We start from the raw sequence: 72,089 nt of genomic DNA, 5'->3' as shown, positions 1-72,089 counted from the left end.
TTTTATTTTTGAAAGTAAATTTAATGTTGTATTTGTTTTTTTCATTTTTTTTTACTAAAATCGTTCGGTTTAAAACCGAACCGAATTAAATATTTGGTTCGGTTGTATTTTGGTTTCACATACTATTTGATTTGGTGTTGGTATGAATTATTTTAGTAATTTTGGTTTGGTTTGGTTCGGTTTTGAACCGATACACACCCCTACTTCTAATAATGGTACCAAAATAACAAATTTATTTATCTCTAACTTTAACTTTAGGCTGTATGTTGTATCTTAATTATAATTCGTTGAATCATTCTATTATACTTTAATTCAATGAGACTAATATCCCAAAAGAAAAAAAAAAGAGTGGTTATGCATGGGTACATTTAGGGATGACGGGACAGAGAATCCGATAAGGATCCCCATGGGACGGGGATGAGGATCATTTTATTCTCCATGAAGGAGATGGGACGGGGATGGAGATAGGTATCCCCGTCCCGTGTAGATCCTTGTCTCCACCCCCTTAATCTCCGATAAGGATTCTTGATTATTCCCCATGATAATTGATTGTTGGATGATATAAGTATATTTTAATTAGGTGATTGGTTGTTTTCAATTGTTTGTTAGTTTTTTGTGATTTGAAAATTTTGAGGATGATTGTTAATACTTGGTATTATTAGCCACTGTTTTTTAAATGCTTTTGTGTTTATTGATTCTTTTTAAATATAAACGTTGATTCCCCGCTGAAAATGAGGAATGTTGATAACGTTTTTGGAACATTCTCCATGGGGACAGGGATAAGGGATAAGTTTGTTCCCGGTTAGCTCGTGGTGACGGGGATGGGTGTTGAGCGATTTCCACAAGTGTACGGTATACGCTTGTAGTAATAAAAGATATCGATCCCACAGGGAATGTTTTTTAACAAAACTTATTTATAATCGGTTAAATTTACTTTTAAGGTTTATAATATGGAAAATCGTTTAATCGGTTTTGGTTTTGAAATTGCTAGAGTAAGAATTAGATTAGAATATGAAGATGTTAGAAAATATCTGATTTAAGAATGAATTTGCAAAACAGGAACATTTTAGTACTTTTAGAAAAGTAAACAAGTATATTTGTTTGCATTAAGCAAAGAAAACAACTTTAAACTTTGTACGAATTATAAAGATGAAATAAATGACGGAACCTCTAATTAATTAGCTTTGAACGCGACAAAACCCTTTCGGGATAGTTGCCCTTAATCAAATTAAAACTCTTTCGAGATAATAATTTGTCTAAGTGTTCAACAAAGTTTCCTTGTAAAGATTTTGGATTAAATACGTTTTAATGAAAACACCAGCAGTCACTTTAGTGGATTGTTTACCATAAGTGCTGCATAAAGATCTATCGAATAGAACGGACTTTATTAGATGAAATATAAATTGATACAAGTTTACAGAGAACATGGAGCATGGAAACATTCGACGACTTGCAAGTGAACGGGTTGTCAATCCTTTCCTTGGGTTTCGTTAGAGTTTGTCAGGCTCAGGGGCGAATCCTCTACTCAATCTTCTCGTTGAATCTTCGTAATAGAGACTGGGTCGGTCTACTACCAAAATGTAAACTAAACTTGAACAATGTCTAAACGTTACTGAATTTGTTATTATTTAGTAAACAATGTGTGTACATCATATTGCTTTTGAACATAATCGAAATCTAACTTCTGAATCACTTGATTCGGAATTTCTGCATAAATTCTACACTAATCTCTTTCTTCTACACATATATCATTATATCTCAACTCTCCATCAACTCTTTATTTATAGATGTTGAAGAGTCTTGATTGAAGTGTCGTGTCCGTTGTGAAGGATCGTGTCTGCTGCGAAATGACGTCTTTATCCACCCAAACGATCGCGTTTCGTCAAAAACGAAAGTGTGTAACTAGGCTTCTAAAATCTCCTGCTCGTACCGAGAATATTAAATTCTCTACTGAGAATGGGGGAGCAACAATTTGTACTTCGGACGAAGGGAAGGAGAGGCTGAGGGACGCGTGTCGAGACCGTGAATATTGGGGGTCGCGGTCGCGGCACGGAGCATTTTTCACTTCTTTGGCTCTCGTTCGTGTCCTCGACTTGGCGTTATTAATTTTCGTCGTCTTCGACTCCTTTTGTAGGGCTTTTCTTCTATTTTTGAGCTCTTTTTACTCCTTTTTGGATTTTACCAAATATTTATGTACCTTGCATGAAAGAAACATATTCGGGAGTAAGTATTCTAAATAGGTATAAATAGCATAAATTCGTAACAATATTGATGTAATTATTGATGATATTTTAGGTATATTTTGGTCTTAACAAATCTCCACACTTAATCTTTTGCTAGTCCTGAGCAAAATTTCACTGAATTCATTCTCTAACTAATCTCTTTATGAAAATAAAACATATATCTCTGTATTACCTTTTAAATTAGTTAAGCCGAAAAGACTAACTTCGCATGGCAAATTTATACGCAAAATATAAAACTAACTCAGTATAAATACGATATATCATTCGTCTTGTATTTCAAATTTTTGTATTGAAGCATTCGGGACGAAATAAGCACGCATGTTATTGAATCTTTCATCTCAAAGCATTTCAAAGCACTAAAATTTTCTTTCCCAAACCTAGACTAATATATGAGATATATTAAAATGAATTACTTGATTTTAATTTTTATTATTTTTTTGTCTTGGTTACGCCCGAAATAAGGGTGGTTTCAACCGTAACCTTATACGTATTTTTACTTTGCTTAGTGTTTACTTAAGAGGTACCGACCATGCCATGGGTGGACACAATCGTTACTTTAAACTTAAACACATTTATTATTTTTTTCTTTAAACGTTCCTTCTATATCTCGATTGTGATAAGGGTGGTCGCAACCGTGGCCAAAAGTAAACGGTACTTAATTATTCTTCCCTTTCATACCTCGATTGTGATAAGGTTGGTCTCAATCGTGACCAAAAGTTAAGAATTCAACTAATTGATTAATTAATATGAATTATAAAATTGTAATTTGGGAAAAAAAATAGCACATTTGTAGACACCGAGTCGGAGGACCTGTGACGAAAACCTGTAAACAAGACGGTCGAATCGGTTGATTCCGGAAGTTTTAAAACAAAAATATATAATAAGAAAAGAAAAGTTAATGTGAGTCGCGGTCGTCAAGTGGACGGCTCGCGAGTGCTCAGCGACGTGGTGCGAGCGCCTAGCGGCAGCCGACGCGTGTCCGACGACAGTTGGACGCACGCCCGGCAGCGCGGGGCGCACGCTCGATGTCCGTTGGGCGCGCATGCCCGGCAGTGCGGAGCGCGCGCTCGACGACCGTGGGGCGCGCGAGCCCGACAGCGCGAGGCGCACGCCCGATGGCCGCTGGGCGTGCGCGCCCGGAAGCCGCTGGGCGAGCGCCCAGTGACGTTGGGCGGACGCCCAACGTCAGTTGGGCGGACGCCCAACGATCGTTGGGCGAACGCCCAACGTCAGTTGGGCGCGCGCCCAACCATGTTGGGCGTTCGCCCAACCGGCTTTGGGCGACGCCCAATTTTATTTGGGTGTCGCCCAAAGCTTCCGGGATCCGTTGCCTATTTAAGGCACGAATCCCAATGCATTTAGGAGGAGGATTTTTGGATAGCTCTTCTCACTGTAGACATTTTTAGAGAGAGAAAGTGAATTTTTTTTTAGAAAAATAGTTTTTTTCTCAAAAAGTCCGAATTTCCCAAAAGTTAAAATTTTTACTAAAAAGACGAAAAAAAACACAAAAAATCAGAAAATCACAACTCGTGGAATCGACCGACTTCGACTGTCAGATACCGAACTTGAGGTATTATCCGAGGACTAGACTCGTTTTATTTTATTTAATTTATTTCCTTTATTTATTTACTTTTATGTTATAATTTTATTTATTTAGTTATTTATTTATTTATCACATTTTATTTAATTTTTCGTATTTATTTAATTTTCGTCTCGTATTAGACAAACGTTCGGTTTTTTTTTAAAATAAAAACCTCGTTTTAATATCCCAATACGAACCGTGATCCGATTCAAAGGTAGTTCGGGTATTAAAAACGTTGTAATTATAAGTTTTCAAATTTTTTCTAAATAACGTTTTAAATGAAAAACATCGTTTAAGAACCCCCGTTATAGACTATGATCCATTTTTGGTAGTTCGGAGTTCCAAAACGATAGAATAGATCTAATTTAAGGTGTTTGAATAAATCTGGAAAGTTTAGGACTGCTGCTGTAATTCTCCATTTTCTGTCACTACCAGCAGATTGGCGACGGATTTTCCGTCGGTAATCTGCTGGAAACCGAAAATTCATCTTTTAACCCATTTTCTCAACTTTTTGATATTTGATTCTTACATATATAAGTATATAATTATGTAATATGATTATAAAAATTATTTTTGGGGTCATATAACCATTAATTATTTATTATGTAGTTATTTATTCCATATGTAAAGTTTAATTTGTTTTGACTCACTATTTGTATATATATATATATATATATATATATATATATATATATATATATATATATATATATATATATATATATATATATTCTTTTGGGTTATCAAAATGTGGGTTTAGCTCTTATTTAAGGGAGGGTGTTTCCTATATACTTATTATATCAAACCTTTTTTATGGTTTTCCATTATTTTTACATAGTTTTAATTAGGATGAAAATGTATTATATTCGATATTTCTTACTTTTATTATCATACATGTACGTAATAAAGTACTATATTACCTTTTATTTACTTGCCTTAAATCTATAGATATACCATTATTTTTAGCTAAAAATGTATATGTATATATGTATATATCCTTTTCTTACTCCTTTGACATTTTGAATTGGTTTAATTGGGTGAGTTTTGGTTCAATTGGTCTATTATGTTTGAATAAAGAGTTAATTGAGTGGAAAAGGGGAAAATAAATCACAAAAAGAGAGTTTAATTTGTTGGTTTAAATTAAAGCTTTTCTAGATGTTCTTAAGGTGTAAATAAAAAGATTTTCTTATCACTTTAAATCACTTCCTAAAACATCACGTTTTAAAACCTTAATTCGTTCCAACGACGGATTAAGCGAACCTTGTAATTAAAATTGCTTTTAATTGTAAATAATAGAGTTTTTGAATCGTTTTCTTAGCTAAATGTTTTTTTTGAAAAAAATAAATTGACTTGTATGCTTAATCACGTTTTCTTGTTAAAACTTTTTTCTCAATATTTTCAAACGCTCGAGTCGTTCCAACGGCGATTCGTGTGAACGTCATTAAACGGGGTTTTGAAACGTACCTAAATCGTTCCAACGGCGATTAAGGTACGAACCATGTAAATAAACTCATTTTTGGGAAGTGAGTTTAGTTTAGGGTGAGTGTGTAATACGAAGCATAAATCACATTGTAAACAAATCAATTCTTTCTTCTCCCCCCTCTCTCTCCTATGTATTTTGAACTGATGTAAATGGGTGATTCTTTACCAAAATGGCTTTCAATAATATATGCTCAAAACGGTTTTCAAAACGAGAAAGAAAAGGTTTCAAATGAATTTTAAACTTAAAGAAATATGCGATTAGTCCGTTATCGCATAACACGCTGAGTAGGAGGCCGGTGGTTCATAATCGGGCGATGTCGGGGTGCCTAGTAGCCTTTCTCCGGAAAGGAGCTAGCCTTCTCGGCTCATACCTAAGTTTCCCGAACCCTCACCGGTCTCCCGCAAGGGATCGGTGTTAATTTTCCCATTCGTGGGTGGCGACTCTTCCATACTCCGAGCTCCGGTCCCGCCGAGCAGCTTGATTCCACAATTGGTTGCTTTCGGCGCTAATGACCGCTTACGTCGCCATGAGGTGTCCACCCCCCGATCCGCCCGGGAGATTAGGCCGCGGCACCTCGTCTAACAAGTGGCGACTCTGCTGGGGAAGCGAGAAATTTGATTCCGGAAGGCGTGTATTAAGCCCTTAACGGGGACGGATCGTATTATTTCTTTTCGTATGCATTCACAAGCATTATTGCAAACCTTTTGGGTAATTTCCGCGAAACCTCTAACGAGAGTCCATTCGTCGCTCGAAAGAGGCTAGTGTAAGTTCCCCCTTACAGTAAGGCGCGAAAGGGTCCCCATCCATTCGTTATGGGCGAATTTGTGCGGTCCTGTGAGGTCCCGCGATCAGCCGTGTCAGCATATAGTAGCCTTAGAAGTTGCCATATGATTACCCGTTACCATTTTTGATGTGATAAATGAATCAGTTCGTGTTTTCAAATTTCCATGATACGTGTCCAATCCTAAAATATGTAAAGAAAATGAAACGACACGTTAATATATACTCTTAAACCGATATGTAAACTACCCCAAAACATCGAAACGATTCGAACTAAAGACGACTTAGTCATCTCGTATGAATGAACTTGTGTGACCCGTCTGGTCCCTTTCCGTATCCCGAAGAAGGCACATGTTCAGGAAATGCGTTGTGACGTAAGCACGTATTAGTTCAAATCGGTTTGATATTAAGGATAGTTATATCTCGATTCAAAAGACTATATTAACGGTAGCCGCTATTCACATTCTTTAAATAGATTATGACAGAACGAAAACGAAGAACATTTCTGTTTTTGAACAACCCCGTTGTAACGTAAAGAGTTTCGCAAACGTGGCCCGTGCCTTCCGAATAAAAGACGAGCTCTTACGTTATGCCTTGTGTTGTTCTTGAGAGAAATGGATGTGTCCGCAAAAGTGACTAAGAAAATAAAAGAAAAGCAAAGATAAACAAACGACCAAAGTCATTCTGTATCCATGATATATATCCATCCCGAGGATAGTTAAAGAAAATGAACCAATATCGTTAATACGTGCCTCGAACTGGTATATACGCCGCTTAAAAATCACGAAGCCGAATTAAACCAAACCGCATAATTGTGCCATATGGACGAGACTGTGGATTTGACTAATGGCTCGATCATTTCGATCGTTACCAAAACTACAAGAAATATGGCCCGATCTGCGTGTTTGTTCAGTTCGTACCAAAGTGAGAAGGACGGTAATATCCCTGCTTCGAATAAGCATGCGATTAAACGAAACGTTGACTTTTTATAACCACGCTAGGATGATATATCCCGTAAATGGGAAAGAATAAAGAATTGTTGCTAGCCGAAAGATTACCGTGCGCTCAAATAAGACTCGCCGTCTTTTTACGTGGCCAAAACGAGCAAACGGATTCTTAACGCTAAAAACAAACACGTTATGCGATGAGTCCGTTCCCTAAAATGAAAAGTGCTTTCATCACTGAATGAACACGTGGTTACATCTCTCGATAGATCCAAAAGATCCCGTCGTAATCCAAAAATCGAGACACGAACCCACGCGAATAAAAGGGAACGAGTCATTGTCAATAACGAACGATTGGACTGAAAGAATAACTCGTACCACGTCTAAAAACCGAGATGCGCTAAAAGGGAGTCAAAACCCGAACTAATGCGTCTCGCAAAATGACAAAAGACGAGTTATCCCGAAAGGATAATCCAAATTGGTCGATATCTTAGTCACTGAACGTTGATACGTCAAAACGAACTGTATTGTCTGATGAGTGATTTACTTTTCCGCAATAAATCGTCGGCATCACGCGTCCCCTGGACCGCAATGTGAGACTTAGACCATCGAGTGTGTGGAGGAATAAGGGTGGAAGAGAGATGTTGTGATACGTGTAATTCGACTAACGTTTGTTCTTCTTATCTTATATATCCGTAAATAATAAACGCACACACCACGAATCATGCATATAAAATCATGCATACATACTAATGGATACCGTTCGCGCAGACTTCATCATTAAGCGGTTGTGGTTTCGCGAGAGTAACCGGCTAGTCAGGCAATTTGATCAGCTACAAATTGACAATTCTGAGTCGGCAGTTGTGGCTTCTGAATCATCTTCGTCCGAGTATACTCAGTCTTCTGCCAGTATGTCTGCGACCGACGAAAAGGTGGCCGAATTGGAAAACTCTGTGAACAACATTAATGATCAGTTGGCCGCAATTCTGGCCCAGCTCGCTGAGCTAGCATTGAAGGATAACAAGAGTGGTAGCAAACGCGCTGATAATGAAGTGAACACCGGTCCCCGCTTCGGGAACGAGGATGACTATCAGGATTATATCCAGAAATAGCTTGAGAAAGAGAAGGCTAAGGAAGAGGAGTGGAAGCAGCACATCACTCAGGAAGTGCAGGATTTGCGTGGGAGAAGTTCCGGGAGTCAAGACTTTTATAATTTGAAGAACTGCTTGTCGGCAACGGCTTTGCCCTTGAAATTCCGGCTCCCGGACATGAAGAAGTTCGATGGAACTGGGGATCCCACGGCCCATATGAATCAGTATGTTGCGGTGATGAAGCACATGATCCTGACTGAGGATCAAGTCCTGGGGCTGTTTAACACTTATCTAGAGGGGGCTGCCCTCACATGGTTTCATGCGCTGCCAATGGTGACGAAGAGGGATTGGAAAGAGTTAGCGAAGTCATTCATCGCTCAGTATAGCTTCAACACCATGCTTGAGGTCACTTTGAAGGAACTTGAGAGCACTAAGCAGTAGACTGGGGAATCTTTTTCCGATTTTGTAAGAAGATGGAGGGCCAAGGCCGCGGTTATGAAGCAGAAGCCGCTTGAGCAGGATCAGATCCGAATGGTAGTCGGTAACACATTGCCGTATATTAAGAATGAGCTGCGGTACATGCCTTTTACCGATTTCAACCAAATGTATAGTTGCGCCTTGAAAGTTGAGGGGGACGGAAAACCAAAGAAAGCTTATACCAAGTGGACGAAGTCTGGATATAGTGCTGGAGGGCCAAGTGCGAGTGCAGAATCTGCAGCAGTGAAAGTGCTTGATCTTAATGCTATCGAAAAGAGGCAGTTCGCCAAATTCGATCAGACCTACGCAAAAGTTTTCGAACGATTATAGAAAAAGGGGTTGTTGAAAGCTCTTGCTCCTTATAACAAAGCTCCGCCCACTCAACAGATACAAGCTAGGGGATACTGTGAATTCCACAGTAGTTATGGGCATACTATTGAGAACTGTGAGAGGTTGAAGCACGAGATCCAAGATTTGATTGAGGAAAAGAAGATAGCTGATCCTTCATCAGCGAACCCTTCCACTAGGCGTAATCCATTGCCTAATCATAGGGTGAGCATAATCGGAGTCGGTCTGAAAGAAAGTGTAGTGATGGAATCCTTCGAGGAAAATGAAGAGGAGTTGTTGGACTCCGACGAAAGGAGAAATGTAGGAAATGGTCTATATGTGTCCTTCCTTGGCGAGGAACATGAAGGTGAACCGATGGATGAAGGTTTGGACAGTGGAGCATCGTATGATGAAGATAGTGCCGAAGAGACTGGGGAAGGGCCATCTCGGACTATTGTGCCAGAATTGGGTCTGTTTAGTGGTGGAGAGGATCCCGATGTGCACTTGCGTGAATATATGCACGATATGTTTGTTGAATCCTTCGGGGTGGACGAGATTGCTCAGTTGTTCTATCATTCGTTAATAGGTGAGCCTTTGGGATGGTTCCACTCGTTGCCCGACTCCTGCAAGCATGATTGGGAGCGGCTGTCAGATTTATTCCTAGAAAAGTACCAGAGAGCTAAGGACAGGACCGCAGAGCGCTTTGCGATGCAGATTGGACCTATCAAGCGTCCGTTACCGAGGGTCAGTAAGTATAATGGCAACAAGGATCCGATGGAACATCTTCACTTCTACTTATCGGCCATGGGACCTTTGGGTTTTAAGGAAGAAGAGATCACTGACCTGTTTTGCAATTCACTAATGGGGGAGCCGCTGATGTGGTATATGTCTCTCCCAATGCATATTAAGCGCGATTGGGCCGCGATGACGAAAAGGTTTATCAAAGAGTACACAGTATGGATGCTTGTGGATCAAACCCCGGACTCGCCCTCTTATGAAACACCCGAGGCAGTATTGGCAATGCCTAGGAATGGTGGATACCGAGATCCTATTGAGCATGCGAGGATATTCCGCAACCATATGTATGACGCCGGGTTCCCTCAATGTGAATTGCATGAACATTTCCCGGAAACCCTCATGGGAGAAGCCTTGTTGTGGCACCAAGGCCTATCAGAGGAGGAAATGGGTCATTGGATACCGCTTAGGGATGCTTTTGTGGCGAGATACGAGATGTATGTTCCATGGACGGGATCCCTGGAAGATCTAGATAGGATCAGGCAATTCCCCGAGGAACCATTCGTGGATTATATTAGGAGGTGGAGGCACCGCTATGAGTAGTGTCATGAAACGATGAGTGATAAGGTGCAGCTCATGTGCATACAGAGAGGCGCAATTCCGTTGGCAGCAAGGAGGATGAGTAGAGTATCCCTCAGGGATTATGATGATTTGATAGGTTGGGCTGTGTATGGATCAGCGGATCCCTTTTATTTGAATTCAAACGTTCCTCACGTAATGGATCTGATGATTGTGGACATTTGGGAAAGTTCCTCGGACGAGGAGGATACTGATCGGAGAATTCCTATCAATATTTGGGATGAATCTGATGATGAGCCGAAAATCGCCGTCATGACAAGATCAGGTCGAGTGGCCGAGGCAAAAGGCACCTATGGTTGAGACTGAGATAGGGGAAGGATCGGCTCCCAAGCCAGATGACCAAGTCCTCGAGCAGTTGAAGAAAACACAAGCTAAATCTATGGTGTGGGAAGTCCTATGCCATTCCAAGTACCACCGTGAAAATCTGATGAAAGAGCTGCAGAATTTGGTTATTTCTACCGATACTGAGCCGGCAGCTTTAGTAGGGGCAATTATGGCCCGGAAGAAGACCGAAATCACGTTCACTGACGAAGATCTCCCAGAAGAGGGGAAGGCTCACAACAAGCCTTTGTACATCCGAGCTGAAATTAACGGGAAGAAGACTAGCTGTGTGATGGTCGATGATGGATCGGCCATTAATGTTTGTCCACTAAAACTTTTGTCCAAGTTGGGGGTAGAAAGAGGAGATTTGACTGCCTCGGAAACCGTGATCAGGGCCTATGATGATAGCCGTAGGCACATCGAAGGAGTTTTTAAGGCCAAGCTGAAAGTGGGGCCGCACGAGGAGGAAACAGAATTCACGGTGCTGGATATCCCGGTGACCTTTGCCGTGTCGTTGGGACACCCATGGTTCCACAAGTTGGGAGGTGTGCCCTCCACGCTCCATCAAATGATCAAATTCCCCTTCGGGGAGGAGATAGTGACAATTGGAGCTGAGAAATTGAGTTCGGTGGCGGCATTGGGAATCGAGCCTCAACTTTTCTCCGGATTCCAAGTTTCTGGGATCTACGAGTCTAGCATGACCTCCGATGTGGTGAAAATGATGAAGGGGGTTTCATCCCCGGTATGGGCTTGGGAGCACACCATCAAGGGTTGCCAGAATTTCTGGATTTCAAGAGTCAGAAAACCCGGAGGGGTTTGGGATATGAGCTGGGAGGTCCGTCCAACGCAAGTAATGAAGGAAAAGTGGACCTAAGGAAGTATTTTGTGAATGAGGGGCACGGAAAGGTTTATTCGGGGACTCCCGAGTCATGGACTAGCGCCGAAGGAAAGATTCTGTCGGGCTTTGAGATCTTCAATGATGTAACCAGCTGGGGCAAAGGAGAGGCGAGCTGCTTTGTTGAGGAGATCATGATGTTAGACCTGAATGCCGAGGAGCAGGTGATCACTATTGAAGCAACTGTGGGAGCGATAGATGAACCCGGTACCTCCAAAGCCTATGAGAAACCCGAGAACCCTGACGATGAAAATTGTATTACTGCTTTGTTTGAGTCTGATGATGTACTCACCAACACTATCAATGAAATGAATTCTGATTTTGCTTACTTGCTTGATCTTGATCGTGATCATTCCATGCATTCTCATTCATATAACATGCCTACATTTGAAATCAATACAATAGGAATGTCAACTTTCAATCTTGGCACGGATGAAAATCCTAAACTTATACAAATTGCTCAAGAATTAACTATTGAAGAGAGGAAAAAATTTGAGAGAATAATTAAAAAATACGAAATAGTGTTTGCTTGGACGTACGAAGACATGCCAGGAATCGATCAATCAATCGTAACTCACCGTATTCCAACATACCCCGACGCGAAGCCCGTGAAGCAGAAACTCCGACGCATGAGATCGGAATGGGCAGATAAGATCAAAGAAGAAGTGAAGAAGCAGTTAGAAGCAGGGTTCATCGAAGTAATCGACTATCCCCCTTGGGTCGCAAATGTAGTGCCCATCGCAAAGAAGGACGACAAAGTAAGAATGTGCGTCGATTATAGAGATCTTAACAAGGCGTGCCCCAAAGATGAATTCGCGCTGCCTCATATTGACGTGTTGATCGACAATGCAACATCGAGCGTCTTACACAAGAATGTGGACGGTTTCATGGGCTACATGCAAGTTCAGATAGCCGAGAAACACAAAGCAAAAACCTCGTTCACAACTGAGTGGGGAACATACTGCTATAGGGTGATGCCGTTTGGTTTGAAAAATGCCGGGGCAACTTACCAGCGAATGGCTACGACACTGTTCCATGATATGATACACAAAGAGGTAGAAGTTTATGTGGATGACATGATGGTCAAATCGGAGAAAAGAGAGGGGCATTTCGCTGCACTTGAGAAGTTTTTGGCCTGAATTGCAGAATTCAAACTAAGGTTAAACCCGAAGAAGTGCTTCTTCGGCGTTTCGTCGGGGAAAATCTTAGGCTATATAATCGGAAACAAGGGAATTGAGGTAGATCCCGACAAAGTGAAGGCCATACGAGAAATGCCGGCACCAAAGAATGAGAAGGAAGTGAGGGGGTTTCTGGGGAAGGTCCAGTATATCAGTCGGTTCATAGCAAGACTCACTGCAATCTACGAGCCGATCTTTAAGTTGCTACGGAAGGATCAACCCACGATTTGGAATGATAAGTGTCAACAAGCCTTAGAGAACGTCCGGAACTACTTGTCTAATCCACCAGTTCTGAGACCGCCTAAACTTGGAAAACCGCTTCTCCTCTATGTAGCGATCGAGGAGCGATCTATTGGGGCAATGCTGGCCCAGGAAGGTGACACCGGTGTGGAGCATGCGGTGTATTATCTGAGTAAGAAGTTCCTGGAATACGAGCTTAAGTATAACATGATCGAAAAGACGTGCATGGCAGTAGTATGGCTAACAAAGAAACTACGGCACTATTTTCAATCTTACAAAGTGATCATTATTTCCCGGATGGATCCCGTGAAGTATCTGTACCGAACTCCGTCTCTAAAAGGGAAGCTAGCCCGATGGTTGTTGCTTTTGTCCGAATTTGATATCGAATATGTAACGAAGAAGGTTGTCAAGGGGAGAGCCGTAGCAGAATTTCTGGCCAACCAACCTCTGAACGCAGAAGAGGAAGAGATAAACTATGATTTCCCCGATGAGCACTTGAACGCAATAGAAGTTATACCATGGAAAATGTTCTTCGATGGAGCAGTTAATTCGAATGGAGCCGGAGTAGGGGTGCTACTTATCTCACCAGAAGGAGAAAGGATCCCAATGGCAAAGAAGCTATCCTTCCCTCTCACCAATAATATGGCCGAATATGAAGCGTGCATCTACGGGTTGGAGTCATTAGCAGCACTGGGAGCATCATATGTTGAAATCTAGGGCGACTCAAAACTGATTATCGAACAAGCGCAGGGAAAATAGGAAGTGAGGGAAGAAAGGTTGCGTCCATACCTAGACCAGTTGGAGGGATTGGCGCAAAGATTCAATGAATGTCGTTTTTATCATATTCCTCGAGCACGGAACCAGGCAGCGGATGCTTTGGCCACTTTGGTGTCAGTATGGGATAATCCTCGGAACCTTGCCTCGAAGCCTTTGGTGTTGAGAAGGTCTCACAAACCATGCTACGAAGATGTAATGCTGTTGGGGGCAGATGAAAAACCTTGGTATTTCGATATCGTAAACTTCATGAAGAGTGGAACATACCCGGCAGAATCAGAACTTAGGGATCAGGCTGTGATTAGAAGGTTAGCACAACAGTTCGTCATCCACAACGACTTGCTTTACAAAAGGCACACCGATGGTTTACAACTGAGGTGCTTGGATGCGGGAGAAGCCCGTGAGGCAATGGAGTCAGTACACTCAGGAATTTGTGGAGCCCATATGGGAGGGGCTGTATTGGCAAAGAAAATCATAAGGCAAGGCTTCTATTGGCTCACCATGGAAAGAGATTGTAACGAATATGCGAAGAAATGTCATGATTGTCAAATCCACAGAGATTATAATCATTTACCAGCTATGGAACTGCACGTGTTAGCACCCATTTGGCCGTTTGCGGCTTGGGGCATTGATATTATCGGAGAGGTGAGGCCTAATGCTTCGAACGGGCACAAATTCATTGCAGTCGCTATTGATTATTTCACCAAGTGGGTGGAGGCAGAATCATTTAGCAAGTTGGGGTCTAAACAAATGAGGAAGTTCATTGAAAAGCACTTGATCACCAGGTTCGAAGTGCCTCATCATATGATCACGGACAATGGGGTCCAGTTTCAAGGAGAAGTGAAAAGTCTATTCCAAGAGTACGGTATTGAACATCATAGGTCTTCTCCGTATCGTCCGCAAGCTAATGGCGTAGTAGAGGCAGCTAATAAGAACCTTAAAAGGATACTCGTAAAGACAGTAGAATCGCATCGGAACTGGCACGAACAGCTTCCGCTCGCTTTATGGGCTTATCGCACGACAGTTAGAACGTCAACTGGGGCAACGCCGTTCTCCTTGGTATACAGTGCAGAAGCCGTTCTCCCGATTGAGGTTGAAAAGAGATCGTTGAGAATCGCAGTAGAAGTAGAGATTCCCGAGACGGAATGGGTGAAGAAGCGGTATGAACAGTTAGCATTGGTGGACGAGAAAAGGATGGAGGCCCTTTACCATGTGCAGTTATATCAGCGAAGGATGGCCCGAGCCTTCAACAAAAAGGTCAAGGCCAGCCCTATCAAAGAAGGGGATATGGTGCTAAAACAGATCCGTGTGACGCACACCGATCCGAGGGGCAAGTTTAGGCCAAACTGGGAAGGGCCGTTCTTCGTGAAGAAGATACTAAGCAAAGGAGCGGTGAAGTTAACTACTATGGACGGTATGGAGTTCTCCGAACCTACCAATCTGGATAGGCTTAAGAAGTACTTTTCGTAAAAAAAAAAAAAAAAAAAAAATATTCCCGATAGGTCGAAAACCCGCAAAGGGCGGCCTATGCAACAATAAGGGACATCCCAATGGGTGAAAACCCGAAAGGGCACTCATTTGAAAATTCCGGGATAGTAAAAGGAGAGACAAAAAAATCGCTGGGATCTGAAAACCGAAAAAAGGCAGGTCTTGGTAACGGTAGTTATATCTTGAGCAATTATAAAAATAATGTATAAGAGGCTAAATATTTCTGTTGTTTGTAAATAAATAAAAGCATGAGTATATTTGAAGAGAATGATTGGGATCGTTATAATTTACTGAATGCAAGATAATATGAATCATGAGTTATACATTTCTTACCTTTCTTTTCACAATAAAAACCCTACGTACTATCTACCCCACTCCCTATACACAAGCTATACATCGGGGTAATTCTAATAAAAGCTACGAAGCTATACATGATAAGCCTAATAAGGAGGGAAATCCTAGTGGGCCTCAAAGTCCCTCAGATGTGACGCCCGCTCCGCAGATAGGGTCTCCTCGGTGACTCGAAGTCTCTCCTCGACAGCAAGGCGACCCGCGATCTCCTCCTGCACCCTCTCCTCAACAGCAAGGCATCCCGCGGTCTCCGCCCGCATCACCCCGGACCAGTGGTCGTTCCTCTCCCGATACACCTAGCCAACCCTGTCATCAGCCTCCCGCAGCGCTTCGCTCTGTCTCAGCTCATGTGCACGGAGATCGCTCTGTAAAAAAAAAAAAAAAAAAAAAAAGAAGAAAAAACAGATATAAAAATGAAATACAGACTAGAATAGAAGTCATACATACACATGTGCATACATTCCACTACACTAAAATAAAATAAAGATACATACCAGGTGGCTGGCGCAACGCAAGCTGAGTCGATCTTTAAAGAAACCAGATAGCCCCACATAATCGGTGCCGGTCTCCCTCGAAGTCTGGAGAGCGTCTGAGGGATCAAACGGTATCCTCAACGTAAAGGCAGGAGGGGCCATCTCGACACCGGCATAGGCCACTCCGGACTGGTCATAGCAAACTGTCACGAAATCCCTCCCAAAGTCAGGGAGGGGTACGCCCAAAAGGGACCTCTTCGGTCGGGCGACGCCGGAGGACTCGCCAACATAATAGGGCGGCTCGCTCGCAGACGTCTGAGCTCGGGCACCATCGAAGAAGTCTGATGTGTGGGCACTCCTCCAGGAACCCTTTGTAAGTAGAGACACAATAAACACCACTGACCATCTCGTAAATAAAAATAAATAGGCCGAACCACTCACCGGAACCGCCTCCCGACCAAACACTGCAGCGACAGCCTCCCCCGAAAACACGTCCGCCATAGGGTCCACCTCCATCGCCACCGGTGAGGCATCCCTCGCGCTCAATAATGTCGATAAATAGAGAACACGGCCCCCGGCATGAACCCATACATCTCTACCAGCAAAGCGGCGAGTCAAATCCCGATGAATGATCGATAAGGGCATAGTCTGCACCGCAAACATGGAGACAGGGATCTCGCCTGGTGTCCAATGCGAGGCACTAACCCCGGTGATGCCCCGGTCGCCCAAGTACCATGCTCGCACGCAAGGGCCGGTAAGCACGCTCTGCTGCTCCTGGATCAGGGTGACGTAAGCGTAATCGGGACCAAAGTCAAGGTCGTCCCACCTGAATCTAATCTGAAAGCACAAAGAAAAAGTCAGGTCTGATCAATCAAAAATCTAGCGCGATTAGAAGATATTTACCTGCCCCAAGGTCCGTGAATAAATCCAATCTAGGAGATGTGCCACCGTCTGCCTCTCCCCGGTACCTAGACCGAACTCCCTCCACCGAGCCATAAGTGGGGGCTTCACTACCCGTGGCCTGCGTCGACGCTCGCTGGGAAGAATCCGCCTCTCGTAGGCCCAAACCTGCTTGTAAAAACAAAGGTTATGAACAGAAGGCGCGAAGAAGATAAAAGGGGCAAGTTAAGGATGAACCACGTACCAGAAGAGCAAAAGTGTAACCGCCGAAGTCCTTGCACTTCCGACAAGTCAGATCCAAAAACTTGTACAGGTAAGCTAGACCCGCTCCTGCCCAATCGTAAGATGCCACCGCGTCCAAATCACTGAAGGCCTGAATAAGACCCGCATGTATCGTCCCGCTCTTGGTGCGGAAGATCGTCTCGCCTAAAGCATATATCAAGAAGCTGCGGATAGCCAGATCAGTGTCGTCGGTCCCACAAAAGTCCCTACGACTCAAAAGCCCCGAGGTAGTGATGAACTTCGCCGGGGTGGATTTGACACCCGTGTAAACTCCCGGCCCGATCAAAGCAGCCAACCTGGCATGGTCAACCCGTGGACGCATCGTATCAAAGGAGAAGGGAACCGGAGTACCACTCCCCCACAGCCCGATCAGTAAAGAGAAGTCGCGGGGCGAGATCGTCATCTCCCCGAACGAGAGGTGGAAGGTGTGGGTCGAGTCAACCCATCTCTCGCATAAGGCCCGTAGGCCGAAACGGTCGCACACCCCGTTGGCGCGGGACAGCGCTAAAATAAAGGGCTCAAAGCCCAACTCTCGCACACGGGCTCTCGCCGCGGCGCCTAGCATGGAATACCACACATGAATATCTGCCGTAGTCCCGGAAATGTCGATGAACTGGAAAGAACGAAACAGGTAAGTTTAAATGTTGTTCCTAGGCTTGCATCTGATGAAAGCACGTTAATCTAGCTATTCTTTCGGTCAAATCTAACCTAGAGACATCTTGTCAATTTGGACCGTCATTTTGTGAAATCTCTCCCTTAGGGTTGTTTGCATAGGATTTGATTAATTCATTATTCTTTGATATACTCTCGTCCGCATTGGCAAAGAGAATTATTCAAGTTTTTACTATTCACGTGCATTAGTCAAGTTTTTACTATTCACGTGCATTATTCGAGTTTTACTATTCACGTGCATTATTCATGTTTTTACTATTCACGTGCACTATTCATGTTTTTACTATTCACATGCATTATTCACGTGCATTAGTCAAGTTTTTACTATTCACGTGCATTATTCACATTTTTACTATTCACGTATACTATTCACGTGCACTATTCACGTTTTTTGTTTACTATTGGCAAGCATTGTTCGTAGTTTTACTATTCACATGCATATAATTCGCATCCTTCCAAAAAGACAAATAAAGTGTTACTTGCAAGCAAAGAAATTCATGTTTTCTAACTAAGGTCTTCTAAGGCAACCTAGGGGTTAGCATGCAAATCATGTTCAAAGTAGGGATACTAAAGCCTAGAAATTTAGTCAAAAGACGAGTAAGTAAGAAAGTACTTACCTGGTTACAGCGGGTCCGACTCAGATGAGATGTGGGGTCCTGAAAAGGGTCCACTGTAGTAAGGTTCACGAAACCCTCCTCCATGCCCTTCGTGCCATCATGTTGATCCAAATCCATCCCGAGAATAATCCAAATCAGAAGTTAGAGAGAGAGAGAAGAGAGAGAAGGTGTGGGGTTAAAATGAAACCCCACCACCTTATATAGAAAAGGGGAATGACATTCCCGTAAATATTGAAAAAGGTACGATGTGACGTAAAGGTAAAAAGTAAATAATTAATTACCAGGTGCACAGACCTCCGATTTGCAGTCCGTTTCAGCTTGCGCTTCTTCCAGACAGTGACCAATAATGTCAAGATAGAACTCCAGACGACAACCAATTTTTACAGAACAGCGGCACCAGTCAAAATACAGACGACAGTCAACAGAAAAATAATTGTTAGTTTGAATCACTCCGGACGAAAAAGACGTTCCTATCGAACCATTCAAACCTCCAAGACACTAGCTCTAGTGAGAAAATACAGACAACGGTGTTTTAAAAGAATTCAGAATTGTTAGAAAGAACCTTTGCTTTTGAGCCGTTTTACCCGCGGTCGTGGACCAGGGTTGCTTTTGAGCCATTTTACCCACAGTCGTAGACTAGGAATCTCTTTTGAGCCATTTTACCCACGGTCGTAGACCGGGGTCGCTTTTGAGCCCTTTTACCCACAGTCGTAGACTAGGGTCGCTTTTGAGCCATTTTACCCACGGTCGTAGACCGGGGTCGCTTTTGAGCCATTTTACCCACAGTCGTAGACTATGGTCGCTTTTGAGCCATTTTACCCACGGTCGTAGACCGGGGTCGCTTTTGAGCCATTTTACCCACAGTCGTAGACTAGGGTCGCTTTTGAGCCATTTTACCCACGGTCGTAGACCGGGGTCGCTTTTGAGCCATTTTACCCACAGTCGTAGACTAGGGTCGCTTTTGAGCCATTTTACCCGTGGTCGTGGACCAGGGTTGCTTTTGAGCCATTTTACCACGGTCGTGAACCGGGGTCGCTTTTGAGCCATTTTACCCGCGGTCGTGGACCAGGGTTGCTTTTGAGCCATTTTTACCCGCGGTCGTGGACCAGGGTTGCTTTTGAGCCATTTTACCCCCGGTCGTAGACCGGGGTTGCTTTTGAGCCATTTTACCCACGGTCGTAGACCAGGGTTGCTTTTGAGCCATTTCCCCCCCCCCTGGTCGTAGGCCGGGATCGCTTTTGAGCCATTTTACTCGCGGTCGTGCACCAAGGTTGCTTTTGAGCCATTTTTACCCGCAGTCAACTTAGGCTAGGGTCCGTAAGAAGAACATCCGCCGGCAGCCGATTCAAAGGCAAGGACGGAAAGAATCGAGAACGACGCCGGAACGCGTAGCGCAAAGGTCAGGTATTCTTCCTCCTACTCTTTACGTGTCTCTTACTTTTATATGTTTTACATTGCATGTGTTGCGTTAGCAAAAAACATTTTCAAAACACACACATCACTGTCAAAATAGGAAAGTAGGGGCAACTGTAGACACCGAGTCGGAGGACCAGTGACGAAAACCTGTAAACAAGACGGTCGAAGCGGTTGATTCCGGAAGTTTTAAAACAAAAATATATAATAAGAAAAGAAAAGTTAATGTGAGTCGCGGTCGTCAAGTGGATGGCTCGCGAGTGCTCAGCGACGTGGTGCGAGCGCCTAGCGGCAGCCGACGCGTGTCCGACGACAGTTGGACGCACGCCCGGCAGCGCGGGGCGCACGCTCGATGTCCGTTGGGCGCGCATGCCCGGCAGTGCGGAGCGCGCGCTCGACGACCGTGTGGCGCGCGCGCCCGATAGCACGAGGCGCATGCCCGATGGCCGCTGGGCGTGCGCGCCCGACAGCCGCTGGGCGAGCGCCCATCGACGTTGGGCGGACGCCCAACGATCGTTGGGCGAACGCCCAACGTCAGTTGGGCACGCGCGCCCAACGCTGGTTGGGCGCGCGCCCAACTGAAGTTGGGCGTATGCCTAACCATGTTGGGCGCTCACCCAACTAATGTTGGGCGTCCGCCCAACGAAAGTTGGGTGAGCGCCCAACATAAGTTGGGCGTTCGCCCAACCGGCTTTGGACGACGCCCAATTTTATTTGGGCGTCGCCCAAAGCTTCCGGGATCTGTTGCCTATTTAAGGCATGGATCCCAATGCATTTAGGAGGAGGATTTTTGGATAGCTCTTCTCACTCAACACATTTTTAGAGAGAGAGAGTGAATTTTTTTGAGAAAAATATTTTTTTTCTCAAAAAGTCCGAATTTCCCAAAAGTTAAAATTTTTACTAAAAAGACGAAACAAAACACAAAAAACCGGAAAATCACAACTCGTGGAATCGACCGACTTCGACTGTCAGATACCGAACTTGAGGTATTATCCGAGGACTAGACTCGTTTTATTTTATTTAATTTATTTCCTTTATTTATTTACTTTTATGTTATAATTTTATTTATTTAGTTATTTATTTATTTATCACATTTTATTTAATTTTTCGTATTTATTTAATTTTCGTCTCGTATTAGACAAACGTTCGGTTTTTTTTTAAAATAAAAACCTCGTTTTAATATCCCAATACGAACCGTGATCCGATTCAAAGGTAGTTCGGGTATTAAAAACGTTGTAATTATAAGTTTTCAAAATTTTTCTAAATAACGTTTTAAATGAAAAACATCGTTTAAGAACCCCTGTTATAGACTATGATCCATTTTTGGTAGTTCGGAGTTTCAAAACGATAGAATAGATCTAATTTAAGGTGTTTGAATAAATCTGAAAAGTTTAGGACTGCTGCTGTAATTCTCCATTTTCTGTCACTACCAGCAGATTGGCGACGGATTTTCCGTCGGTAATCTGCTGGAAACCGAAAATTCATCTTTTAACCCATTTTCGCAACTTTTTGATATTTGATTCTTACATATATAAGTATATAATTATATAATATGATTATAAAAATTATTTTTGGGGTCATATAACCATTAATTATTTATTATGTAGTTATTTATTCCATATGTAAAGTTTAATTTGTTTTGACTCACTATTTGTATATATATATATATATTCTTTTGGGTTATCAAAATGTGGGTTTAGCTCTTATTTAAGGGAGGGTGTTTCCTATATACTTATCACTGGTCTTGACGAGAACGGCTTTAGTTTGAAAGTTTCCGGTCGAGAGAGGCCTTTATATCAAACTTTTTTTTATGGTTTTCCATTATTTTTACATAGTTTTAATTAGGATGAAAATGTATTATATTCGATATTTCTTACTTTTATTATCATACATGTACGTAATAAAGTACTATATTACCTTTTATTTACTTTCCTTAAATCTATAGATATACCATTATTTTTAGCTAAAAATGTATATGTATATATATATATATATATCCTTTTCTTACTCCTTTGACATTTTGAATTGGTTTAATTGGGTGAGTTTTGGTTCAATTGGTCTATTATGTTTGAATAAAGAGTTAATTGAGTGGAAAAGGGGAAAATAAATCACAAAAAGAGAGTTTAATTTGTTGGTTTAAATTAAAGCTTTTCTAGATGTTCTTAAGGTGTAAATAAAAAGATTTTCTTATCACTTTAAATCACTTCCTAAAACATCACGTTTTAAAACCTTAATTCGTTCCAACGACGGATTAAGCTAACCTTGTAATTAAAATTGCTTTTAATTGTAAATAATAGAGTTTTTGAATCGTTTTCTTAACTAAATGTTTTTTTGAACAAAATAAATTGACTTGTATGCTTAATCACGTTTTCTTGTTAAAACTTTTATCTCAATATTTTCAAACGCTAGAGTCGTTCCAACGGCGATTCGTGTGAACGTCATTAAACGGGGTTTGAAACGTACCTAAATTGTTCCAACGGCGATTAAGGTACGAACCATGTAAATAAACTCATTTTTGGGAAGTGAGTTTAGTTTAGAGTGAGTGTGTAATACGAAGCATAAATCACATTGTAAACAAATCAATTCTTTCTTCTCCCCCCTCTCTCTCCTATGTATTTTGAACTGATGTAAATGGGTGATTCTTTACCAAAATGGCTTTCAATAATATATGCTCAAAACGGTTTTCAAAACAAGAAAGAAAAGGTTTCAAATGAATTTTAAACTTAAAGAAATATGCGATTAGTCCGTTATCGCCTAACACGCTGAGTAGGAGGCCGGTGGTTCATAACCGGGCGATGTCGGGGTGCCTAGTAGCCTTTCTCCGGAAAGGAGCTAGCCTTCTCGGCTCGTACCTAAGTTTCCCGAACCCTCACCGGTCTCCCGCAAGGAATCGGTGTTCATTTTCCCATTCGTGGGTGGCGACTCTTCCATACTCCGAGCTCCGGTCCTGCCGAGCAGCTTGATTCCATGATTGGTTTGTTTCGGCGCCAATCACCGCTTACGTCGCCATGAGGTGTCCACCCCCCGGTCCGTCCGGGAGATTAGGCTGCGGCACCTCGTCTAACAACATTCATCCTATATTGATTTAAAATTCAACATGTATTATGGCTAAAGTTTCCTTAAAAAACTTCAATTAGTGTTAATGTAAGACGAAATCAAACTGAGCTAAAATTTGTTAGTTCAATTTAATGCCTATAAACCTAATTGAAAATTTAAAATAAGATTTATTGTATCATGATTTCATGATATAAAACAGAGATTGAAAATAAAGAATTTATTTAATTAAAATATATTCACTCGAGACAATTTTTACTTAAAATCGTATCGGAGATTTGTGAAAAATTTGAAAAATATTACCCGTATAGAAATATCATTTCTAACGATAATGATAACCTAAAAATAATCATATTAACTTATGATTAATTTTAAAAAACATATGAAAATGTAAAGTTAATAAAAATAGCGTTTTAAACAAGTTTATGTTGCAAAATACGTTGCATTTGTTATAAATGATTCGTTGCGTTTGTTATTTGTGCTAGAAAAACGAAAATGATGTACATCTCCTCCCACACTTAAATTGGACCATGTCCTCATTGGTGCAAAAGCGAGATATCAAGAATAATAAGCACAAAAATTAAGCATACGAAATAAAGATAAGAATGGTGCAAATGAAACATTCAACATAAATTTAAAAATTGAAAATTGTACCAAACACATGAAAATGAAAATTGTACCAAATTATAACAAGATAATAAAATTAAAGAAAACAACCTAAGCTTGAGGTGGGGAATCGGGAGGTGTAGGTGACGTCTCCACATTGCGGCGTCGGAAAAAGGAAAGCATCCGATGCCGAGTCGATCGATGTTCACGCCTCAAAAGGTTGAGGTTGTCATTCATCACCATGTTGTTTTCAACCAAATCATCAATTCTTAAATTCATTTGACGATTGTTGGAATTGATTTGGTTCAAAATCCTCCGTAAATCTACCGGATCATCCTCCGCTTGAGGTGCTTGGGGTTGTGCTTGAGCCGGTGGTTCATCCTCCTCGCCTTCCGCCTCTCCGCCGCCATCGGTACCTACAAATTGAGAACTTGAAGTGCCACCACCCATAGTGCCATGAAGATGGGCAATTCGGGTAGCATATGAAATAAAGACGGGAGGTCCTTGTGGAAGCAATAAATGAGCTCGCTCAAGGGCCGAGATGTCCAAAAGCGGAACATACCCACGGTAGGTGGACATGTCATAATCGGCCAACTCACCCCGTGCTCCCAACACAATAGCGGTGATAAAATTACAGAGAGGGATCTGAATGGTACTAGCCCTCGAAGCACGGAACAAATTATCAAACAAAATACCAATGCTATCAATCCGCAAGCCTTTAAGCAAACTATCCAAAACATACAAATCCCGAACCTGAATCTTGGAACTCTCAACACGACCAAACAAGGAAAAACTCAAATACTTATGAAAGAAGAACACACAATTGTCCTTAATCAACTTGCTTGAAGTGTTTTTCGAATTAAAATAATCTTGGTCCGAAAGAGTTTGCCAAACCGCATCATTATCAAAATCTTTAGGCTTATCATAAAAATTAGAAGTAGGGAAACCAAACATATTTACCATTGCATCATAATCAATGGTGTATGTGATACCATTATTCCTAAAAGAGATTGAGGTTTTCTTCTTGTTCATGGTCAAAGTGACCAAAAATTCCACTACATATTCATTAATACGTGGGAAACGCATATTAACGAATTCTTGCCAACCAATGCTTCAATAAAGGCATCAATTCGAGTAGAGAAATTTAATGCTCTTACCGAATGGAAGTCTAAGAAGTGCATATCGACAAATTGGCGGTCGGCTTGAGAAAAATGTTCGAAACGAGCGGCTTCCTCCTCTGAATAGATATCGAAATAAGCTCCGCATTGAACCCGAAGGCGATTAGCTTCCGTAACAGCGGGCTTGTTACCAACACGCTTAGTCCTAACCATGGTGATGGTGTTTAGTGTTTTTAGGGTTTGAGAAGAAGAAGAAAAAGAAAAAGGAATTGTGAGAAAAAGTAAAGCTTGAAGATGAGTTTGGGGGTGTTGAATTGGAAGTGATTGAAAATAGAAAAGAGGATAGAAATTGGAGTGAATAAATTGGGAAGAGTAAAAGTAGATTTTTGGGGAAGAGTTTGGAGTAAGGGATTGGGTAAAAATAGAGGTGATGTGAGGTTTGTAAGAGGTAGGTTTATATAGGGTTGTATAGGTAGGTGAATAGGTAGAATAGGAATAGGAATAGGCAAAATTTAGTGTCAAAATCGGAATAAAATGGGCAAATTATACACGTGTCGCGACCGCGAATGGCAAAGCCACGGCCGCGACACGCGATGTTCAGGGAATTTTCGTCCTAAAATCGGTCCAAACTTGCTGCTCATACCGAGAATTATTAATTCTCGGTAGAGAATTGGTAAAAATGGCCTATTTGGGTGCCTATTGACTTGGTTTGTGCAATTTTGTTGATGGAATGGTTCCTGAACTTAATATTAAGTGTTCCTGCACTTAAAAACTAAAATAAATGACATTAATTGCAAGGAAAACCAAAGGTTTAAACTTAATAAATTGAATTAAAGTGTAATAAATTGGTTTATGAATAATTAATGAAACTTAAATGTTCATTTATGTATATAAGTTAAGAGAACCATATTAAATGCATAATAAGTGCATGTTATTACATTTTTAATACATGAATTGAATTGATTAAATGAAAACTTAATGCATTGAAAATAAATTGAGTTACAAATAGAATTAAATGTGGATATATGTGTGGAAAAATAGAAAACCATATTAGTTCATGTGAATCCTTTTTATCTTAATTTTGAGTAAGAATAATTAGAATCGTCCCATATGAAATATGCTAAGTATATATAATGGATCAAATGGATAAGTCTAATAAAATTAAGAATTGAACTAAATAAGATCTTTATTATATAAACATATGTACAAATAATGAAAACAAACCAATAATTAATACAAAACAAAATATATACAAAAATAAAATGAAAAACATAAACTATTCTACATATTCATCCCTATCTAACGGGATATTTCTAGCCTTAATACGATCAATTTGAAACTGCACGAAAGTTTCACGTTCCGGTGCAGACAAAAATTGAGGCCCTGCTCGAAAGACACGTTTCACAAGTCCTTCGTGCTCGAGAAATTCATAGTCAATTGTCGGGAAAAATTCATCATCACTCCAGGGAACATCAATGGTACCCTTTGAACCGAGAATTATTCCACATATTATATTGCCGAACCCAATCTTCTTATCTTTGGATCGAGAAGCGGCGACAAGACCCTCCATCAGAATCTTTGAAGAATCCACTGCATTTCCCTGGAATATATCTCCAAGGACATAAAGATCTGTGTCACGGACTACACTACTGAATGTGCGCCCGAATAAACTGTGACACAGGAATTTGTGCAGATACAACATGGAGTTGGAGCGAAAAGAGTGATTATAGGCGAGTTTTGAATTGAATCGCCAGAATCCAGTGAGCATTCTCCAAACATCCGTGGATGTCATGTCTCTTCCAGGATGACGTTTGATTGTATCCCTTGGGGTAAAACCAAACCTAGCATGCAACTCGGGATAGACGAAAGTGAAGATTTCGCCTTCTCGATGAAAACTGAGACGTACCCTTCGTTTGTTAGTGAAACGAACAGTACAGAAGAATTCGAGTATCCAATCGCCTATTATTGGAAATCGCATTTTGGCGAATTTTGTCCACCCTTAGCGCTCCATATAGCGGCTCATGTCATCACTAATTCCAAGTTGGTTGTTAAGGAATTCATCCATATACAACATTCCGGTGAAGAATTTGTAACGGAGATTCCAATAACGCCTACCTTCATCGTGGTTGAAGATAGGAAAAGGCGCCCCATATCGTTTGGATAAGTCTGGGCGTTTGTTGATTGAGGCAGCATTGTGCCTAGATGGTTTGTATTTGGTAGGCATGGTGCAAAGTTTGTGTTACTTTAGCAAAGAACGGTGTTTGCGAAGAAAATCAGAGTTCTGACAAAGATGAAAAGAATTGTAACAGAACTCGAATCCTCTAGGATTAATTTATAAGAGTTGAAGATGAAAAGAGGTGTTGTTTTAAGTATGAAAAGGTATAAAATTACACCTTTCGGGAATGAAGAAACTTAATGTTTCGTTTGGCAAGAGGTTCGTTGAAAGGGTTAGGATGTTTCAGACCTGATAGCGCAGAAATTACGCGTGTCGCGACCGAGAATGGCTAAGTCGCAGTCGCGACACGCGATTTCCTTGCAGAAATCAGGCATCGAAGCTACCTCCCTATTCACAGTAGAGAATTTAAAATTCTCGGTATGAACAGAGAAATTCGAACCTGTTTGGACTATTCTTTAAAAGGGGATTCTCGGCAGGGAATTCTAAATTCTCGACAGAGAATTGCCTAAAACTTCAAATTCATCTTAATTTCCTAAAAATTAAATCTAAAATCATAAAATAGAAATATTTTATGCATTTAAATCATAACATAAAGTCATCTAATCATAAAAATGGCATTTTGAAAAAATAAAATAAAATAAATGAACAAAATTATAAAAACAATAAAACAAAAGAAACTGTGTAAGATAAACTGAGTAATTTATTGGTCAGATAATCTTGTTACGAACGGGATTTCAATTTGTGAAATATTTTCGTAATAGATTTTACATCGATTACCATTAACTTTGAATTGAACTCCGGTAGGACCTTCCAGTTCTAAAGAACCATAATCGAATGTTTTGACGACTAAATATGGTCCTAACCATCTGGACTTAAGTTTTCCTGGAAATAAACGAAGTCGTGAATTAAATAACAGCACTTTATCCCCAACATTAAAGTGTTTGACTTTAATTTTGGCATCGTGCCATTTTTTCACTTTTTCTTTATAAATCTTTGCATTTTCGTAAGATAGATGACGTAACTCATCTAACTCATTCAAATTGAGCAAACGTTTCTTACCTGCTTGGTGTAAATCAAAGTTTAGTTCTTTAATAGCCCAATAGGCTTTATGTTCTAATTCGACTGGCAAATGACATGCCTTCCCATACACTAAGCGGTACGGAGTCATTCCTATTGGTGTTTTAAATGCAGTACGGTATGCCCATAGCGCATTATTGAGTTTAGAAGACCAATCTTTTCTAGAAGATGAAACTGTTTTCTCGAGAATCCATTTGAGTTCTCTATTTGATATCTCCGCCTGACCATTTGACTGAGGATGGTACGGCGTTGATACGTGGTGGCGTACTCCATACTTTTTCATAAGCGTTTCAAAACTCTTGTTTATAAAATGAGTACCGCCATCACTAACGATAACTCTTGGACAACCAAATCTACAAAATATATCGTCAAGAAAATTAACGACAACTTTAGAATCGTTCGTCGGGGTTGCAATTGCTTCAACCCACTTTGAAACATAATCAACGGCAACTAATATGTAAGTTTTACCATTGGAAGGGGGAAAAGGTCCCATGAAATCTATTCCCCACATATCGAAGACTTCAACTTCTAATATGGTTGTGAGGGGCATCTCATCTTTCCTTCCTAGATTTCCTGTTCTTTGGCACTTATCACAACGAGTAATAAATGAACGGACGTCCTTAAACATCGTAGGCCAAAAGAAACCGCTTTCAAATATTCTAGCTGCTGTCTTGTTAACTCCATTATGTCCTCCATAAGAGCTAGAATGGCATTCCGATATTATGGATTCGTATTCATTTTCACCAACGCATCTCCTAATTATCCCGTCACCACAAGTTTTGAACAAAAAAGGATCTTTCCAAAAATATTGTTTAATATCGAAGAAAAATTTCTTCTTTTGTTGGAAATCTAATCCTTCCGGAACAATATTGGCTGCAAGATAATTAGCAATATCTGCATACCAAGGTGACATGGCACTTTTTATTTGATAGAGATGTTCATCAGGGAAATCATCTCGTATACCGATAGTTTCACCTATAGGACCGTTTTCATCTTCAAGTCTCGATAGATGATCGGCGACAAGGTTTTCTACTCCCTTTTTGTTTTTTATTTCTATATCAAATTCTTGTAACAATAAAACCCATCTAATTAGACGCGGTTTTGCATCCTTCTTAGCAAATAAATATCTTAATGCTGCATGATCAGTATAAATAATAACTTTTGAACCTAATAAATATGACCTAAACTTGTCACATGCAAAAACTATAGCTAACATTTCTTTTTCTGTTGTGGTGTAGTTTAATTGTGCACCAGACAGTGTATGACTTGCATAATAAATGACATGAAGTTTCTTATCCTTCCTTTGACCTAAAACACATCTGATAGCTAAATCACTTGCATCACACATAATTTCAAATGGTAAATCCCAATCGGGTTTAGCAATAATAGGTGCACTGACTAAAGCAGTTTTCAATGTTTTGAAAGCTTTAACGCATTCTTCATTAAATCAAAGGTAGAATCTTTCATGAGTAAATTAGTAAGTGGTTTGGAAATTACAGAAAAATTCTTAATAAATCTGCTGTAAAAACCAGCATGTCCTAAGAATGATCTTACTCCCTTAACAGTAGTTGGAGGGGGTAATTTCTCTATTACTGAGGTTTTTGCTCTATCTACTTCTAATCCTTTTTCAGATATTTTGTGACCTAAAACAATTCCTTCGTCAACCATGAAATGGCATTTTTCCCAGTTTAATACCAAATTTGTTTCTTCACACCTAGACAAAACTTTATCCAAGTTTTCTAGGCACGAATCAAAAGAATCTCCATAAACTGAAAATCGTCCATAAAAACTTCCATTATATCTTCAATGGAATCATTAAAAATCGCAGTCATACAACCTTGAAATGTTGCAGGTGCGTTACATAGACCAAAGGGCATTCTTCTATATGCAAATGTTCCGTAAGGACATGTGAAGGTTGTTTTATCTTGGTCATCCGGGTAAATGCATATTTGAAAGAATTCGGAGTAACCATCAAGAAAACAGTAGAAAGCATGACCAGCTATCCTTTCGATCATTTGATCAATGAAAGGAAGAGGAAAATGATCTTTCCTAGTTGCTTTATTTAGATTTCTATAATCTATACAAACCCTCTAACCAGTGGTGGTTCGTGTAGGTATTAATTCACCTTCTTCATTCCTTACAACTGTTATGCCTCCCTTTTTAGGTACACAATGGATTGGACTAACCCATTCACTATCCGAAATAGGGTAGATAATTCCATTGTCCAGAAGTTTAGTAATCTCATTTTTTACTACTTCTTTCATGTTCGGATTTAGGCGTCTTTGCCTATCCGCTTTAGGTGGCTTATCTTCTTCTAGGTGAATTCTATGCATTACAATATTTGGATTAATACCTTTTAATTCTGAAATTTACCAACCCATACTTCCTATCCTATTTCTAACAACTTCTTTCAATTTCTCTTCTTGGACTTGTGTTAATTTGTTAGAGATAATAATAGGTAGAGAATCGCCTTCGCTTAAGAAAGCGTACCTCAAATGACTTGCTAATTCTTTAAGTTCTAATTTAGGTGGAATTATAATTGAAGGCGGAACTGGTCCATCTTCTCGAATCAAAGGTTCTGGGTCCTTATCTTCTAGTTCTTCACTCATTATAGGCTCTATTATTTCTTCTTTTTGAACAATGTCATTTACACATTCTTCAATTAAATCAAGTTTCATACAAGCGAAATCTTCCATAGGATATTTCATCGCTTGATTCATATCAAACTCAATCTTATCATCGCCTATTCTTAAAACTACTTTCCCTTCCGACACATCAACTAGAGCACGTCCCGTGTTCATGAACGGTCTACCAAAGATTAGCGGACAATTTACGTCATAAGCAAAATCTAAAATAACGAAATCGGTAGGAAAAATAAATTTGTCAACTTTAACTAAAACATCCTCAATTATACCATATGGTCTTTTAGTGGTTTGATCCGCTAATTGTAAAACCATATTGGTACGTTTGATGTCTTCTTCTAAGCCTAACTTATTAAAAATAGATAATGGCATCAAGTTAATACTTGCTCCTAAATCACAAAGACAACTTGGGAATTCTATATCGCCCAATTTACATGGAATGGTAAAACATCCGGGATCTTTGAGTTTCGTGGGCAAATTGCTTGACACAATCGAACTACAATCTTCAGTTAGTGAAATGGATGAGATTCCTTCCCAACTGATTTTATTTGCAATTAAATCTTTGAGGAATTTTCCATAATTGGGAATTTGCGTAATTGCATCTATAAACGTTAAATTAATATACAAATTCTTAAGTTTGTCTAAAAATGTTAAAAGTTGTTTGTCATAGTCCTTATTGCAGACTTTGTGTGGAAAAGGTGGTTTGGGTACAAAAGTTTTTGTACTAGAGTCAATCGGTGCATCTTTTTGTTTTAATGTATCTTCTTTGGGCTTCGGTAAATCAGTTCCAGGTAAAGTCGAATTTCCGGGCATTTTCGGGCATTTCCGGGCCCTAAGTAGTTTTTCCCTGAACGAAGAGTGATAGCCTGAACATGCTCTTTCGGATTTTCATCCGTATGGCTTGGAAGACTTCCCTCTTTGCGGGATGGAATTGATTTAGCGAGTTGTCCAATTTGAATCTCCAGATTATGGATGCTAGATGATTGGTTTTTAATAAGCTGATCGAATTTATTCTCGATCCGTTTAAAACCATCGTCGTGATTACTTATTTTTCCGCTCATCGCATCAATGAATTTGTCGATTTTAGAAGATAAAGTGCTAATCGAATCTCTTGATTGATTTTGATAATTAGTAGTACGATTTTGATTAGCATTAACATTATTATTGTCTCTCCAGTTAAAGTTAGGATGATTTCTCCATCCAGGATTATATGTGTTGGAATAAGGGTTATTATTTTGGTTTTGCCCTTGGACAAAATTTACCTGTTCAATTTCACTCATACCTTCGTAATCCACTTCCGTTTGGATTAGTTGACCATTAGGATCACACGGTGCCATAAACCTATCAATTTTGTGCGACAAGGCAGAAAATTGGGCTTGCAACATCACTACTGGATCAAGATTCACTATACCTTTTACTGATGAAGTAGTTGAGGATGATGGTTTCGCTACTAGTATGTGTCCACGTTCCGCGGGCCACATACTGCTGTTGATTGCCATTTCCTCTAAAAGTTCTCTTGCTTGGGCAGATGTTTTCTTCATGAATAACCCTCCAGACATAACGTCCAATGAACCTCTAGTTGTAGGATTTAGTCCATTATAAAATGTTTGCATTAAAAGTTCAGCGGGCAATTGGTGGTGTGGGCATAAACGTTGAAGTTCTTTAAAACGTTCCCAAGCCTCATAAAGAGTTTCACTATCATTTTGAGAAAAAGATGTTAACTCTTTAATGACTCTTACAGTTTTTGCTAAAGGGAAAAATTTTGATAAAAATGCTTGGGCTAATTGCTCCCAAGTCTCAATTGATGTGGCTGGCATAGAAGTTAACCATTCTTTGGCTCGATCCTTCAAAGTAAAAGGAAAAAAGGCGAAGTTTGATTGCTTCTGCAGTTACATCAGTAATTTTAAAAGTGTCACAAATTTCTAAGAAATTTGTCAAATGGGTATTAGGATTTTCGTTAGGTAACCCGTAAAACGTTACATTATTTTGCAACATATTAAGCAACGCAGGCTTAATTTCAAAATGATGTGCATTAATTTGGGGTCTAACTATACTGTTTGTTACACCGGCCACTCCTGGCCTAGCGTAATCCATAAGTGTGGCCATAACTTCTGGCTCGGTAATTTTAGTTTTTATTGGGGTTTGGTTTTTCTTTTTCTTTTCTTTCTTGTTCTTTTTAAGAGTTCTTTCAATTTCTGGGTCAATAAGATCTGGTGACGTGCCCGAACTTCGAGAACTGCGCATGAACTTGAAATTTCGCACGAACAGAAACTACCTACAAAACAGAATTTGAAAAAAATAAATAAATATGTTAGTAATTGAAAATAATTAAAAATATAAAAGTTTGAATAAGTATGAATAAACCTAGATTCGTAATAAAACACGAAAAATTTAAAATTTTGTCAAAAATTTTGGCGTTCCCCTGCAACGGCGCCAAAAACTTGTTGAGCGATTTCAGCAAGTGCACGGTATACGCTTGTAGTAATAAAAGATATCGATCCCACAGGGAACGTTTTTTAACAAAACTTATTTATAATCGGTTAAATTTACTTTTAAGGTTTATAATATGGAAAATCGTTTAATCGGTTTTGGTTTTGAAATTGCTAGAGTAAGAATTAGATTAGAATATGAAGATGTTAGAAAATATCTGATTTAAGAATGAATTTGCAAAACATGAACGTTTTAGTACTTTTAGAAAAGTAAACAAGTATATTTGTTTGCATTAAGCAAAGAAAACAACTTTAAACTTTGTACGAATTATAAAGATGAAATAAATGACGGAACCTCTAATTAATTGGCTTTGAACGCGACAAAACCCTTTCGGGATAGTTGCCCTTAATCAAATTAAAACTCTTTCGAGATAATAATTTGCCTAAGTGTTCAACAAAGTTTTCTTGTAAAGATTTTGGATTAAATACGTTTTAATGAAAACACCAGCAGTCACTTTAGTGGATTGGTTACCATAAGTGCTGCATAAAGATCTATGGAATAGAACGGACTTTATTAGATGAAATATAAATTGATACAAGTTTACAGAGAACATGGAGCATGGAAACATTCGACGACTTGCAAGTGAACGGGTTGTCAATCCTTTCCTTGGGTTTTGTTAGAGTTTGTCAAGCTCAGGGGCGAATCCTCTACTCAATCTTCTCGTTGAATCTTCGTAATAGAGACTGGGTCGGTCTACTACCAAAATGTAAACTAAACTTGAACAATGTCTAAACGTTACTGAATTTGTTATTATTTAGTAAACAATGTGTGTACATCATATTGCTTTTGAACAGAATTGAAATCTAACTTCTGAATCACTTGATTCGGAATTTCTGCATAAATTCTACACTAATCTCTTTCTTCTACACATATATCATTATATCTCAACTCTCCATCAACTCTTTATTTATAGATATTGAAGAGTCTTGATTGAAGTGTCGTGTCCGTTGTGAAGGATCGTGTCTGCTGCGAAAGGACGTCTTTATCCACCCGAACGATCGCGTTTCATCAAAAACGAAAGTGTGTAACTAGGCTTCTAAAATCTCCTGCTCGTACCGAGAATATTAAATTCTCTACCGAGAATGGAGGAGCAACAATTTGTACTTCGGACAAAGGGAAGGAGAGGCTGAGGGACGCGTGTCTCGACCGTGAATATTGGGGGCCGCGGCCGCGGCACGGAGCATTTTTCACTTCTTTGGCTCTTGTTCGTGTCCTCGACTTGACGTTATTAATTTTCGTCGTCTTCGACTCCTTTTGTAGGGCTTTTCTTCTATTTTTGAGCACTTTTTACTCCTTTTTGGATTTTACCAAATATTTATGTACCTTGCATGAAAGAAACATATTCGGGAGTAAAAGTATTCTAAATAGGTATAAATAGCATAAATTCGTAACAATATTGATGTAATTATTGATGATATTTTAGGTATATTTTGGGCTTAACAATGGGGATTTCCGGACTATTGAGGAACGGGGATGGAGAATGCATTCTTCACCCTGCCCCGTTTACATCTCTAGTAACAATGAAAATAACATTTTAAACAAGTTTAAAAGACTATTAGATACAGTTTAAGCAAGTTTAAGGGACTATTTAGAACATTAAAAAAGTTTGTGGAACTAATTATGCTTTTTGAATAAATTTAGAAGCAATTGATATACATATCAAGCTTTAAAAATATATTTTCATTAAGACATTAAAAAGGAAGAGATAATAAAATTATTTCCTATTTTAATTTAGCAACTTTTTATTTTATAGTCTTAATATAATACAGAACTCTGGTAAAGATTAAAATAATTTACTTGAAGATTTATAATTAGAGGTGGTGATTAATGCTAAAAAAAGTTATTTAATCAGTTTTATTTTTCTTCTAAGTAATATCAGTAAAAATGATCGAATGGTTTAAAAAAAAAATAAAATAAAATTGATCTAAATTTCTACCATAGGAAATTTAAGTCTTTTTTTACCGTTATAGTGTGGACATAAAACTAATTTTGTGTAGTGATTAAAAAGATTATGTTAATATTTTTTAGTTTAAGAAAATAAAATATTTGTTTCAGTTCATAGTTTAACTGTTTATTGTTTACGAATACAAACTAGTTAATTTTCTTTCTAGCCGATGTTTTACAGAAGTTTTTGGATCAAGTATTTTTTTTTGAAATGTTAGGATTAAATTTGGACCATTATATACGTTACGGTTAAATCTGCTCTTCACCAAAAACGTTAGAACTAAATTTGGTATTTATCCCATTTTTTATTCTCTTGTATATTCATGTGGAGTATGAGTGAATTGGAGGAAGTGACACTTATTGGATTAACAGCCAATCCATGCCCCCACTTGACTTTTCCAATGCTCCGCGTGACTTAAGTCATGTTCCGCTTGGCTTTTCCCGCGCTCCGCTTGGGATCACTTAAAAACCATTTTGGACCAGTCTTGCTCCTTACTCCAGCTTCCTTCTATTTACAACTCTGTCACTCCCTAATTACAACCATACCACCTATTTACCCTTATCCCAATTTACCCCTATCTTTACCTTTTCTTTTAGTTATATAATTTATCCTTTCATGTAATTTGTTTTTAGGGTTTTGAGATGATATAAATACATCTCTTTTTTTTTTGTAAACAATTTAATTTTTATCAAATACATAATTATCTTCTTCTTGAAGTTTTCTTAAGGTTTGAAACTTTCAATAATGGGGATCTTTGATTTCCTTTATCTAATTATCATAATTAAAACACAAAATAAAAAATAAAAATCAAATACACTATCTTTTCCGTCTCTTTTTAATTTCTTATTTTTCATCTTCTTTGTCTCTCTTATCTCTCTCCTCTTTATTAATTTCTCTATTTAAAATCAATTGAATTTTATCCAGGCGAATACTAAAACTTACTGCTCTGGGAGAAAAAAAACACCTGAAAAATTAAATAAATAAAGAAATTTTCTCACCAACCAAACAAAAGTAAAAGGGCTGCAGCTAAATATACATGACAAGCAATTAAATAGAGCAAAAAATCAGTTCAACAAACACATAAATAGACATTAAAAAATCAACAATTGTTCTGTTAATGGAAATTTTGGAAAAGACAAAAGTAATAGCTTTCTTCAGAAAACGAGATAATTGTTTCCGAATATAAAAACTCAAACGATCATCAAAGAAAGAGAGTGGGCAGAGAGAGATAGCATTTAGAATCAGAAATCAAAAGGATGAAAAAGGAAGAATTGAAATTGATTACCTGAGGGAGGAAAATGGTTTGGAAGGAGAGAATGAACAAGAGAAGAAAAAGAAAAATAGGAAAGTGATGAGAATAAAGGGAGATACGTACATGAGCTTTGTGGCGGTGACTATTTGCCACTAATGCTGTTTACTTGGCATTTCCTTATTGTTGTTTTGGCGTTTATTGGTGTTTTGACGTTGTTGTAAAGGAGTAGAAACTAGAAGAAGAAAAAGATGGCTTAAAAATCAAAATACATAACAAGAAATAGAAAATGAAAATGGAAGAGAGATATAGATATTGGGGGGTTAGAGTAACAGTAAGTAGGAGAGGAGCTCCAAAGCAAAAGAAAAAACAGTGATCTTATTCCATGTGGAGCCGAGAGAGTATGAAAAGAGAAACAAGTTTGATTTTGTTGGAGGTATTGCGACTAATTTAGCGGAAGCAATTAATTTAATCATAAAATATAAATAAATATTAGTATAGAAATTGAAAGAAAGGAAAGAGAATTGAAGCTACAATTTTATTGATTGAATTTGCTTCGCTCAACATCCTATATGTTGGGCTTATGGAGACTAATATATATAGACCCAACTGAAGCGATGTGCCTAACTGCAGCGATCCAACTATAGTGAAATATCCTGGCTTGGTAGTGCCCCCAGACGGTTAGGGTTTCAGGAGTATATATGTAACCTCTTTCTCTGTAATCCGCATCTCATTCATTATAGTGAAATATCCTGGCTTGGTAGTGCCCCCAGACGTAGTCATTCTAATCGAGTGGCGAACTGGGTTAACAATTCTTGTGTGTTTGCTTATTTTTCGTTTATCGTAATTTCAATTATTCCTAACAACTGGTATCAGAGCGAGGGTAATTACGATGGGAGACGGAAAAACCCATGTGGAGAAATTCGATGGTTCGGATTTCGATTTTTGAAAGATGCAGATTGAGGATTACCTGTACGGTAAAGATCTGTACCAGCCCCTAGGTGAGCAGCCGGAGGATATGTATGATGAAGAGTGGAAGCTATTGGACAGAAAAGCGATGAGCGTGATTCGCCTGTCGCTGTCCAGAAACGTGGCGCATCACACGGTGAAGGCAAAGACCACGAATGAGATGTTGGAGATCTTGAGTTCGTTGTACGAGAAGCCTTCCACGGCAAACAAAGTTCATCTGATGCGGCGACTGTTTAATCTGCAGATGACGGAGAATATAGCAGTGGCGACGCACCTGAATGATTTTAATATGACAATCACTCAATTAAGTTCTGTAGATATTGATTTTGACGAAGAGGTATTAGCCCTAATTCTGTTATCTTCTTTACCAGAGAGTTGGAGCGGCACGGTTACTGCCCTAAGTGCTTCAGTAGGGTTAAAATAAACTTAGGTTTGATGATGTCAGAGACTTGATTATAAGCGAGGAGATTCGCAGGAAAGAGTCAGGTTCCACATCTGGATCAGCCTTGAATGCAGAGAATCGGGGCAGGTCAGATCGTAGGTCAAAGCAGAATCGTGGAAGGTCTAAGTCCAAAGGGAGAGGGAAACCTGTGAAGGACAAGAGCCACATCAAGTGCTGGAATTGTAATGAGAATGGTCATTACAAGAGTGAATGTAAGGCATCGCAGAAGGAGAAGTCAGTGAATTCAACCAGCGAGGATTTTGGTGATGCGTTGATTCTGAGTAATTCAACTGCAGAAACAGCAGCAGAAGCCCTGGTATTGAGTGCAAGAAGTCCTCTGGAGTCTTGGGTATTAGACTCAGGAGCTTCGTTTCATTCATGTAGTAGTGCAGATTTGATGGAAAACTATACCCTGGGAAATTCGGAAAGGTTTATCTTGCTGATGATGAGCCTTTGGAGATTGTAGGGAAGGGAGATGTTTCGATCAAATCTCCGAACGGATCTGTGATAAAGCTGTCTGGAGTAAAGCATGTTCCTGGCCTAAAGAGAAATCTGTTGTCAATTGGGCAAATGGATGATGAAGGTTATTGTGTAATCTTTGCAGGTTGTGCTTGGAAAATGACCAAAGGAGCCATGGTGGTTGCCCGTGGTGAGAAGGTTGGATCATTGTACTTAACAGACAACGTTTTCAATAGCATTGATGTCGTGAGGGAGAATGTCATTGCAGATTTGTGGCAATGTCGTCTTGGTCACATGAGTGAAAAGGGGATGAAAGTGCTGTGTTCAAAGGGTCTGTTGCCGGGTCTGAAATCTGCTGATCTTGGGCTGTGTGAGGATTGCATCTTTGGGAAGCAGAAAAGAGTCAGTTTCTCTAAGGGTGGCAGAACTTTGAAGAAAGAGAAGTTGGAGTTAGTTCACAGCGATCTATGGGGTCCTGCACCTGTGAAATCTCTTGGTGGAGCTTTGTATTACATGACCCTCATTGACGACTCCACTAGGAAAGTGTGGATCTATTTTCTGAGAAAGAAATCTGATGCTTTTGATTCCTTTCGAAAATGGAAGGCCCTGGTTGAGAATGAGACAGGTTTGAAGGTAAAGTGCTTGAGGTCTGACAATGGTGGAGAGTATGAGCTTAGGGAATTCAAGGAATTCTGTGCTGAGAATGGAATTCGCATGGAGAAGACTCTGAAAGGAACTCCTCAGGAGAACGGAGTTGCAGAACGAATGAACAGAACTCTGTGTGAGCGTGCTAGAAGCATGAGGCTGAAGTGCGGACTTCCGAAGACGTTCTGGGCAGAAGCAGTTAACACTGCAGCATTCTTGATCAACAGAGGGCCATTGAGTCCCTTGGAGAGTGGCATTCCTGAAGAGGCTTGGAGTGGCAAACAGGTAAATCTATCCTTTCTACGAGTATTTGGATGTGATTCATATGTTCACATTGCTCCCCTTGAAAGAAGTAAGTTAGATGTGAAGTCTATTAAGTGCACGTTTATTGGATACGGTGGTGATGATTTCAGATATCGGTTCTAGGACAGTCAGAACAGGAAGATTATTCGCAGTCGGGATGTTGTTTTCAACGAGCAGATAATGTACAAGGATAGTCTGGGCGCATCTGATACTGGTGATGCAGGACCAGAGGTCGTGGACCTAGACATCACGAATTCTGGTGGGAGCAAGGAGGTAGTTGTGGAGGAGACAGTTGTGGAGGAGGCAGTGGTGGAGGAGGCAGAAGAACCCCAAACTCCACCGGTTACACTGCGCAGATCCACTAGAGAGCGTAGAGCACCTGACAGGTACACGCCTACAAGAAACTACATGCTGTTGACAGATAGTGGTGAAGCAGAAAGCTACTTGGAAGCATCTTGTGGAGAGGATGCGAGCAAGTGGAGGCTTGCAATAGATGATGAGATGGATTCCTTAATGACCAATGGCACCTGGGAACTTGTTGAACTTCCAAAGGGTAAGAAAGCTCTACAAAACAGGTGGATTTTCAGGATCAAAGAAGAGGCTGATGGTAGCAAACGCTACAAGGCAAGGCTGGTCGTGAAAGGCTTTCAGCAGAGGTACGGCATAGATTATACTGACATTTTTACTCCAGTGGTGAAGCTGACTACTATTCGTTTAGTGTTGACTATGGTAGCTGCAGAAGATTTGGAGCTGCAGCAAATGGATGTAAAAACGACATTTCTTCATGGGGACTTAGATGAAGACATCTATATGAAGCAACCTCAGGGCTATGAGTCTGATAACACTGAGCTTGTGTGCTAGTTGAACAAGAGCTTGTATGGTCTGAAACAAGCTCCAAGACAGTGGTACAAGAAATTTGACGGTTTCATGCACGAAATTGAGTTCGTGAGGAGTGAAGCTGATCATTGTTGTTACTTCAGGAAATTGAATGAAGGCTACATAATTTTACTATTATATGTTGATGATATGCTGATTGCAGGGTCGAGTGCTCGAGAAGTGAGAAAACTGAAGAAGCAGTTATCTGAGCGGTTTGCTATGAAAGATCTCAGAGAAGCTAAGCAGATTCTGGGCATGAGGATTGAAAGAGATAGGAAGGCTGGAAAGTTGTATCTCTCACAATCTGAGTATATCAAGAAGGTCTTGATTAGATTCGGCATGCAAGATGCCAAGCCAGCTACGGTTCCTTTGGGTAGCCATTTCAAGCTATCTAAACATGACTCACCCAAGAGCAGAGAAGAGCGAGTCCAGATGGAGAGAACTCCATATGCCTCAGCAATTGGCAGCTTGATGTATGCAATGGTGTGCACAAGGCCGGATATTGCACATGCTGTGGGAGTTGTTAGTCGTTTCATGGGAGACCCTGGTAAGAAGCATTGGGAAGCAGTAAAGTGGATTTTGAGATACCTGAAGGGAACCACTGAACAGGCCCTATGTTTTGAGGGCAAGAAAGTTATGTTGACGGGATATGTGGATGCAGATTTGGCATCTAGTGACCTTGACAAGAGAAGAAGTACAACCGGATATGTCTTCACATTGGGTGGTACTGCTGTCTCTTGGGCTTCAAAGCTGCAGAAGGTGGTGGCTTTGTCTACTGCAGAAGCTGAGTACGTTGTAGTGACTGAGGCTAGTAAGGAGATGGTATGGTTGCAGAATTTCTTGCGTGAGTTGGGAAAGGAGCAGAAGGATCATGTTCTGTACAGCGATAGTCAGAGTGCCATTCATTTGGCAAAGAATCCCGCCTTTTGATAGGGGTCAAAAACCCCTATCTTTGGGTACGGTTTTAGGACGGGTTTTAACGTTATTTTGTTAATAAGCGAGCAATTCTCGCATTTAAATGCTTTTGTGTGAGTTAGTTAGAAATTGGAAACGTTTTATTTACTTTTCGTTGTTTAGGCTCGTTTTATGATCAATTTAGGCAAATACGGCCAAAATGGCATGCATATTATAATTCCGTTATCTTTTGAAGCTAATTGATCCGTCAAAAGTCGCACCAAACGAAGCGTTTGCTCAAATAAGCGATTGGCGGGTCAATTTAGCCATTGGACTAATGTCGTTTGGAGTTTATGTGCATGTGCAGGTTAAAACATGATCAATTTCAGGCAAAAATCGTGTCTCGGGGACCCCCGGCAGTCGCTCGGCGAATTGAGCATCGGCGCGCAGTCCGGGCGCTGCTCGGCGAGCAGCCCAGGCACTACCCAGGCACCGCCCAGGCACCGCCCAGGCACTGCCCAGGCACCGCCCAGACACTGTGCCTGCTCGCCGAGCAGGCCACCAGAGGCCTGCTCGCCGAGCAGGCCGCCAGGCGCCTGCTCGGCGAGCAGGGGGCTGCTCGTCGCGAGTAGCCCTGCTCGCCGAGCAGCTCGTCCTGCTTGACGAGCAGACCTGCGGGAATTGGTCAAAAAGACCAATTTCGCCCCCACGATGCCACGATGGACCCCACGACTTCCTACATGAATAAGGACACGAATTAGGTCAAGAAAAGGGCCCGAGCCACGTCTATAAATAGAGTTTTTCCAATGTAAATTAGATATCTTTCGTTTTTGTAAATTATTTTAGCTCTCCCCTTGTAATTCCTCTCCATCTTCTCCATATCTTCTTCAACCTCCATTGAAGCTCCTTCAAAGCTCTTCCTTGAGGAATTATCAAGGTCCGTCCTTAAGATTAAGTCGCCGGCCGCAGAGTAAACAGGTTCCCTGAAAGGGATTTTTGTATCTCCTTTTATCTTTCCTTGTTTGTACTCTTTGATACAGTTGCCGAACTTGACTTATTGTATCTTGTGACAATTATCTTCGCCTTTAATAATAATTTAGCTCTTGTTTTGTTCTATGATTATTTGTTTAATCTCTGTCTTACGCTTTATTCAATTGGTTTAACTCATTCAAAAGCCCCAAAATCTAGTAGGCACATATTGCGAGCTGAATCTGACCTAGTCAGAGCCTAGGAGATTGACGACCTCTTAGTTGATTAAGCGCCAATTTACTGAGCCTTAGACCTAGTTTCGGCCTTAGGGAAAAATGCGCTAGGAACCTCAGGAGGGTAAGTAGGGTTAATCGCCTTGAATACAAGTGACTCAGATTAGGTTTTTATTCAATAGACTTGATAACCTATCTTCATTATTATCGTTCATACCATATTCCTTCGGATAATTTCATTAATGAAAGATCAATTAGGGGTAGAGTAATTTAGTTAGGCGTAGAATAACTTAGTTAGAATTAGATAACTTAGCTAAGATTAGTACAAATCAACCTAGGAGTAGATTAATTAAAACAAACCAACTCAAAACCCCCTAAGCCTAGATAACATCCGAGATCGAGTAGCTCGGTACTTGCAGAAATAAATCCTGTGGACGATAACCTGGACTTAAACTAGAAATTTATTACTTGATAACGACGGGGTACACTTATCCCTTAGTGAGTTCTCATCTTAACCTTAGGTGAGGGCGCATCACCTTTCACTCAAGAACAAAGCACATAGAGTTGAAGTATCACTACATACGGCATCTCTTGGACATGAAGATATTGCAGTCGATGAAGATTCCAGGCACAGAGAATCCTGCAGACATGTTGACTAAGGTTGTAACCTTAGAGAAGCTGAAGCTATGTATGGCTTCAGCTGGCCTTGGTAATTAAGTTAAAGGCATGACACTACTATCAGATGAAGGATTTAGTCTCCAGGTGGGAGATTGTTGGGCTTATGGAGACTAATATATATAGGCCCAACTGAAGCGATGGGCCCAACTGCAGCGATCCAACTATAGTGAAATATCCTGGCTTGGTAGTGCCCCCAGACGGTTAGGGTTTCAGGAGTATATATGTAATCTCTTTCTTTGTAATCCGCATCTCATTCATTATAGTGAAGTATCCTGGCTTGGTAGTGCCCCCAGACGTAGTCATTCTAATCGAGTGGCGAACTGGGTTAACAATTCTTGTGTGTTTGCTTATTTTTTGTTTATCGTAATTTCAATTATTCCTAACACTATAACCATAAATCTAAAGCCAATTTATACGCTTTACAAAGAGAAGATTTAATTTGAAAATAAGTGTGAAAATACAATGTAAAAATACAGTGCGAAAAATAGTGTGAAAACCAAAAATTTCAAATTAATTGCTCTGCCATGTATGGACCAACAATTTATTATATTCTCTCTTTTTTTATTGTATTTTTATGACTCGAATCATGGGTTCACATGATTTGTTTTATTTTATTAAAATTGTTCCTAGATTTCTATGTTTCATACAATGCAATTTTTTTTTTTAATAATAAATGATATTATTTGTTATAGACAACCATCATTTTGAACATCCCTCGTTGATGTGTTGTCTATAAATACCAAGTTTAGTTCGTAGGAACTCAAACTTATTTTTTGATAATGCCTTCCTAAAAATATCTGCAATCTGGCTTTCACTACTGCAGTGAATTAAATTAACTTCGCCTTCATTTTCAGTTTCATGAACAAAATGAAACTTGATCTTGATGTGTTTCGTTTTTCGGTGCTGAATCGGATTTTTACCAATGGCAATTGCAGACTTGCTATCACAAAAAATCTTAGTCGGTTGGTGTTATATTTCGCCCATATCCGCTAAAATTCTTCTTAGCCATATCGCTTGATTGACGGCTGAACATGCTGCAATATATTCAGCTTCTGCAGTTGATTGCGCGACTGTTTCCTGCCCAATCACTGTCTGAAAAACCAATTAATTGATAAAATTTCATTGGTTTGTACCAGATTCCAAAATCCACAGTGCCTTTGATGTATCTCAGCACTCGTTTTGCTGCTGTCAAATGAATTTGAGTTGGACTCTGCATAAAACGTGATAATAGGCTTGTAGCGAACATGATATCTGGTCTAGTAGATGTAAGATACAAAAAGTTACCGATCAGACTTCTGTATTGCCTTTGATCTGCTGGAGGTGAACCATCTTCCTTAGTCAATTTTTCATTACTGACTAGAGGTGTAGTTACTGCCTTGGAATTCTCCATCTTGAATTTTTTGAGAAGATTGCTTGCATACTTATTTTGACAGAGAAAAATTCCTTCAACACTTTGAATAATTTCCATGCCAAGGAAATAATTCATTAAGCCCAAATCCGTCATCTCGAAATTTTTCTTCATCTCATTTTTGAATTCAGAGATTAAAGATGGATTGTTACCCGTCACAATTAAATTATCGATGTAAAGTGAAACAATGATGATATTTGAATTTTTATCAGCCTTTATGTAAAGAGTATACTCATTTGGACTTTTCTTGAAGCCTTGTTCACTGAAGTAAGCGTCGATTCTGCTGTACCATGCTCTTGGTGCTTGTTTGAGACCGTACGAAGCCTTTTTTAGCCTTAGTACCTTGTTTTCTTCTTTCTCAACAAGAAAACCCGGTGGTTGCTCGACATATATTTCTTCTTTGAGAAACCCATTCAGAAAGGCTGACTTCACATCTAGCTGATAAACTTTCCACGTCTTTTGTGCTCCCAGTGCAAGAATTGTACGAACTATATCTTGCCTTGAGACAGGAGCAAATGTTTTGTTGTAGTCGGCTCCAAATTGTTGTGAGTATCCTTTTGCAACCAATCTCGCCTCGTGCTTTTGGATTGAGCCATCGAGGTTGAATTTGGTTTTGAAAATCCACTTAACGCCAATAACATCTTTGTGCGGTGGGTTTTCAACTAGCTCCCATCCTTGATTTTTCTCGATCATCCGGATCTCCTCCTTCATTGAAAGCCTCCATTCATCATGTTGAGCTGCTTCTTCAAAACATTTTGGTTCAAGTGAAACATAATTGTAAGATTCTACAACCTCGGTGTTGTCGTAGAGATCAGTTAAGAGTCTTGTCCTTCTTGGTGGAGATTCTGAATCATTTGAATAACCATCATCATCACTTGAGTCTGAACTTGAGTCCTGCTGGTGCTCCTCCTGCGATTGACCTTGTTCTGACTGAGTATTTTGCTGAAATGATGGAGTGTCCACTAGTCTCCTTTCTTCTTTGTTTTGCTCCCAATTCCAAAAAGCTTCTTCATCAAAATTGACATCTCCGCTAATGACAATTTTTGATGTCTCCAAGTTATATATTCTGTAGCCTTTGGATTGAGAACTGTAACCAACAAAGATTCCTTTTTCAGCTTTTGCTTCTAGATTGTGTCTTTTCTCAACTGGAACATCCATGTAGCAGATACAACCAAACACCTTCAAATGTGCGACAGAAGGTTTGTGACCGGTCCATGCTTCAAGTGGAGTCATGTTTTGAACCACTTTTGTGGTGTTGCGATTCTGAATATAAACTGATGTATAGACTCCTTCTGCCAAAAACTTGTTATTGATCTGGCCATCTCCATCACTGTTCTATTCTTCCGTTCTGAAACGCCATTTTGTTGAGGAGTATATTGAGTGGTGAGTTGATGATGAACACCTTCTTCGTCACAAAACTTATTGAACTGTGTGGATGTGTACTCTGTTCCACGATCAATTCTGATTGTCTTCAGTTTGCAGCCACTTTGATTTTCTGCTAGATTTTTTAATTTCTGGAAGATATTCAGAACCTCAGATCTGTCTTTCATGAAATAGACCCAAGTCATTCTTGAATAATCATCTATGAATAAAATGAAATATCTACTGTTGTCAAGTGAGAGAGTCCTCATTGGCCCGCAGATGTCTGTTAAGCCCAAAATATACCTAAAATATCATTAACATTTACATCATTATTATTACAAATTTATGTTGTTTATATCTGTTTAGATTACTTTTACTCTCAAATATCTTTCTTTCTTGCAAGGTACCTAAATATTTGGTAAAATCCAAATAGGAACGAAAAAGGATAAAAAACAGAAGAAAAACCCTACAAAAGGAGTCAAAGACGACGTAAATCAAAAGCGCCAAATCAAGGACACGAACGAGAGCAAAGAAGTGAAAAACGCTCCGTGCCGCGATCGTGAATCCACCACCCACGATCGCGACATGCGTCCTTCAGCTACTTCTCCTCTTCGTCCAAAGCTCAACTTGATGCCCCCCGATTCACGGCCGAGGATTCCCATTCTCGGAAAGTGCAGAAATTCTGCCAAGTTCAATGAACACATGTTAAAATCCAAGAAACGCGTTCGTTCAAGTGGATAAAGACGTCCTTTCACAACGGACACGACTCTTCACAAAGGACACATCACTTCAGTCACAACCCTTCAACATCTATAAATAAAGAGTTGATATGGAGAAAAAAGAGATTATGAAATGTTATGTTATGTAACATGTTATGTTATGTTATGTAATGTAATATTGATAGAGAGAGATTAGTGCAGAGTTTATGTAGAAACTCTGACTCAAAAAAGAGTCAGAGTTTAGATTTTATTTCTGTTCAAAGCAATATGCTGTACACACATTGTTTACTCAATAATAACAAGTTTAGTAGCGTTTAGACATTGTTCCAGTTTAGTCTTGCATTTTGGTAGTGGCCGACCGAATCCCTATTACGAAGTTACAGCGAGAAGAATTAGTAAAAGGATCCGCCCCTGAGCCTGACAACCTCTAAGGAAACCCAAGGAAGGGACTGATCATCCGTTCACTTGCACGCCCTCGAAGGGTCCATGCGATTTCACTCTGTAAACTTGTATCAATTTATATTTCATCTAATAAAGTCCGTTCTATTCGATAAATCGTTATGCAGCACTTATGGTAACCAATCCACTAAAGTGATTGCTGGTGTTTTCATTAAAACGTAGTTAAATTCAAAATCATTACAAGGAAACTTTGTTGAACACTTAGGCAAATTATCATCTCGAAAGAGTTTTAATTTGATTAAGGGCAACTATCCCGAAAGGGTTTTGTCGCGTTCGAAGCCAATTAATTAGAGGTTCCGTCATTTATTTCATCATTATAATTAATACAAAGTTTAAAGTTGTTTTCTTTGCTCAATGCAAACGAATACATTTATTTGTTTTTCTAAAAGTTCTAAACATTCCTGTCTTGCAAATTAACTTTTAAATCATAAATAATTTCTAACATCTAAATACTCTAATCTAATTCTATTTCTAAACCAAATCCAATTTCAAATAACGTTTATCTATTTAATAAACCTTAAGTCGTATTTAAACTAAATTAATATAAGTTTTCGTTAAAAAACGTTCTCTGTGGGATCGATATTTTTATTACTACAAGCGAAACCGTGCACTTGCGGAAATCGTTCAACAAGTTTTTGGCGCCGTTGCCGGGGAACGCCAAATTTTTAACAAAAATTTATGTTTTTTCGTGTTTTATTTCGAACTTTGGTTTATATATCTATTTATTTATTTTTATAGTTTTTATTTAGTTTTTGAGGATGGTCACTAGGACTAAATCCTCGTTGTTATTTAACGTTTGCAATTAGATGTTTGCAGATATAAAAATCCAAGTCTTTTCAACAATAAACTGGAGATTTGATAATCACTGAAATTCAGCATGCAAATACATCAGAAGGAGAAGAAGAATTTTTGAAACAGGATGTCAGACGTGACATATGACTTTTCCAGAAAATTTACCTTTTCCCAAACACCTTTATCTCTTTTCTATACACTTAACCCTTCACCAAAATCTCATATCTCTTTGTTAAGAAATGTATTCAATTCCTACACTAAACCCAAATAATTTCCTTTTTATCATTCCCTTAAAACACCTACATTTATCTCTCTAAGAAATAGCTAATCAAAGAAAGATATATCAAAAGTAGGATGAAATTATCTTATCCGCCAGGAAGAAATTGTATACTTTTAATATAGTTTTGAAAGTTTCGGTTCATGTGCGTAGTTTTTGTTCATGCGCAGAACCAGAAGTTCGGGCATTCAACCGAAATCATTAGATCCTTAATTTGAGAAAACGCTAAAAAAAAGGGCCTAAAAAAAGAAAATACCAAAAAAATAAAAAAACCCAAAAGAAACAAAAATATAAAAATAATTTCAAAGTTTGGGATGCAGTTCTACTTTTTTATTCCAAATTGAAATTATTTCCAGGTAAGTTTTCAAACCTTTTGTTGTTTATTTTTAGTCTTGTTTGTTGTTTTATTTTCATCTTTACTTATTTTAAATTTAATTTACATTTGTTTATGATTTTTTAATTTTTAGTTTTTCGAGTTTTAAATCAATAAAAATTTATTTAAGTCATGTTCTAAGTTTGTCCAAGCAAAAGGAAGAAAAAAATAAATTTCTGAACTTACTGAGAATGTAAATTCTCAGTTGAGAATTTTACTTTCTTTGCCTTATAAATTTATGAACTTACAGAGAATCTGAATTCTCAGTTGAGAATTCAGAATTTCAAAATTTCAAGGGAAATGAAGAGAAAATAACAATTTCTGAACTTACCGAGGATTGAAATCCTCGGCCGAGAATCAGAATTCTCTGTAACATCAGCGGAAAAAAAATTACAATTTTAGCGTGCCGCGACCGCGGCTCAGTATCCTCGGTCGCGACACGATGAATTCCTGCAAAATCAGACCTGTATTCTTCTTTTCCTGCAGACACAACTTTTCAGAAACGAAAAATTGAGTTTCTTCATCTTTAGGAGGTTTGATTAACACCTTTTTCGCATCAAAACAACACCTCCTTTCATCCTAGGATTTTATAAATAAGTTATTGAGGATCAAAGTTCTGTTACATTCTTTTCATCTCTAACAGAATAAATCTCTGATATTCTTATATCTTAATTAACCAGAAACTAAGTTACCATGACTTCTGTTTCAGACAATAAACGTCCTGACTTATCAGCACGCTATGGTTGTTTCTTTCCGGTGTATAATCATGATGAGGGACGCCGTTATTATCAATTTCGATATACAATGCCCGTCGGGATGTTATATATGGACGAGTTCTTGAATGATGAACTCGGAATAAGCGACGATATGAATCGCTATTTGGAGAAATTGGGGTGGACTAAGTTTGCTCATATGAAATTTCCAATAATTAGAGATTGGATTCTGGAATTTTTCTGTTCTGTACGTTTTGTTAACAAACGTCGGATGCGTCTTAGTTTTCGCCACGACGGCAAAACTTACACATTTGGCTACCCAGAGTTACATGCCTGGTTTGGTTTTCCCCTACGGGATACATCCACACATCGTCCTGGCAGAAATATGACGTCTAGAGACATCTGGCGAATGCTAACTGGTTTTTCGCATTTCAATCCCAGATTCGCCTACAATAAAAGTATCAAATCCAATTCTATGGTTTATTTACATACATTCTTGTGTCACAGTTTGTTTGGACGCACTTCTAGTAGTATGGTCCAAGACACAAACCTGTATGTCTTAGGCGACATCTTCCGAGGCAATACCGTGAATTCATCGAAGATTTTGATGGACGGTCTGGTTGCCGCTTCTAGGTTGAAAGGGAGAAAGTCAACGGGATATGGGAATATAATCTGTGGCATTATACTCGGAGCGAAAGGATTAGTCGATGTTCCGTGGACCGATCCAGAACCCTTTCCATTTATGGATTATGAATACATGGAAAATGAGGGCCTGGTTAAAAATGTTTTTAGGATTGGCCCACAATTTCTTTCTGCAGAAGAAAGACAGATCTTCGTGCAAGCGAAGATTGATCGTTATCGGGCTATGCGGATCCCAATTCAATGGATGACGCTTTAATTTGCCTTTGTGTTGTTTAGTATTTTTGTTTTTACACAGTATGTAAATAGGTTTGTTTGTTTATAATTAAATTCATATTTATTTCATGCAATTATAATAAATCCATTCTTTTTATTATTTCGTCTGAGTACTAGTTTTATGTCTGTTTAAATTTTATCAGAGATAATTAATCGATGACGATACTTCTCAGTTTATATTTAATATCTCATAAATCTATTAAACAAGAGATTAATTTTTATTGGTAGAAAAGGAAAAGAAAAACGAACAACAACAAACTACCCAGGAATTAGCCTAGGGAAGCTAACCCCAATCCTATCTTCTAAGAGAAGATGAGAGATGAAACTAGGGGAAACAGGAAGGGTAGTAACGCCTAACGTCCCTTCATGGCCCGCCGCCGCCAAGCGATCAGCAACACGATTCTGCTCTCTAAAAATGTGTCTGAACTCTACGAACTCAAAGGAGGAGCAAAGCCTTATAATAGCTTTGATGAGTTGCGACTGTTAAGACCCATAGAATGATTCTCAGAAATCATTTTGATTGCTTCCAAATTATCAGACTCCACAGAGAGCCTCTTAACACCCAGCCTTTTAGCAAGATTGATTCCAGTAAGAATAGCCCAGAGCTCCGGAGAAAAGGAACATGACTAAATTAAATGTAAATGACTAAATATAGATCCATTTAACTTACATAATTAAATGAACATAAATGCTTCAATCGATTTTTTTTAATGTTTTTTCATAACCTTTGATATTCTTATCTTCATTGAATTAATTATATCATTTATTTTTTTTTTCCATTAATAAGGACAAACCTTTGGTTTTCCTTATCATTTAATGTTTTACATTTATGTTTTTAAGTACAGATTACATTTTCAAGGAGTTCAGGATATAATTTCTCAAGAAATTACACAAAACAGAGTTAAAATGCAAAATATGGATGATCAGGGGCTGATCCGCGGCCGAGAATGTCAAATTCTCGGTAACTTCAGCAAGCACCGCAAGAAAATTCAGAGAAAAATTCTCTGAATACCGCGTGCCGCGGCCGCGGATGGGGTATCTTCGGTCACGACCAGCGGCCTGTAGCGCCACCAGTTCCGGATTTTTGACTTCAATTGAGCCAATTCCTATTCCTTCATAACTCCTAAACACCTATATTTTACCCCTATATGTACCTATCCCTTACACAAACCTAACATCACACTTATTAAATCCACACCATATCACCTTTACTTTTACCAAATTTTTACCTACCCAATATACTTCTTTCCCAACCACACCTTTAAAACTTTTCCACACCATGCCTAAACATAAGACGGTTACTCATTAGGATTCCTTTACCTCTAATAATTTGTTTGCATGTTGAATATGGATCGATTCAGCATCATTTCAGATTCGGAAGGACAACGGTTCCAATTTATGCAGTTGGGGATGAAGAGATTCGTATTAAAGAGGATGAGCAGGCAAAGCACAAGAGCATGTTGTTTCCTACACACAAGCACAAAAGTTTGGTTAGATGATATTGTTACAAGCATTCCAAAGATGATCCGTGGTGGGCACCAATATCATACTTTAAGGAGAGAACACACGTCAACCCGACGCCGGTTATTATCATTTTTCCATCGTCAAGGCGTAGTGCCCACACTGTCTCCACCGGATTCACGATCACGTAATCAGGTTATATCTACTCTTTTCTTTACTCATTTATTTTGATTTGTTACCATACACCTATTTTATATTATGTTTGGTACACTTTTAATATCTTAATTTGGATACTTTAATTTTATACTTTTTCTTTCTTCATTCGTATGCTTATTTTCGTACATTTTTTTTCGTGTTTTATCAATTTTTGCACCAATGATGACATGGTCCAATTTAAGTGTGGGAGGAGATATACATATATCATTTTAGACATACGAATACATGCAACAAATGCAACAAAAAAAAAATTTCACAAATGCAACGTATATTGCAACACTTTTATAAACTTAACATTTTTATACATTTATAAATTACTCATAAGTTAAAATTTTTTTTTATGATTATTTTTAGGTTATCATTATCGATAGAAAGAATATATTTCTATACGGGTAATATTTTCAAATTTTTCACAAATCTTCGACACGATTTTAAGTAAAAATTGTCTCGAGTAAATGTATTTAAGTAAAAATTCTTTATTTTCAATCTCTATTTCATATCATGAAATTCATGATATGATAAATCTTATTTTAAATTTTCAATTAGTTTTATAGGCATTAAATTGAACTAACAATTTTTAGCTCGGTTTTGATTTTGTCTTACATTAACACCAATTGAAGTTTTTAAGGAAACTATAGCCATAATACATGTTGAATTTTAAGTCAATATAGGAAGAATGTGCTAATTTTCTTTTTCCCAAGTTACAATTTATAATTCATAATCATATTCTTAACTTTTGGCCACGATTGAGACCAACCTTATCACAGTCGAGGTATGAAAGGGAAGAAATAAATAAGTAAAGCGTACTTTTGGCCACGATTGCGACCACCCTTACCACAATCGAGGTATGGAAGGAACGTTTAAATAAGAAAAATTAAGCATGTTTAAAGTTTAAAGTAACGATTGCGTCCACCTATGGCATGGTCGGTACCTCTTAAGCGAACACAAATAAAATGCATATAAAGTTACGGTCGAGACCACCCTTATCACGGGCGTAACTAAGCAAATAAATTAAACTTTATACTCATATATAATAATTCAAGTTTGGGAAAGGAAATTTGGTGCTTTGAAATGGCTTGAGATGAAAGACTCAATAACATGCGTGCTTACATCGTCCCGAATACTTCAATTTAAACATTGAAATACAAGACGAATGATATATCGTATTTATACTAAGTTAGTTTGATATTTTGCGTATAAATTTACCATGCGAAGTTAGTCTTTTCGGCTTAACTAATTTAAAAAGTAAACACAAAGATATATGCTTTATTTTCATAAAGAGATTAGTTAAGGAATAAATTTAGTGAAATTTTGCTAAGTGTGGAGATTTGTTAAGCCCAAAATATACCTAAAATATCATTAACATTTACATCATTATTATTACAAATTTATGTTGTTTATATCTGTTTAGTTTACTTTTACTCTCAAATATCTTTCTTTCTTGCAAGGTACCTAAATATTTGGTAAAATCCAAATAGGAACGAAAAAGGATCAAAAACAGAAGAAAAACCCTACAAAAGGAGTCAAAGACGACGTAAATCAAAAGCGCCAAATCAAGGACACGAACGAGAGCAAAGAAGTGAAAAACGCTCCGTGCCGCGACCGCGAATTCACCACCCACGGCCGCGACACGCGTCCTTCAGCTACTTCTCCCCTTCGTCCAAAGCTCAACTTGATGCTCCCCCATTCACGGCCGAGGATTCCCATTCTCGGTAAGTGCAGAAATTCTGCCAAGTTCAATGAACACATGTTAAAATCCAAGAAACGCGTTCGTTCAAGTGGATAAAGACGTCCTTTCACAACGGACACGACTCTTCACAAAGGACACATCACTTCAGTCACAACCCTTCAACATCTATAAATAAAGACTTGATATGGAGAAAAAAGAGATTATGAGATGTTATGTTATGTAACATGTTATGTTATGTTATGTAATGTAATATTGATAGAGAGAGATTAGTGCAGAGTTTATGTAGAAACTCTGACTCAAAAAAGAGTCAGAGTTTAGATTTTATTTCTGTTCAAAGCAATATGTTGTACACACATTGTTTACTCAATAATAACAAGTTTAGTAGCGTTTAGACATTGTTCCAGTTTAGTCTTGCATTTTGGTAGTGGCCGACCGAATCCCTATTACGAAGTTACAGCGAGAAGAATTAGTAAAAGGATCCGCCCCTGAGCCTGACAACCTCTAAGGAAACCCAAGGAAGGGACTGATCATCCGTTCACTTGCACGCCCTCGAAGGGTCCATGCGATTTCACTCTGTAAACTTGTATCAATTTATATTTCATCTAATAAAGTCTGTTCTATTCGATAAATCGTTATGCAGCACTTATGGTAACCAATCCACTAAAGTGATTGCTGGTGTTTTCATTAAAACGTAGTTAAATTCAAAATCATTACAAGGAAACTTTGTTGAACACTTAGGCAAATTATCATCTCGAAAGAGTTTTAATTTGATTAAGGGCAACTATCCCGAAAGGGTTTTGTCGCGTTCGAAGCCAATTAATTAGAGGTTCCGTCATTTATTTCATCATTATAATTAATACAAAGTTTAAAGTTGTTTGCTTTGCTCAATGCAAACGAATACATTTATTTGTTTTTCTAAAAGTTCTAAACGTTCCTGTCTTGCAAATTAACTTTTAAATCATAAATAATTTCTAACATCTAAATACTCTAATCTAATTCTATTTCTAAACCAAATCCAATTTCAAATAACGTTTATCTATTTAATAAACCTTAAGTCGTATTTAAACTAAATTAATATAAGTTTTCGTTAAAAAGCGTTCTCTGTGGGATCGATATTTTTATTACTACAAGCGAAACCGTTCACTTGCGGAAATCGTTCAACAATGTCTGTGTGTACCAATTGAAGCTTCTCCTTTGCTCTCCAAGCCTCGCCTGTAGGAAATGAATGACGACTCATTTTTCCTAATTGACAGACGTGACAAACTCCAGTGCAGTCAGAGATTGTGGGTAGATCTTTCACCATGTCCTGTTGAGATAGTAACTTCAAACTTTGAAAATTGTTGTGTCCGAACCTCTTATGCCAAAGCCAACTGTCAGCTTCAGTTTGAGCTTTCATTGCTGCCATAGCAATACTTTCCCATTTAATAGGAAATGCTTTGTTCTCCATCTTCACACATACAACCTCCCTTTGTTGAGAATCATAAATTGCACAAGTGTTACCTTCAAAGTGCAAAGAATAACCATTATGCATCATTTGTGGCACACTCATCAAATTTTGGCTTAACCTAGGAACATACAAGACATCATTTATTTGTCTTGTTCCTTTCTTCGTGTTGATGGTGATCGTTCCTTTGCCTTCCGATTTTACGACAGCTCCATTTCCCATCGTAATTGGAACTTGAACAGATTCATCCAGTTTGGTGAAGATGTGAGGGTCTTTAGACATATGGTTAGCGCATCCACTGTCTATTAACCACATATCTTTATTTTATGTAGCAGCTTGACAAGCAACGAACAAGTGATCTTCTTCATCTTGAGTCTCCTAACTGGCTGCAGCTTGCTGTTGTGGCTTGTTTCTGCAATCATTTTCGGTGTGACCGAATTTGTGACAATAATTACATTTGGGTTTTCCTTTCTTCCAGTAATTTTTCTCCAAGTGGTTTGTAAGTTGACATATATGTCACAAGGAGGAAATTTCCCTTTCTTGTCTCCATCTTTGGATCTCGAATTGTTTCTCGAATTTTGGCCTTCTTTTCCTTTAGATTTATTTTTTGATCTGAAAGAAGAGGATTTATTTTTGTGTCTGGACTGCAAAGCTCCATCGGAATGAGTTTCTACTCGTCTTGAAATTCTTTCTTCATGAGCTTGTAGAGTGCCTAGTACTTCGGTGACCGATGTCTGGGAAAGATCATTAGATTCGATAACGCTGACGACTGAATCAAAATTTTCAGTCAGTGTAATCAAGAGTTTTTGGATAACTCTTTGATCACTAATATCTTCTCCATAATCTCGTAGCTGGTTCACAACTTCATTAACTCTTGACGAGTAGATTTTGATACCTTCGCCATCTTTCATTTTAAGGTTTTCGAAATCTCTCCGAAGAGTTTGGAGCTTGATGTTGCGAACTTTCGCAGTCCCTTGAAATTCATCTCTCAATATTTTCCAAGCTTGTTTCGCCGTGGTGGCATTCATGATTCTTGGAAAAATTGAGTCTGCAATAGCATTGTGAATTTTCGCTAGTGCATCTGCATCCTTCCAGTCAATTCCTTTTGCTGATCTGGAACGGGCTTAGCGGTGCTGGCTGATTTTGGAGTTGGTTCTGCTTCTGCTGATGGAGAATTTTGTGGAATTCCTTGTTCTACAACATGCCACAAATTTGAAGCACGCCGTATCATTCTGAATTCGATGCTCCAAAAATCATAATTTTCATCGTTGAAAATTGGAACAACGAGTGTTGAGTTGGTGGCTGCCATGGAGAGAAATAATAGTTTTGCTGGATTTGGTTATTTGGAGAAAAGGGAAATTTTTTAATTTAGCCGCTTGACCGAGTAAGCTCTGATACCACTTGTTAGAGGTATTGCGACTAATTTAGCGGAAGCAATTAATTTAATCGTAAAACATAAATAAAAATTAGTATAGAAATTGAAAGAAATGAAAGAGAATTGAAGCTACAATTTTATTGATTGAATTTGCTTCACTCAATATCCTATAACCAGAAATCTAAAGCCAATTTATAAGCTTTACAAAGAGAAGATTTAATTGGAAAATAAGTGTGAAAATACAATATGAAAATACAATGTGAAAAATAGTGTGGAAACCAAAAATTTCAAATTAATTGCTCTGCCATGTATGGACCAACAATTTATTATGTTATCTCTTTCTTTATTGTATTTTTATGACTCAAATCATGGGTTCACATGATTTGTTTTATTTTATTAAAATTGTTCCTGGATTTCTACGTTTCATACGATGCAAATTTTTTTTTTTTTTAAATAATAAATGATATTATTTGTTATAGACAACCATCATTTTGAACAGATTTTAATGGATTTAATTGATTTTAGAGAGAGAAATTAACAAAGAGGAGAGAGAAGATAGAGAAACCAGAAGAAAAATAAGAAATTAACTAAGATGGAGAAGATTGTGTATTTGATTTTTATTTTTTATTTTGGAGTTTGTTTGTGATAATTAGATAATAAGGGGGTTAACTTATAAAATAATTAAATATAAGAATAAAATTAACTTTTTTACTTTTACTTTTAACATCGTTAGTCAATTTGATATATGTTTGCTAACGGAATGAAACTCAAGGTACAATTTTGTAAATTTTTAAACCACAAGGATACCGATCAAAAACCGGTGTAACCATAAGATTTATTTTTATAGTTTTTCCATTTAGTTATGCAAACTTTTTAATATATCTTGTTGCTGTTAATAAATAAATAAAACCTTTTATATATATATATATATATATATATATATATATATATATATAAAGAATATATATATAAAGAAAATAAAAAATAACTAGACAAAATAATGTCATTATTTTTTTTAAGAGAAACCATGCCACGTTGTAGTGGCATTTGAGTCATTTTCACCTCTACTTTAGGGTTTCATCTTACATTACCACTTCTTTCTACTCTCTCTTCTCATGTAATCTCTCTCAGCCTCCTCTTCGTTCTTTCTCTCATATGCTCTTTCTCCAATCCATAATATAATTTTCAGCTTGTTTTGGGATTATTCACAAATCTACTGCAGTTTTACCACTTCGTTGTCATTGAAGTTTTCGTTCCCTATTTAATTCACTTATAATGGTCTGAAGATTGTTTTGAAGGTGAGTCCCATGTGTATGCTTTTTCATATTCCCCTTTTTTGTTTCTTTTTATGCCAATTTGAGTTCATTGATCTGAAAAATATAAAATGATTAATTCTCCCTACTAATTACATTTTGCAAATATTTTCTCTTTGGACGGTTTTGAGATGCAACACAATTTCCAAAACCCTTTTGTTTTAATGACTACATTCAAATAGTTTCTAGTTTGCCAAACTTCACTATGTTTAATTAAATCGAACACTGAGTTGTTATATCCACGTAAATAGAGAGACTTGATATTTGATGTCATTTAGAACCATGAAAGAACATAAGTTGTGCTCCAATCATCCTTACTAAAATACAAACAAGCTATTATCCATAAAATAGTAGCAAGCAAAAACAAAGATTTTAACTTTATTAATTTTTTGCAGGTAAAACAATTGTGAAGAAAGAGGAGGAAAATTTATTTCAAGATGTTACTGCATCAGCAAATATTCTCGGCACTCACGATAAAAAAAAAGATATATTCTAGTCTCGATTGCACAATGTCACCGGCGAAAACCATCCCTGGTGATGGGGATGATAAGAGACATTAAGTAAGTTGAGTCTAAACTTTCACATGATAAATACTGTTAAAAATGAAAATTTGAGCTACTTTTCTTATTCCAACTAATTTTGTATGCCTATGTTGAGGTTGTTGTTTGCTAGTGCTATGACAAATTGCACATATCACTTCCAATTATGAGGAAATGATTTTTTCATGGAATAAGGAACCAAAATGAATTTAAGATTTATTGAAGAGTATGAATTTAGGCTTCCTGTAAAATAGCACCAATGTATGCTTATGCTACAAAAGAATACCAATTTATTTCTCGATAACAGAATGTGACACGTCATTAATATTACTTCATTAAGCTATGCTAACTATATGTGGATAGAGAAATCCCAACTTAATGGAGTAATATGAATCATGTATCATGCTTTATTATCGAGGAACTGCTTTGTAAACGTTAACTACATTGGTACTATTTTATAAACCTTAAACATATTTTTGTACCTTATCTTATCTCTTAATTTTATGCACAATCAGTTGATCATGTTATCTGATTCCATTAAGATATATATTTTTTAAATATGTTCTCAATATACATTGGTCTAATATCTTTAATTCTGCTTGTTCTGAATTTCGGCAGAGAGGGTCAGTATGGGCATGCCTGAATAGTTGCTTGCCATACAACTCTATGTTCTGTTTTTTTTTTGTTGAACTAAAGATGCAGTATTTGAATAAACACATGGCCTATAAAGATATTAGCATGTTTAATGCGTTAAAAAAAAATACTGTTCTCTTCATTTATATTTGTGAACTATGCATATACATATATACAAGTGAGAATTCATTATTGGTCATTGATGCTTGCTGAGTTCAGTTGGTGCTAATTTTACTCCTCATATCATCAATGTTAATGTTGGTGTACTTAACTTATTTTGTTCCTCATATTAAATCCGCAATATATTATACACACACACAACTACGATATAATATGATTCAAATGAGCTGTGACTTGGCCAGTTATCTTTATGTTCTCAATCAGGGACATATTGAGGATACCTTCATAAGACAACGTGATTGTGTAAGATTACATAAGTCATCAAAATTGTATGAGTCACAAAACGCAGGAGCTGAACTCCACCAACGGATCCCGGCACAGGTTGTTCCAACGTTAGCTAAAGCGTCTGCTGCGCGGTTGCCTTCCGGTCTTGTCTAACAGTCCATGGAACTGCCCGTGATTTGCGGCGAATTAAGTCAACAACGTAGGCCGAGTCTGATTCAATCCAAAGAGTAGACCACTCTCGTTCCCAGGCGGTATCAACAGAAACATCACCGCTTTTAATTCTGCTAAGTAAGCGTAGGTGTCCCTGAAGCAGAGTATGCTAACCTTAATACTGCAAAATTGTTTAGTAGTATTTTAACTAATGGCGATCCTAACTTTGAACCTACTCCCCCAAAAGATATAGGGAAACAACATGATCCTTCAACCAGATAAACAAAGGTGTCAATTACTATGCAAATTCGACAATACAGACTTCAACAGTGGAATAAATTATTACCCAACCCCTGCTATCTATTTTTTTCCACTAAAGAGCCATACAATTCATTTACAAATCAAACATCTTTGTTCACATTTTAGATCCTTGAATCCTATTCATAAATACTAAACACATTGTACATAATGTGTATGTATATTTTAGAAGTAAATTTGTATTTGATAATCATTTTTTCCCATTTATTTGAATTAATTTGTTGTTGTAATTGGGAGTTGATTGCAGCATGGATTGGAGCTCAAGTTAAATTTGTAGTTGGCATTCTAGAGCGTTACCTACAACATTCCTCGTATGGGGAGATGTTCCCCTTTTGGACAAAGTGGTTATAATGAAACATGAAAAAGCTGATGTAATTTCTAATCACATTTAAGAGTTCATTAAGAAATTCGGATTACTAGTATCCATCATATTATATTAATAAATTCTCCATATGTAATTAATTAGGAGAAATGCAACAAAAATTGCAAGAATAAATTTCTCTCTCACCATGTTGAAATGAATATTAAAACCTAAACAGAAGAGTTTGTGTAAACAAATTAAATGAGATAACACTAGAAATTCCTAAGAGGGTGAGTCTTGGCGCAAGTTGTCGTGTGACTGAGAGGTCACACGACTGAGAGGTTACTGGTTCGAGTCATAGGAGCGGCTTCTTGCCAAAAAATTGGTAAGACCCTCGCTTAACGGGGACGCTTAGTGTACTAGAAATTCCTAGCATCACGTATAACTAGGTTCGGAAGGAAGATAACTGATTGGCAAAAATTGGTTCGACATCGATAATATGTGAATTAGTAGGTGTTTCTAGATCTCCTCATGAAGTTAATCATACATTTTTTTTTTTAATTTCTAGGCAGCTAGGAGCCTTTGGATGGCTGAAAGACAGCCAGATTCGACTAAATATATATACAACTTTTTCACAGATAGGTGGACGATTAGAAGTTCTTCTCACTAGATTCCGATAAATTCACCAAAATTACATCCAATTGTCTTCCTATGATTCTAATGACAATAATTCACTATAAATACGTTGAGAAATCACAAAATTATAAGAAAAATATGCATGAACCAAAAAAATTGTATCATACATAAAATTGAATAAGTTGCATTTTGAACCAAAATTTATTTTAATGATCACACTTTAAATCCTTATTTATTTTGATACAATGATGTGTATTTTTATTTAAGGGTAAATAGTTTCTCACTTTTATTTTACATATTACATTAATTGTTCTTTGTGTACTTTAAAATAATGATATAGTCTTAAAGTTTTGTTTTCATCGACTCTTTTTTTCTTTCTTTGGAGTCATTGTCTAAAAACTAAATGACAAACATGGGCGGCTCAAGTATTTCAGTCGCCAGGGGAAATTTTCATATTTCTTTCTAAAAATTTATAAAACTGTAATTAATTTTTGAGTGAACCAAAAGAACAAAATAGAGATCAAACTTTTGGACAACTCATAGAACACACCTATTAACAACTATACTATTGTGAGATAAGGTACAAATTTAGCTTTACGGTTATTAGGAAAGAACATTTTTGTCCCCCACATACAAAACAACGTAGTTTCAAAGCTGACGATACAATTTTAAACCTAGTTAAAAATTGTTAGAAAATGTAGATTAGATCCGTATTGAAATCTAATTACTCAATCTTTGATTTAACTAAACATGGTAAAATACATATACTAATTTAATTTAGTCATTATAACAAAAAGGTTTTGAAAATTGTGTTGCATCTCAAAATCTAATGGAACAAAACCTTAAGAAAAAGAAACCTCAAAGGAGACAATATTTGCAAGATGCAATTAGAATAAAAGAAAAAAGGAAATATGAAAAAAAGACATAGGTGGCCTTCCAACAATAACAAGCTGCTTGTTGACAAATTAATCAAATTTACACGATTTTCCCATTAGAATTTCATCAATCGAACATGGACTCAACTTGTGTGCTTTTTGCAAGTGAATCAATTAAGGAACCAAAACTTCAAGAATAACCAAGTCAACATATATTGAAGTGATAAACTGTAGTATATCAGGGAAGAATCAATTTCTCCCAAAACGAAGATGAAAGTGAAAATTAGATTGAGGAGGCTGAGAATTGTAAGATGACAAGAGACGAGTAGAAAAAAAAGTGTAAGGAAACCCTAGAGCAGAGATGAAAATGACATAGATGCCATTATAAAGTAGAATGGTTTTGTTTTTTATGGAGGCATCTTTATAATGGCATCTTGTGAGGATTGTAATACGTGTATAAAAGGGACAGGCTTCTCTCTCAAAAATACAAATTGCTATGTAAAGAAATAAAATTAGAATTTGCTGTGAAGTAAACAAGAAAGAAGAGAAGCCTAACTATGCCATCGCGGACAGAGGAACTTCCGCTGCTGCGACGCCTATTGAGGAAGAGAGGGAGAAGGAGAGAGATATAGAGTTAAGTCTTCAATGTAAGGTTTTAAATTATTTAGGGTTTTTTTTGTTTTAGGGATATTTATTAAATTTAATTGATACTATGATAGTTAGGGTCTCCAATGGAATTGATAGGGTTTTTGATTTTAGGGTCCAATTGAATTGATTGAATTGAATTGATAATGTGATATTTTTAAGGTTCAATTGAACTTATAATATCTAGTTTAGGGGTTTTAATGAAATTGATAATATGTTAAATTTTAGAGGTTCTGATGAAATTGAATTGATAATGTGATATTTAACTATTTTGTTAAGAGGTTTTAATTTGAAATATGATATTTACGTGTTTTGATTAAATTGAATTGATAATATGTTAAATTTTTGGGGTTTTTATCGAATTGAATTTTGTAATGTTTTTTAGAATATGGCATCAAGAAGGGGTAAATTGCCACATGTTAGGTATTCATTTTGTAATGTTTTTTTATTTTTATAAATATGCTAAATAGCTTTTAATTTTTTTTCTTACATGGTGAAGCCCCTCCGAGGTTTAGGTCCTGGCTCCGGCACGGTTCAATTGTAATGGCAAATCTGGATTTACAGAAGAAAGAAAACATTGATAATGTTCAAATATTCAAATGGTCTTCATCTTCTTCTTCCCGGTGGGAGGATCTAAATACGGAAATACTAGCACTCATACTCGCTCGAATCTCGATAGAAGAAAGGGTAGGACTGGTTTCGTTGGTCTGTAAAAATTGGTTAGCATGCATTTTGGGACCTTATTGCGGGTCAGAAATCAACATCGAGAACTGGTACCGGAAACAGGAACGTTCCATCGAGGATGTTGACTCGGTGGCACATAAGCTTATGAACCGCAATAGAGGTTCATTTCGAAAATCGAGGCTTCATTTCCGCTGCTAACTGGTAATCGATTATAAATGCTTTCCTATTTTTTTGTGCTATTTCAATGTAGGCTTCACTAGGGCTTGCTCTCTTGGGGATTTCGAAAATAACTAGGGGAGGGGTATTTATAATCTCTTGTATCTAATCCCTAGTTAGATAGAATTAGGTTACCGAATAGGAATTCAATTCGGAATAGAATTCCTAATTATTATCTCATTATATATCTAATATATATTAAGGATAATAAAATTAGAATTGAATTTTCAGATAAACATGGTTTCTTGAATAACGTTGTAATTTCTTGGAGCAATGGCTGTGACCTAGCCCTCCGCCGATCTGCTCTTTCTCACCGCCGTTTGCACTGAATATGGTTGTGAAGTCTCCGGCAACTGCTGATTACCTAGATAACTTTTTCAGTATTGGAGTTCTCTTCAATCCAAAGGCGAGATTCGCCACAAATCCTCCTGTCAATGCACCGAATTCTGGCGGAAGCGATGGAGGGCGTTCTTATGCGCGGGTGGTCTCCAGCTCGGTGACTGCAATTCTGCAATCCTCCGCTATCGTCTTTGAAGTTGGAGGACTGAGGTCGGTTCGAATCTCTCAGGAAGCTTATGATCGAAGGGCATTGCTCTGCTCTTTCTCGCTTATTGGAAGACTGATTCTGAGTAAAGGGGACACCCCATGGAAGGTTAGGAAGCTCAAAGAATCCTTGCAGGCCATTTGGGGATTGAAGGAGGATTGGAGATTGATCTCCATTGGAAGGGGCTTTTTTAATGTCATGCTTAAGTCTCAGGAGGCCAAGAATCAAGTTCTTGGGAAGGGAACTATCAATGTCAAACCAGGTACTTTTCGATTACAACCATAGGTTCCGGACTTCGATCTGTTTGTTGAAAAATCAACTAATGCACAGGTTTGGGTGCACTTGTACTCGTTTCCATGGGAATATTGGGACCCCCAAATCTTGGATGATATTGCTACTGGTATTGGATGGCTGATAAGATTGGATAAGGCTACTACGGATGTTGATCTCAGCTCTGATCTTCCGGTAAAGCTCGGTATTGAACGAGCAGGAAAACAATTATGGATTGATGTTGCTTACGAAAGGCTACCGAGCTTCTGCAAGGTATGCTCGAATATTGGGCACTCTTCATATGAGTGTCGTAAAAACGTCAAGCCCACGGATAGTAAGAAAGGTGATAAATCCCGGAAGGACCCTACTCAGGATAAAACATCTAAAAAGAGCATAACGCAAAGAGCAGGAGATGTGGTTCCAGTTCAGTAGGTTCATAACAGAATTTTGGGGGTCTTGGAGAATAGCTCGGAGAAAGCAGCGGATGATCTGCGGGAGTTGGCCTTGATGCAGGGGAGCCCGCAAATTCAAGAGAGATGCTTAGAGGAATATGAGCGTCTGCCTTCCCCAGGCATCACCGATATCGCTCAGATATCTCTAGATTCAGAACCTCTTTCGTAGGGCTCTGCTAAATTGGGTCCTAAGCCTCAGCTACAGGGTGATGAGGGAAAAGTACAGGAATCCGATGCCATTGAGGGCTCTGTATCCTCTAACACCAAGTCTTGGGCTGACCTGGATGATGATGAGGAGAGTAGCTGGAGCACTGTTAGCAAGAGGAAACCCAGGGAACGGATTATGCTTAATACAGAGAACTTACCAGCTCAGTCTAAACGAGCCAGCAAACCTCCGGTAAGATTTAAATGATTGTGCTCTACTGGAACTGCAGGGGGATTCTGAACAGGGATACCCAAAACTTCCTTTTTAATTTATGAACTTTGAATAAGCCTGACATTCTCTGCCTGGCGGAACCTATGGTTAGCTTTGATGCAGGTCCACGGAACTTCTGGTCTCAGCTTGGTTTTTCGTTAATATCTGTCAATAATAGGGGTTTGCCCTCTCTCTGGGTCATGGCTACCTCCCGTTTCTTGTCTGCTTCTATTGTAACTCTTCATGAGCAATACATTTTACTCTATCTTCAGAATCTGGATCTGCATATCTGTTCTGTGTATGGTAGTGTCTGGGCTAACCGCAGGGTTATGATGTTTGATAGCATTGTTGAGGAAATGAATACCAGGGCCGGTCAATTGGTTGTTATTGGTGATTTTAACTCTGTGCTGGGGGCTCATGAGAAAACTGGTAGGGCTCCGGGAGCTAGGCCTTGCAGGGAATTTGCGAATTTTATTGATGAAGGATCTCTGATGGATTGTCAGGCCAGCGGCGCATTCTTTATGTGGTCTAATGGCCGATCTGGCCAGGCTAGAGTCGAAAGTCGTATTGATCGAGTTCTGCTCTCTTCGGACTTTGGAGATTTGTGGGGTTGTTATAGCTGTGTTGCCTTTTCCAGGCACCATTCGGATCATAGCCCTTTGCTTTTCAAATGCTCTAATGAGCCTCGGCGCCCCACGCGCTTCAGATTCCAGGCGATGTGGACTCATCATGCTGGGCTTAGGGAGCTGATCAGGAATTTCTGGACGGTAGATCATTCGGCTCTTCCTCCGATGCAGTTCCTTGGCTTCAAACTTAAGAGGCTTCGCCCCATTCTTCGTCAATGGAACAGGGAGGTGTTTGGGGATTTTAATAAGGATATTAGCTTGATTGAGGGCAAGCTCGGGCAAGTGCAGCGGGATATCACTGAACATGGTCATTCGCAGAATCTTCAGCAAAGGGAATTACAGTTTCATGGCGAATTGGATGATCTTTTACGAAGGAAGGAGACTTATCTCAAAGAAAAGTGCCGTATAAGCTAGTTAAAAGGTAGGGATCGCAACAGTACTTTCTTTCACAGAATGGCTACAATTCGCTTGGCTTCTGCAGGGATCTGCGCCTTGCGAATTGATAATAATGTGGTTACGGACTCTCATATCATTGGTGCACATATTGCATCCTTCTATGAATCTCTTTTTAAGAATGACTCCACATTGAATGATTTGAGTATTGTTCATGAGATGATTCCTACAATGGTCAGTGACGTTGAAAATGCAGAATTGACCCGCTGTCTGGATCATTTAGAGGTGAAAAAGGTTGTGTTTGCTATGGATGGTAATAGCTCTCCGGGTCCTGATGGTTTCACTGGGGTCTTCTTTCAGACTTTTTGGGAGATTGTGGGTTTGGATGTGGTCGGTATGGTCAGAAGCTTCTTCCTCTCTGGTAGCATTATCCCTGGCATCTGCTCCAGTATCATGACTCTCATTCCAAAGGTGGAGGGAGCCATTTCCCTTGAGCAATACAGACCGATTTCCATGAGTAATTTTAGCTATAAAATTATTGCTAAAATTCTGGCTGACAAGCTGGCTACGGTTGCGGCTCGGATAGTTTCGACTAACCAATTTGGGTTCATTCCTGGCAGGAGCATCCATCACTGTATCACTTTAGCTTCGGAAGGTACAAATTCCCTTCGCAAGCGCTGCTTTGGTGGGAATATGGCTATCAAAGTAAACATCAGAAAGGCATTTGACACCTTGGATTGGAACTTCCTACTTACGGTTTTGGAAGCCTTTGGCTTTTCTCTTCAGTTTAGAGATTGGATCTTAAATATTCTTTCAGCAGCTAGAATTTCCATCATTAATAATGGCTCTGTCAGTGGATATTTTAGTTGTTCTAGGGGCGTCAGACAGGGGGACCCGCTAGCTCCGATCCTTTTTGGGCTAGTAGAGGATTTTTTGAGTCGGTGGATCACCTCTCGAAGGGAGAATGTCCATTTGGATCCGATGATTTATTCGAACTCCATGATCTTTCCTACTCATCTCCTATATGCAGATGACATTCTTATGTTCTGCAGGGCATCCAGCAAAAATCTCCATAGGCTCCGCAGTACCTTTGAAACTTATGGCGCTTTATCTGGTCAGAAAGTGAACTGGCAGAAATCGAATATCTTCCTAAGCCCTTCCATTTCTCCAAAACGCGGAGGCCGCTTAGCTGATATCATGGGAATTACTAGAGGTGATTTCCCCTTCTCCTATCTAGGGGTCCCTCTCTTCTTTGGTGCCCCAAAGAGCAGACTTCTCTCAGGCCTGGCGGACAAGGTCATTGCAAAATTCAGTAGATGGAAAGGTAGCTGTCTTTCTATGGCTGGGAGGGTTGCCCTAGTGAATTCGGTAATCACCGGTAGCTTCATGCATTCATTCATTGTGTATAAATGGCCTATTTCTTTACTCTCTCGCTTAAGGCGCGCTATGCAAAATTTTGTGTGGACTAGCTCTATTGGTAATAGGAAGTTGGTTTCTGTTCCCTGGAAGCTCTGCTGCCAAAAACCTACAGAAGGAGGTCTTGGTGTGAAAGAGTTAGTTTCCCTTAACTAGGCTCCCATGGGCAAGCTGGCTTGGGGATTGCTTCAAGATGATTCTCTATGCTTCTGTGTCCTTAGACCGAGATTCATCAACAGAATGGGGAACCCTAAGAACTGGATTTTCAACTCTACTGTCTGGTCCTCTATCAGGTCAGTTTATTCAATAATCCGTGAGAATAGCTTCTGGTGGATTGGCTTAACCTCAAAGCTGAGCTTTTGGTTTGATCATTGGATTGAACCACCTGTGGCTACCCAAATGGGTCTTTCTGCTATCCAGTGTAGGGAGCGGACGGAGTTAGTTGATGATTTCCTTCAGGGGAACTGCTGGTCCCTTCCGGACTTAGATGAGGAGGTTCGGCTTAGAATTCATGCGATCAAGAGAGGGGCGGATTCTACGGACTTATTGTTGGTCCCTTATTTAGTTGCAAGTATAGTTCCAAAGGGGGGGTTAGGAACTATTTAAACTTTTTCCAAACTTAGGCAGACTTCTTTTACTAAAAAAAAGGTTTGAACAGCGGCGCTGAGTAAACAGCAAGATACTGGCTTAGTCAACAGGTGACTAGGTCAGTTTCTTAGCTTGAGTCAGGAGATAGCACTTAGAGTCTATTCCTGAGCTCTTACGTTTTAATGCGCACAACTCAACTTGACCTCTTGACTTGGTCAGTTTTGATTGTTTCAGCAAGCAATATAAATAAGGAGTCAAAGGTTTAGAAATACTTCACTCAGCAGATTTATCCAGGTTCGGCTTCTTCTAAGCCTACGTCCTGTCCCCGGAACACGTCCGAGATTTCAAATCCTCTACTGAGCTCTTTAAAGGTAGAGCCTCAAACCTTTTACAATATCAGCAATTGAGTATGACAAGAGTACCTTCGTCTATACTTCTACTCAATCCTAATCTCTCCGCTGAGTACTTAAAACCGAGTACTCAGCCTCTCCTTTCTATCTCTAGAAATGATAAGTGTTTTTGTCCTAATACAAAGATGTGCTAAGACACTTTAGACGATTTACAATCACTCTAGACTTTTACATAGATATGAAAATGTAGTGTAAGAATTTTGCTTTGCTTCTTGCTTTCAGAACTTGTAGAGATTTGGTCAGCGTAATGGCTTGATCAAGTTCTGTATCTTGTGAAGCTTGTGATGGCACTATTTATAGAGACATCTAGTCATTCGGTCATTTCGAATTTCGAAATAACCGTTGGAGGGAAACGGCTATGTGTCGTTGTCATCCTGACTTGCACAGAGCTCTCGGCCAATCATAATTGTGTATCTTTTGTCCTCGGTCAGCACAGCAGATGGTCTCTCCTTTTATGGTAAAGTCAACTGGACAGCATACTGTGTCGTCTGAACTTTGCCAAAAGAGGAAACACTTTGTCTGGAAGTTTTCCTTTGCCAGCTGCTGTCTTGTACGCTTTGTCGAGACTACTCAGCAGCTTCATCTTGAAGTTGTTCCCGAAGGTCTTCTAGATCCTTCCGATTGCTGAGTTGCGTTTTGAACAAAACGGCAACGTCTTGATATACGCGGGCCGAGTGTACTGAGTTGTTTGACTTGGGCCTTGGATTCCGTATTGGGCTTGGGCCTTCCAATCCTTATGACTTATAACATTTATACTCAACATTGAACAAACACATTAGTAGAATAAATCAAAGCATTTAAACTTAGTGTGTTTAGAATATGTATTTTAACAATTTTGTCAAATCAAAATTATGTAGAAAGGTGTTTCAACAAACTCCCCCATTTTGATGTTGGCAAAACTGTTCTGCAAGGAACTCAGTATGAGCTCCCCCATGATAGTTGACCTAGTATAATTAAGCAAACTCCCCCGTAAGGGTTGAGCTACTGACTTAGTTTTTCTTAAGACATTTAAGGATTTAAATGAGTAAGTCTAATGTCAGTTTTCAGATATAGGTCAGCTATATCACATATTCTATTTACTCAGTGTTAGGCGGAAGTTTTTAGACATATAGAGCGCGCTGAGTAATTTGTTGTTCAATGAGTTCTTATCAGAATATTTCATAAGTGTATAGGTTCATGTCAAACATGTTATCAGCATATCTTTTAGTCAAATATTGTAAGTGTTAAACAAAGCTGATATAAATGAAAATACATAATAACTCAGTACTTATTGGCATATATCATAACTCAGTATTTGAATAAGAAAAGTAAGTATGATATATAAGTTGAAAGAAGTCAGCAGTTACACGTCAAAAGAAATAAACAACATAGATTACAAATGTTAAGACCTAGCCTATCTATTTCTTTTTCTTGCCCTGTGACTGACTTCGCTCGTACTGACGTCGCTCATGCTGAGCTCTGGCAGCTTGCGCTTTCTCCCCCGTTTTGTCAACTTCAGGGAGCTTGAACGCATCGGTTAAGACAACACGAGAAAGTTCTTGGGAAAGCTCTTTTAGTTTGTCAGCACTTTCGTTTACGGCATCAAAAATGGCAACTCCATCAGCTGATACTTCTACTGGTATATAAAGATCAGCAGCACTGAGCATATTTACACTGAAAGCTTGAGCTTTGGCTTGCCAGATGAGAGCTTCAGAGAGGCCAGCAAAGACTTGGTGGAAAGTTTTTAAGAGAGCTGAGTCATAATGATGACGCTGGATATTATTATGACGGATGTGATTGAAGGATTGTTGTGCGAGAGATAGCAACTCATTCTGTTTCAACGCGTTAGTATCCATCTCTTGTTTGTTGAGATTAAGTAGCCTGATGTCCTCACCGATTTTCTCGACTGAGCACTGACTATAGGACACCATTTGCTCATTTGTCTTAAGTTGCTCAGTATGAAGCTGAGCAAAAAGCATCTTGAGTTCTGAGGAAGTGGCGTAGTCAGTGTTCACAGTAGATAACTTCTGAACTTGCTGATGGAGAGAGTTCAGATGTTGAATTGTTGACAGCTGTATCTCTGCCAACTTGGCAAGTGAATCCTGCTTAGCTTGCTGGGCTTGGAATGACAAGACTACATTCAGCAGATCCTTGAGTCCCTTGACTTCGTTGAGAAGTAGAGTGACCTGGGAGAGCTGAGTTGTCTCAGGAATCGAAGATCCAGCAGCAGGCGAAGCGAAATGTTGAAGATCGTGGATGAGTGCTTGCACTGAGTCAATGAGCTTTTTCCCGGACTCAGTGGCATCCCGATGTACATCAGTATGACCAGAAGAAAGTGGAGTGAAAGGAGTACCCTGGTCAGTGACTGGATGACTTGGCTCAATCTGCACTTGAGTTGGAGGTAAGGTTGATTGATCAGCAGAGAGGTTGGTGATGGAAGTCATAACCCGAACACTATCTGTGCTGACGGCAGAAGGATGAGGAGTCAGCACCATGCTTGAGGAAACAGCATGGACAGTGCTTGGTTCAACCTGACTTGTTGAAGTGGTGGAAGTGGTATGCTCGGCATATTCCTGTTGAGAAGAAACAGAGGCTTGTTTTTCCAACGGCGTTGTAGTAGAGGAAGTTGAGGGCCGTTTGAAAAATTTTAATTGGACGGTAGAAGGATCCTTTGTTGTCTTGGAGAGGACAAGTTCAGGAATAGATGGTGATTGCACAGGGGGTTCACTGACCATTTTCTCACTGGCCTTAACCAGCTTTCGCCTTCTACGTGGTGGAGTGGTATGATGAGCAGGTTCTTTGGAGTGAGTAGGAGTAGGTTCCTTTTCCTCAGTATGGGTCTGGTCAGCTTGATCAACTTGCTCAACTCCAGCAGCTAACTCAGTGTCAGTCTGCACAGCTCCACCAGCTAACCCAGTGTTAGCGTCCTCAGCTTCAATTCCGCTGTCATACTCTTCAGACTCCTCAGCGTCATCCTGACCGCTGGTTTCATCGTCTTCTTCTTCCTCCTCAGTATTATCTCCATCAAGTTCTTCCTCAACTTGGGAGATGAAGTGGTCATCTAACTGGACCTCAGGCTCCTCAGCATCAGCACCTTGGCATTGAGTGAAATGAGAATCACCCGGTACAATAAAATCTGTCGGCATGACGTCGAGAGGTGCCAGTGTTGAAGACTTCTGCTTCTTCTGAGGTAGCTCAGCAGCTTCCTCAGTGTCAGGCTCATCTTGCCTGCTTCTCTTCTCAGCTGACTTTCCAGCTGACCTCTGCCTCTTTGCTGGAGACGCAACATTAGGTGCCTCAGCAGATTTTCTCTTGCGAGAAAGTGGGGCTTTAGTTCTTCGCCCTTTCTTAGGCTCAGCAATAGTTTCCTCAGTCTGATCAGCTTGGCCAGCAGCAGCAGCAGCTTTTCCTTTCTTCAAGGGCTGTCCAAATTTAAGTGCCCTCAGCGAGGCAGCTGTGATTTCGGTTCCTCTGAAAGATTCCTCACCTTCGAGGTCAATCTTGTGGTCGATGAGGATCCTGGTGATGATTGATCCCAACCTCATTGTACCCGTGCTGCATAGGAACCCAGCAACTAAGAAAATCGGCATGTTGATGGGGGTGTACGTCAGCATGTGCCATATGAAGCACTGTTCAAAGTTGGTTGCTGATGTAGTGCAGTTGATCTTTGGATAAATGAAGTAGCTCAGCAGGTAGTGAGCCATCTTCTGATGCTGTCCCATCGAAGATGCTGAGATCTCTCCTGAGTGACCCTCAGGTTTGCAGAAGGCATGGACGTAGTCAGTTTTGTCCTGATCTCCTGACTTCCTCAGCCTTACTCCCTTAGTTTTGAGCTGGAGGAGATTTCCTATGTACAGAGGGTTGATGAAGATGGTTTTCCCTTTTACTTCAGTGCTCAGGTAGTCGGCGGAGTCACTGGCAACCTTGAGGTTGTGGTAAAATTCCCTCACTAGGTCAGGATATGTCTCATCCCTGACAGAGAACAGCCCAGTCCATTCGTTCTTGGAAATCCACTCAGCAAATGGCTGTTCGTTCTGTACAAAGTGCTCCGAAACCCATCTGGAGGGTTCTACCTTCCATTCTCGTACATTGTCGAAGACCTTGGAGTAGGTCCTGATCTTAACAGCTTTCCCTTGGCCAGAAGTTTGGCCAGTTTTACCCTTGCTTGGTGTAGAAGGGTTTCGTGAAGGTTCATCGGAGCTGGACTTTTGGTGGCCGGCACCGGAGACGTTGAAAGACAACTTAGTCATTCTTCGAATATGGAGGAATTAGAGGAATTTGAGAGAAATGAAGTTCTAAGTGATTTCTTTGCCTTAAGAATTGATTAAGCGTAAAGAGTAAAAAAAT

The 72,089-nt window shown here is 39.0% G+C and overlaps 1 non-coding gene across 1 annotated transcript; it reads left to right on the top strand.

Moving 5' to 3' along the window:
* Positions 1 to 32,207: 32,207 nt before the first annotated feature.
* LOC136201563 (small nucleolar RNA R71) lies at positions 32,208 to 32,314 on the top strand. Its single transcript, XR_010673910.1, has one exon. It is a non-coding gene; the product is annotated as a small nucleolar RNA R71 (small nucleolar RNA).
* Positions 32,315 to 72,089: the final 39,775 nt, after the last annotated feature.

This window comes from Euphorbia lathyris, chromosome 7, assembly GCF_963576675.1.
Source record: "Euphorbia lathyris chromosome 7, ddEupLath1.1, whole genome shotgun sequence".
NCBI lineage: Eukaryota > Viridiplantae > Streptophyta > Magnoliopsida > Malpighiales > Euphorbiaceae > Euphorbia > Euphorbia lathyris.
The sequence above is the reverse complement of the archived record's forward strand: the minus strand, read 5'-3'. Positions and strand labels throughout refer to the sequence as shown.